At 45.3% G+C, this 71,897-nt stretch overlaps 1 protein-coding gene, 2 long non-coding RNA genes and 1 other non-coding gene across 4 annotated transcripts in view; 1 reads left to right on the forward strand and 3 right to left on the reverse strand.

Moving 5' to 3' along the window:
• Nucleotides 1-6,846: 6,846 nt before the first annotated feature.
• On the reverse strand, nucleotides 6,847-39,116 carry KPNA7 (karyopherin subunit alpha 7). The gene is made up of 10 exons (XM_027125819.1): nucleotides 39,011-39,116; nucleotides 36,800-36,925; nucleotides 23,317-23,399; nucleotides 22,608-22,876; nucleotides 21,142-21,224; nucleotides 18,607-18,870; nucleotides 16,273-16,506; nucleotides 14,584-14,766; nucleotides 12,097-12,243; nucleotides 6,847-7,105 (listed from the first exon to the last, which is right to left on the reverse strand). The coding sequence occupies exons 1-10, from the start codon at nucleotides 39,074-39,076 to the stop codon at nucleotides 6,977-6,979; spliced, it is 1,584 nt and encodes a 527-aa protein (XP_026981620.1). The 5' UTR covers nucleotides 39,077-39,116; the 3' UTR covers nucleotides 6,847-6,976.
• LOC113630823 (U2 spliceosomal RNA) lies at nucleotides 24,976-25,166 on the forward strand. The gene has a single exon (XR_003437104.1). It is a non-coding gene; the product is annotated as a U2 spliceosomal RNA (small nuclear RNA).
• Nucleotides 39,117-49,193: 10,077 nt separating the features above from the next.
• LOC113630442 (uncharacterized) lies at nucleotides 49,194-57,889 on the reverse strand. The gene is made up of 3 exons (XR_003436978.1): nucleotides 57,395-57,889; nucleotides 54,048-54,147; nucleotides 49,194-49,333 (listed from the first exon to the last, which is right to left on the reverse strand). It is a non-coding gene; the product is annotated as an uncharacterized LOC113630442 (long non-coding RNA).
• A 734-nt stretch (nucleotides 57,890-58,623) lies between these two features.
• The window catches only part of LOC113630452 (uncharacterized), a 47,511-nt gene continuing 34,237 nt past the window's right edge, over nucleotides 58,624-71,897 (reverse strand). The window contains exons 10-13 of the long non-coding RNA XR_003436979.1: nucleotides 70,711-70,846; nucleotides 69,485-69,697; nucleotides 60,967-61,014; nucleotides 58,624-58,656 (exon numbers count right to left, since the gene is read on the reverse strand). This is a non-coding gene — a long non-coding RNA (uncharacterized LOC113630452). The remainder of the gene's footprint in view (nucleotides 58,657-60,966; nucleotides 61,015-69,484; nucleotides 69,698-70,710; nucleotides 70,847-71,897) is intronic.

Genomic DNA, 71,897 nt, shown 5'->3' on the forward strand with positions numbered 1-71,897 from the left:
AATTTACGGATTCCGGTTAGATTCTCAACTCATGGATGAAAATTAAGAGACTTGAATGTTATCCTAAATAAACCACATTGCATCCGGATGGAATGTTTTGATACTAATGGGCTGGTCTTAGGAGAAGCTTGTGTTGGAAAAAGGGTGAGGCTAAGTATCATTAGAGATGTTTCATGGAACTCATCTGGCTGACACATCCTTTCCCTGAAGGAGTTTCCATCCCCTGAAAGCAATCTTTTGCAGAATACTTCGTATCTAAGTGGGTGGGATAAGAGGGTGAGAGGGGATCGGCGCCAACAGTGAATGGCTTAGGAAAGCTATGAACCTGCCATTGGCCTGGAATATGGTATTTGGGTAGCACTAGATTGTTTTGCCAAAGAGCTATTTCTCTTCTACTGGGAAGACCTGGTCTGGAAGTTCAAAGAAAGAGTTGCTGCTTTGGCCCCTGATCACTCAGATGAGAAAACTCCCGCGTTTTTTTTTGTTGTTGTTGCTGTTTTGGTTTTTTTGTTTGTTCGTTTTGCCGCACACAACTTGCGGGATCTTAGTTCCCTGACCAGGTATTGAACCCGGGCCCTCAGCAGTGAAAGAGCCAAGTTTTAACCACTGGATCGCCAGGGAATTCCCACTCCTCGGATTTAGATAGAAGAGTATTTTTAGTTCAGAAGGCAGATTTATGGCCATGGTCAAAGAGAAAGCCCATGTCTACAGTCTACCAGGGTTATTAGGGTGGCTATGCTCCTCAGAAATCCTTCTAGAGAAGTCCCATGAAAATCACTTTCTAGCCTCCTTTGGATTCTAATTTCTTGATCACCCCAACATTTCTTTCCCCACCTTTCCTCAAAACTAGAGACTTGCCATGAATTGTTTAACAATCATCAGCGCTTCCTTCCCTCAAAATGCGTGGAGAACTAAAAACCCAAGGCATGTAAGAACCAGGATAAACCCCAGAGCAATTAAGTCCCTGGCAATCACCACGTTAGGCAGATGAGCTGGATTAGACTTGGTATCAGCAGAGTGGGTTTAAATATTCCCTTGTTTGCTGGCTGTGGGATCCTGGGTGATTCCCTTAAATCTCTGAATTTCAACTTCTTCATCTATAAAATAGATATAATACCAATAACATACTGTTATTATCAGCATTACTGGTATGGAACATGTCTATAAAAATACTCTGTTAAGGTGTCCTGTGATTGTTCTTAATCTAGGGGCATTTGTGTCTAAACCTGCAAGCTTCCAGAGAGGGATTTTGGTTTCCTAAGTGTATTTATTTAACTGAATGTGCAGGTAATGACCAGGACTTTATAAACAATAAAAATTCCCCTAATTTTTAATAATTGTTAAATGTTATGATTCTCTGCCCCCTCCCCCCACACACAAAGATCTTCTGTTTATTCTTGGCGTTCTGAAATTTCACAGCATTGAATGTAGGTATTGGTCTTTTTCTTATTTATTCTGCTTGGCATCCAGTGAGCCCTTCAACCTAGAGATTCCTTCAATTCTGATAAGTTTTCTTTCATGATATCTCTGGTAATGTCTTTCCCTGTGTTTTCTCCTTTGTCTTTTTTTTTTTTTGGAACTCCATGTACTCAGATGATGGGCCTCCTGAATCGATCCTGTCTCTTATTTTTCTCCCAACTTTTTCATCTCTCTGTAACTTTCTGGTCAGTAGTCTGAAAGATTTCCTTATCTTTATCTTCAAACCACTCTCTTGGATTTTTTTTCCTGGCAATCATTCAATTTCTCAGATTGCTCCTGGTTCACACAATCTTCTTGTTTTATGGTTGCAATATCTAGCTTCTCAAATCTGTTGAGAATATAAATTAGAGATTTAATTCCCCCTACCTTCTCTGAATTATATGTCTTCGAGCGAAAGTTGTTTCATTCACCTTGGCCTTTCTGTTTCATCATGCTGATTTTCTTCTTGTGCTTGATCATGCAAATTTAACAACAGGAGCCTGGGTTAATTTTTCTGAACAGTTGGTTCAGATTTCTTATCTATGCGTTCCCATTAGGATTCTCCCATGAATAGATTAGCTGACTGGGTCTGATAAAAGGTTTCATGACCAGCAGCTGAGTAAGAAGAAAGTCATTCTGATTCTTGATCTTTTATACATGATTTATTTTTACTCTCTGGAAATTTGTAGGATCTTTTCTTTTACCAGAGTTTTGAAATTTCACAGTGATGTGCTTTAGGCATCGGTTAATTTTCATGCATTTTTCTGGACCCCTTGCTGGATCCTTTCAGTTTGGAAATGTTTCCTTCTGCTTTGGGAAATACTCGAATTATTTCTGTGATAATTTTCTTCTCTATTTTTTCATTCTCTACTTCTGGAATAGCTCTATTCAGATTTTGGACCTCCTGGATTCCAAGATTTATATAACCTTTTTTATCTTCATCATTTTGCCCTACTTTATGAGAGATTTCCTCAACTTCATCTTCCAACCCTACTGTTGAGTTTTTCATTTCTACTACGTATTTTTAATTTCTAAGAGTACTTTTTGTTCTTGGGTTTTTTTTAAACAGCATCCTATTTTTGCTTCTTGGAAGCAATAGCTAATCTCTTGAGTATACTAATGATACCAGGATTGTTTAATATTTTTTCTTTGTATGACTTTTCTTCCAGATCTCCCACCAGTGCTATTTGTTTTGCCTCTATTATGTCAAAGACCTTCCTCAAATGTTTGATGATTCCTGGTGGCCCTTGGCCTGTTCATTTAAGAGTGAGGTGCTAAAAAGCTGATCGGAAGCTCTGAGACCCTGGGATAATCTGACTGGTTGTTTCCTTGTGGAGCCCACAACACCAGTGTCTTTAGGTCTTTTCTCTCGGGTGGTCAGATTTCCCAGAGAAGGATCTTCTAGTCTCCTACTTGGAGGATCTACACCTGGCTGAGAGCATTCCATTTACCCAGTGGGGTGTGGGGATGAGGGGGTGCTCACTGTTCCCTATGTAATTTATTTAATTCCCCTGCATTCAGCACAATAAATCTGCTTTCAACGTTGCCCAATGTATTCTAGTACAAAGACCTTTTTTACCCAATTGAGAAAACTTCCAATTTACTGCCAGGGGAAGGGTCAGATGATCAGCCCCCTGGAGTAAGAGGACATAAGGGTTTCTTTTTAACTTTTAATTATGGAGAACTTCAAATATCCACACAGGGCAAAAAAAACCCAGAATAGTATAATAACTACCCCTACCATGGACCCATCACCAGCCATCACCACATTGTCAGATGCACAAAATATATTTCTTTTCTACTTCCTTATCCCATATTACTTTGAAACAAATTCCAAACATCATTGCATCTGTAATCATTCAGTACATATCTCTTTAAAATGACATTTTAAATTAACATAACCCTAATATTAAACCTAAAAAAATTAACAATTATTTAATATCAAACCTCAATTCAATGTTCAAGTTTCCAATGTCTCAAATGTCCAATGTGTTTTATTTTTACATTTGTTGTAATCAGAATACAAATACACATTCCAGCTGGTCAATATGTCTTTTATAGGTTCCCTCAATGTGCAATTTTTTATTTGAAATTTATTAAATGAGGAAACAGCTGTCTGTCCTGCAGAGTTTCTTCCAGTCTGGATTTCGCCGAGGGCATATCTGAAGTGCAGCTTCACATTTTCCTCTGTCCTCTGGATTTCCTGTAAACTGGTCGTTGGATCTAGGTGCTTCTTTCTAATGTTCTCTCTTCAGGTAGCCCGGTTCTTTCCTCTGTCTCCTCCATTCTGCTGTTGAGCCCATCCAGTAAAGTTTTAGTTTCAGTTACCATATTTTTCAGTTCTAAAATTTCCATTTGGTTCTTCTTCATCTCTTCTATTTCTTTGCTGAGACTTCACGGGCTCTAGGCTATCACCTAAATGAGGTCTTTTAAAATGCGAACACATGGTAGCGTGGCAGAGCGTGGTAGCCAGCCTCCAAGGTGGCATCCAGTGATCCCTGTCTCCTGGTCGCACACACCTGTGTAGCCCCTCCCACTTTCTATGAGGGTTCGTTTGTACAACCAATAGCAGATGGCAGGAGGGATGCTATATCCCTTCTGAGATTAGGTTATAAAGGTCTGTGACTTCTGTCTTGGGCACTCTCTCTTTTTCTCTCCCATGCACACACCCTCAGATCACTTGTTCCGGAAGAAGCAAGCTGCCCTGCGGTCAGGTGGTACCTGAGGCCCTGCTCTGTCCCTTACTAAAAGATGCAAGACAAATTAGATAACCTTGTGAGTTCCAGCTTCTTTACTTGGAAATTGATCATTTTTGCCTCACCTACTTCTCAGGTCATGAGTCTCATGTAAAATAAAATACATGCAAACATTATATGACTATTAACTTATGTAATCCTTATTTCACAGATGAAAACCTGAAGACCAAAGGAACGAGAAGAATTGACGGGTGAGGCACAAAGAGAGCAGAGGATTTAGAAAAGGAGCCAGGTCTGGAGTCCAGAGCTTGCGAGTTCAAGTCCAGTTATCTTCTCTGCTATGCCTAAAGGGTCACGTGCTATTATGGTTAAACAGTCACTCCACGTTTCAGAAAACAGCAGATGAATTATGGATCGTACGTGGTTAACCAAGAGACTGACATTTCTTCTACGGTATATAACAAATTGGGGGTAAATGCATGAGGGTCAGAGTTTTTCCGTGTAGCTTTTACATCGTGAAATTGACAGAGCCAGTTATTCCTTCCTTCCTGTCTGTTTCTCTGCCAGTCACTGCAACATCCCTAGTCCAAGCACGCGGGCATCCAGCCAGAAGGTGACTAACACCATCTCTTTGCACCCAAACCATGTACAATAGGCAAATAACTCCTGTATTTAAAACCCTGCTAGACAAGTTGGTATCAGTATCTTTAAACTATAAATACTCCTTTGCTGTGCAATTTTAGTAAAGAATAGCTGAGAGAAAAGAGGCTAACAGTTAAGAGCCAGCAAGGCCAGACCATTTGGGCAACAGTGACTAACCTTGACAGGGCTTCAAACTTTTTTTTTTTTTTTTTTTTTTTTGCGGTACGCGGGCCTCTCACTGTTGTGGCGTCTCCCGTTGCGGAGCACAGGCTCCGGATGCGCAGGCTCAGCGGCCATGGCTCACGGGCCCAGCCCCTCCGCGGCACGTGGGATCTTCCCGGACCGGGGCACGAACCCGTGTCCCCCGCATCGGCAGGCGGACTCTCAACCACTGCGCCACCAGGGAAGCCCCAAAGTTTTTTTAATTAAAATGTTTTTCTCTCGAAGTATTTTTGTAAGCCACCTCACCTTCTGCCTTCCCCTCTGATAGGGGGAAAAAGTGATGTTTTAAAATGTTGAAAAAATCTGATCCGAATCAGGTTAAAAAAAAAAAGGGAGGGGTATGTTGACTCAAACTGGAAGGGAAACTGCAAACATAAAACTAGTTGTGCTGGGGACCCTGGTCGGGGAACTAAGATCTCACATGGCTCGTGGTGTGGCAAAAAAAAAAAAGTTGTGCTGGAGTGGAAGGATTACCTTTTTTCCCATTCTTTGTTTTGTCTTTCATTTTTTAAAGTATATTTATATATAATAGATAAGATATATATACACTAGTAATATATTTGATATATAATTTATATATTTTTTGCATATTTTTAACTTAAAAATTCAAATTTTATACACGAACTTGACAGAATGAGACGTAATAGAGCTTTTGGATTTAAATAATAACTAGTTATGGTTTAGTTTTTCACTCTTCATGTGTGTCAGTTAAGATTCTTCCAGCTGCAAGCAACAGAAACTAACTATAGCTACTTTAAAAAAGACAATCTAGGGCATTCCCTGGTGATCCAGTGGTTAGGACTCAGCGTTTTCACTGCCGTGGCCGGGGTTCAATCCCTGGTCAGGGAACTAAGATCCTGAAAGCCGCGTGGCACAGCCAAGATATATATCTCTCTATATATAAGACAGTCTATGGGAGGAATATGGGAGAATGTATAGGTCCAAAGGGCAGCCTTGGAGAAGCAGGAAGCAGACAACCACTGAGGACATCCATTCCACTGAGTGTAAAGCCTTGCCGCTGAAGCAAACACTTCCCAGTTCTCTGTTTCTTCTGGGCTCAATGCCTGGGTCTCAGATTCAAGGTCCTCAGAGAATGAGATTCTGCTTAGCCAAAGATGTGCCCAACTAGGAGGTTCTGAGCTGATGAACAAAAGAGGGAGTTGAGAGGAATCTCCCAGGTCCCCTCCATTTCCATGTGGGAGAGCAGAACCCTTAGAGGATCCCATCCCCCCAACACAGCCCTCAGCAGCTGGCGGAGTCACCCCAAAAGGAGATGAGATACTGACTGGAAAGCCCAGTGTCCACTGAATCATAGATTTGTTCTCACAACTGGATGAGAAGCTTGTGAGACCACGAACTGCCTTCCAGCCATATTTTGGATGGACACCCACACATCTTTCCTCCTTACCTGTCAAGGACCAGCAAAGACCGTGCTTTGGGCATGACATTTCCGTGTGACGCTTTAGAGCAAAATATAACTTGATTTAATCTCTACACTCACATCATACAAATTGAGTCCAATCCTCCTTTAAGCATACCCCACATCCATTCCCACGCCACCTAGTACTGTGTTTCTAGGTCTTTCCCATCCCAGTCACTCTCTCCCTTTGACCACTGCCCACCCAGCTCTCCTTGAAGAATGTTCTATATTAACAGGCATTACATGACAAGGAAAAGGGAAGGGGGCCCACCGTCAAATAAATATAAGAAATACTGGTTAAACTGCAACTCAAAGTTTGTCTAGGTAGCTAGAGACCATCCCACTCTGAAGATCTTCCTTGAAGATCCTGAAAGGTAACCACTAAACCACATGTTCTTAGGAGATGGATTCCACATGGCTTTAAGGTACGAGTGGTTTAACTGCATTTTTGACAGATGGAGGTGAAAGTGTGGAAATTTTTATTATCATTCAAATTTTAAAAGCTTTATACCTGTAGTACACCAAGGGGAAGGGGTTCTTAAAGAGGTGACTTTTTGGGTCTGGTCCCTGATTTAGGAGTTGTGGAGCTTTGGTATGTGTTTGTTAAGTGCTTTAAGAATTCGTGACCTTGGTCCCGGGCTGGTAAGGTTGTGCCAGTTTCTTCTTCCTTCAGGGGAGAAGAGACACTGTTATACCTCCAGGCTCTCAGCACATTATTCCTGCACAATTGACTCCTTCACATCTTCTGTGGATTAGAATTTGCTCTGTCAGACTTGAGGCTCCCTCAGAGGAGAGATCAAAGGAGAGAAGCATTGAACTATTGCTCAGGATGGACCTTAAATGCAGTTTGTGCATGTGGTGAAACATACATTCCATAAAATTTACCCTTTTTCACCATGAAGTAGACAATTCAGTAGCATTACTTCGCCACCACCACCATCTGTCTCCAGAGCTTTATCATCATTTCAAACCAAAATTCTGTACCCATTAAACAACTCCCCATTCCCATCTCCCTCCCAGCCTCTGGCAACCACCCTTTTACTTCCTGTCTCTATGAATTTGACCACTCCAGGTCCCTCATGTATGTGGAATCATACAGTATTTGTCCTTTTGTGTCTGGCTTTTTTTTTTTTTTTTGGCCGCACCGCGTGGCATGTGGGATCCAGTTCCCCCAACCAGGGATCAGACCTGCACCCGCTGCATTGGAAAGGCAGAGTCTTAACCACTGGACCTCCAGGGAAGTCCCCTGTGTCTGGCTTATTTTTAAAAGCAGTTTTGCTATAAAGAACATTAACCTTACATTGAGTTAAGGGTATGATAGGTGTAGCAATTGCTTCTAGGTCAGAAGTCTTTAACTTGGAGCCCTTGGAGGAGTCCTCAGGAGCCGTCTCCCCTTTAAGGGATGAGTTTCCTAATTACAAGGTTTTCTTAGGAGGCTTTAACCCAGAAGATGCTAATCACTGTTCTGGGTCTTCTCTGCTTTGAGAGCATCCTCTTGGTCCCAAACTAAGATTAGCTGCCACTCATTAGGAAGAGCTACCAATCTGGTCATATTTACTGTATGGCTCTGGATTTTGCTAATGATTCAAGTTTGACACCTAACAGAGTGTAAACCCCTAGTCCCATGTTTACCTGGCCACTTAGGAACTTTGATCTCACCTTCCTCATATGAAAAATATCTAATGGAAGACTACAAAGAGTCAATGAATCTACGACAAAGGAGGCGAGACTATACAATGGGGAAAAGACAGCCTCTTCAAAATATGGTGTTGGGAAAACTGGACAGTTTACATACAAAAGAATCAAACTGTACTACTTTCTCAAACCATATACAAAAATAAACTCAAAATGGATTAAAGACTTAAATATAAAACCTGAAACCATAAAACTTCTGGAAGAAAACACAGACACCAGTCTTAGTAATATTTTTTTTGGATAGGTCTCCTCAGGTAAGGCAAACAAAAATAAACAATGGTACTATAGAAAATGAAAAAGCTTTCTGCATAGCAAAGAAAACTACCAACAAAATGAAAAGGGCTGCCTACTGGATGGACAAAGATATTTGCAAATGATATATCTGATATGGGGTTAATATCCAAAATATACAACTCATATAACTCAGCATCCAAAAAAAAAAAAAAAAAAACCCTGATTAAAAATGGGCAGAGGGGGCTTCCCTGGTGGCGCAGTGGTTGAGAGTCCGCCTGCCAATGCAGGGGACACGGGTTTGTGCCCCGGTCCGGGAAGATCCCACATGCCGCGGAGTGGCTGTGCCCGTGAGCCATGGCCGCTGAGACTGCGTGTCCGGAGCCTGTTGCTCCGCAACGGGAGAGGCCACAACAGTGAGAGGCCCGCATACCACACAAAAAAAAAAAGGTGGGCAGAGGAACTGAATAGATATTTTCCCAAAGAAGACATACAGATGGCCAACAGGCACATGAAAAGATGCTCAGCATCACCAATCATCAAGGAAATTGCAAATCAAAACCACAATGAGATATCACCTCACACCTGTCACAATGACTATTATTAAAAATACAACAGGGCTTCCCTGGTGGCGCAGTGGTTGAGAGTCCGCCTGCCGATGCAGGGGACACGGGTTCGTGCCCTGGTCCAGGAAGATCCCACATACCGTGGAGCGGCTGTGCCCGTGAGCCATGGCCGCTGAGCCTGCGCGTCCGGAGTCTGTTGCTCCGCAACGGGAGAGGCCACAACAGTGAGAGGCCCGCGTACCGCAAAAAAAAAAAAAAAAAAAAAAGTGCTGGCGAGGATGTGGAGAAAAGGGAATCCTCGTGCACTGCTGGTGGGAATGTAACATGGTGCAGCCACTGTGGAAAAGAGTATGGAGGTTCCTCAAAAAAATTAAAAACAGAGCTACCATATGATACGGTAATTCCACTCCTGGGTATATACCCAAAGAAAATGAAGACACTAGTATGAAAAGATACATGCATCCCAATGTTTATAGCAGCATTATTTACAAAAGCCAAAATATGGAAGCAACCTAAGTGCCCACTGATAGATGAACGGATAAATGATATGATATTATATATATATACACACAATGGAACATTACTCAGCCATAAAAAGAATGAAATCTTGCCATTTGCAACAACATGGATGGACCTACAGGGCACTGTGCTAAGTGAAGTAAGTCAGACAAACACAAATACTGTATGATTTCACTTATATATGGAATCTAAAAAGCAAAACAAACACAACAGAAATAGAGTCATAGGTAGAGAGAACAAACAGATGGTTGCCAGAGGGAAGGGGGATGAAAGAGATAGGTGAGGGAGATTAAGAAGTACAAACTTCTAGTTATAAATGAGTCATGGGTATGAAATATACAGTATGGGGAATATAGTAATATGTAATATCTTTGTATGGCAACATATGGTAACTAGACTTACCTTGATCATTTCCTATACATTTAAAAAGGTATAGAAATATCAGATCACTATACTGTGTATCAGGAACTAACGTCGTATTATAGGTTAATTATACTTCAAAAACAAGCAGACTCATAGAAAAAGAGATCAGATTTGTGGTAACCAGAGGTGGGGGGGGAGGGGAAGGCAAATTGGATGAAGGCCGTCAAAGGGTAAAAACTTCTAGTTATAAGATAAGTGGTTATTAGGGATGTAATGTGCAACATAAGTAATATAATTAACACTGCTGGGACTTCCCTGGTGGTGCACTGGTTAAGAATCTGCCTGCCAATGCAAGGGAATCTGCCTGCCAATGCAAGGGACACGGGTTTGATCCCTGGTGCAGGAAGATCCCACATGCCGCAGAGCAACTAAACCTGTGTGCACAACTACTAAGCCTGCGCTCTAGAGCTCACAAGCCACAACTACTGAAGCCCGCGCACCTACAGCCCGTGGTCCGCAGCAAGAGAAACCACCACAATGAGAAGACCATGCACCACAACAAAGAGTAGCCCCCACTAGCCACAACTAGAGAAAGCCTGTGCGCAGCAACAAGACCCAACGCAGCCAAAAATACATAAATAAATTAATTAAAAAGACACTGCTGTATGTTATATACGAAAGTTGTTGGAGTAAATCTTAAGAGTTCTCATCACAAGGAAAAAAATATTTCCTTTTATTTCTTTTATTTTATACCTATGATATGATGGATGTTCACTAAACTAATTGTGCTAATCATTTCATGATGTATGTACATCAAATCATTATGCTGTACACCTTAAACTTATACAGTGCTTTATGTCAATTATATCTCAATAAAACTGGAAGAGAAAAACCACAATGGGATACCACTTCATACCCATTAAAATGGCTATGATCAAAAAACAAAACACAAGAAAACAAACAAACAAAACAACAACAAAAAGAAACAGAAAACAAGCATTGGTGAAGATGTTGAAAAATGGGAACCTTTGTGTGTTGATGTAAAATGGTATATACACTATGGGTAACAATATGGTGGTTCCTCAAAAATGAAAATCAAAATTACCATATGATCCAACAATTCCACTTCTGGGTATCTACCCCAAAGAGATAAAAGGAGGAATTCGGACATATCTGTACTCCCATATTCATAGCAGCATTATTCATAATAGCCAAAAGGACAACCCAAGTGTCCATCAGTGAATAGATGAACAAAATGTAGTATATCCATACAATAGAGTATTATTTAGGCTTAAGGGGGGAAATTTTGACAAATGCTACAGCACAGATGAAACGTGAAGACATTATGCTAAGTGAAAAAAGCCTGTCACAAAAGGACAAATACCATACAATTCCTCTTATGAGGCACTTAGTAGTCAAATTCACAGAGACAGAAAGTAAGATGGTGGTTACCAGGGCCTGGCGGGGAGTGGTGGGGTGGGAAACGGGGCATTTATTGCTTAATGGGGACAGAGTTTTCATTTGGAAAAGTTCTGGAGATGGAACGTGGTGATGGTTGCACAACAGTGTGAAATGTACCTAATGCCAGTGAACTGTACACTTACAAATGATTTACATGGTAGGGACTTCCCCAGCGGTCTAGTGATTAAGACTCTGCCTTCCAGTGCGGGGGCTGCGGTGTGATCCCTGGTCAGGGAACTAAGATCCCACATGCTGTGGGGTGTGGCCAAAAATTAAAAAAAAAAAAGATTTATAAGGTAAATTTTATGTTACATATGTTTTACTATAAAAAAAACTTTTAAAAAGTATCTAATGCTCTCTGATCATTATTCCCTGCTCCTGCAGGAATTCTGGGAGCCTTTTGTTGAGTTCATTCCCAATCAACATATTCTGGAAAGAGACAGAATTCAGTAAGTAGCAAAAAAGTTTGTTCAAAAGCTAGGCCTGCCTTCATTGTTTGTATTTCTCAGTACAAAGTCACTTTAGCATCATACTCCTTTCTTCCCCCTCTCCCTCCCCTAAGAGAGGCGAGTAGGGGAAAACAAAAACAAAAACGAGTGAAATTCTACACCAGAGGCAGCAGGACAAACTTCTATGAGATTAATGGGTCTAGAACAGCTTCCAGGAGCCAGGAAGCTGCCACTCAAAGGTGGCCTGCATAACATGGATGGGGAGAAGCTCAGGGCCAAGTCATGAGAGAAGCCCGCCTGTCCATCACCCACATCCCAGGAACAGCTCAGGTACCTGCCAGGTGATCACCTGCCCAGGAGGTTTGGGCACTTACCTCAGAGAAGTGTCTCTCAGTAATGTTCAGAGCAGTCAGGGCAATCTGACGGTTCTCGTGAAGTTGCAAAGCCTCAATTCTATCAATCCCACCGAGTCCTTCTATCAGCAGACACATGCTTTCCTTCTGAGAAATCTTCTCTGCTGCCTGTGGGCCGTAGAAGAGTGAGACTCTGCACCAAAGCGCTTAGGACGTGGGGCTTCACCTCAGCAGAATCGGATGAAAGCCACCCACTCCAGAATGGGCAGTTGTAGTGTTATTTTCCCAGACTGACTTAAAATTGCATTGTCTTCCTCTCATTTTGGATATTTGTCATCTGTCTATTGAGGTTTATCTTCATTGCACAAAATACAGTATTTTTTTTTTCTGAATATGCCATCATCTATATATCCATCACTAAACACTATTTGGTAGGTATCTCCCTTCTAATTAATAGAGATTGCTTTAAAAACAGAGAAAAGAATGTTCAAGTGATACTATGTAAATGCAGATGTTCTGGCCCTGCACTCCCTGGAAAGCCTTGAGGGGTCGGGCAGGAGACCCTGGGTGACAGAAGCCACACCATGGCAACTAATGAGGTCCCTGGAAACAAATGATGTGATTTGATTTCATCCAATGCTGATCATTGGATTTCTCATCCATGGGTATTCACTCACTCAACATTTGTACATATACTATGCCTAGAGCCCGTGCTCTGCAACAAGAGAAGCCACCACGATGAGAAGCCCACGCACCACAACGAAGAGTAGCCACAACTAGAGAAAGCCTGTGCGCAGCAATGAAGATCCAGCACAGCCAAAAATAAATAAATAAAAATAAATAAAAGGAGTCCTCCGGTGTTACTTTGAAACTTTTCAAATGGCTTAGTCACATATAAAAAGACCTTAACCAAATGAATATTGCCAGCCCCCACGATGGCCTGAGATGATCCCAGCCTCTGGGTATTTATGCCCCTGTGTAGCCCCCTCCCATGTTGAAATGGTCTGATCTGTGTAACCAGTAGGATGCTGTTGAAATAACCTCCTTCACAGGTCATAAAAGACATTGGGGCTTCCACTTTGCTTTCTAAGGTCACTTGCTTCAGGGGAAGCCAGTTGCCATGATGCGAGGGCACTCAAGCAGTCCCAGGGAATCCATGTGGTAAGAATAACTTTCTAGGCATGTGAGTGAGTCATCTTGGAAGCTGATCCTCCAGCCTCCACCAAGCCTTCAGATGAAACTGCAGCCCCAGTTTCCATCTTGAACTTCATGAAAGACCCTGAGCCAGAACCATCCAACTATGCTGCCTCCAGATTCCTAACCCCAGAAACCATGTGAGATAATAAATGTTTGTTTTAAGCCACCAAGGAGTAATTTGTTGTTCAGTATACAACCAACACAAATAGTATGTAAATATTGGCTTAACTTACATTTCAGAAATAAGACTTTTCTAGAATTCTAATTCAAGGCTTTGTAGTCCATTTTCCCAGCCACATAGCTGAATGGAAAAGGAACTCTAGTATGGTCCCTCGAGATCTATCATCGCTAACGTCCTGCTGCTTCCTTCAAGTATATTCTATGTTTCAGTCTTCCAAAAGAGCCAGCCACGTGGCTCATTGACTATTTTTTTCCTTGCTTCAGACCTTTGATTGGTTTCTCCTTCTCACTCAGAGCAAGTCCACGTTCTCACAGACCTTCCGTGATCTGGCCCCTGGGTCCCTTGAGCCTGTTTCCCACCACCTTTCATCCCTTTGTTCTGCTCTGGCCACACCCCCCTCCTTGCTTTTTAAGATTTCCTTCACCTAGAGTGCTCTTTCCCAGGTATCCACAGGACTCACTTACTTCTTTCAGGTCTTTGCTCAAATGTCCTTCCTCAGTGAAGTTTCTCCTAACTACTACATATAAGAGATCACCATCCCCTCTCCACTCTGGGCCATCAGTAACTACCCCTCTATCAGATATATTTTACCCGTAACTCTCTATCTGATGTCTGTTCCCCTCCCCACTAATACAAAAGCTCTATAGAACAAGGACTTTGCTTTGTCATTTCCTGAACATCTAAAACAGTGCTGGGCACACAAACACTTATCTGAGAAAATGAAGATGATGGACCTTCTTTGAAAGGCCTCTTGTCTTGTCATCCACAGGATGTGTGGACAAAGGGAGGGGGTGAGGAAGTAGAGAGGAAAAGAGAATCCTAGTTAGGTTTTTTGTTTTTGTTGGTTTTTTTTGTGTGTGGTATGCGGGCCTCTCACCGCTGTGGCCTCTCCCATTGCGGAGCACAGGCTCCAGACGCGCAGGCTGAGCAGCCATGGCTCATGGGCCCAGCCGCTCCGTGGCATGTGGGATCTTCCCAGACCGGGGCACGAACCCGTGTCCCCTGCATCAGCAGGCGGACTCTCAACCACTGCGCCACCAGGGAAGCCCCTAGTTAGGTTTTAAGGACCAAATTAAACATCTTAATTTAGAGACTGCTATTTAGAAACCCACCTGTTCAGAACAGCTCACCTGGAGGATAAAAAAGAGGATGTCGAGAATGATGAGAACAATTTTGGTGTCTGGGATGGTGAGAAGATTTATTAGTGGCTCCAGGACTCCAGCCTGGACAAGCTGGATCAACTGGTCCACGGTGCCCCCAGTTGTGAAGTTAGCCACTGTCCAGACAGCCTCTTTCTGGACTTTAAAGTCTCCCTGCAGAGAGAGAACATTTCCATTCTTGACAGATCCTGAAGAATTTAAATATACTGATGCAAACATGGTTCAATTTCTAGGTAGGCTGGACTACCTAATTCCCAGGACTATATGTGCAATTTACACAGAATCCCTTGGCAACCTGCCTTTAGTTTTTGAGCAGAAGACAGCATCTTTGAGAAGCCAAGGAGGAGGAAAGGCAGACTCATGTGGGGTCTTAGAGGGAGGTTCTAAATTCAAACAGACTCACTTTCTTAAGTCAGGTTATCGGAAAAAGAGAACCAACATCACCCAATCAATACAAATTAGGGATTTTAGGTTATAGTGACCCATGGCTACATTTCTAGTCTTTCTGCTCCAGTAAAACTTTGGACAAGAAGCTCCAGAGCTACAAAGTTGAGCACACAGTCTGGAGGGGACAGAGGAAAGCCACTGAAATATCACTCAATGCATCACTTACATTTATAAAAAGCACTTGGCCCAGAGAGAAGGGAGTCATTTATCACAGATCCTTCTATCCCTTTGAAGGAGGAGTTATTCCCATTTTATGGCTGGGGAAAACTGACTCAGTTTAAAACAAAGTTAAAAAAAAAAAAACACCAAAAAAACCAAACCAAAACAAAAAACGTATGGCTCCAAGCAAGCTATAGTTCAAAAGGTACAGTTTGAAAAAAGATTACTCCTTGATCCTGACTAGATGTTTCTGATTAGAATACGTACAGACTCACAGTAGGATAGGAAGTGTCCGATAGACTGGAAGATGCCATGATTTGGGTAGCAAACCTGGGCTACCTTTTTGTACCTAATGCACACCTGGGAACCCACCAGCCAACCTGAGAGCAGGACACGGCCAGTGCCTCCTTTTCCCCATCCTACTCAGTAACCTCTGTCCGCAACCCCAGGTCACCACTCCTGACTTGTTTCACAAGTCGATGGTTTAAACATAGCTCATCCACTAAAAGGTGACAAAAAGAAATGCTGACCCTCTTAATTGTCCTGGGGAAAGGAAGTAGGAATCAGGAGGTAGAAGGAAGCTTTATTGTATTTCTACTGTTATATCTGGATTTTCTATATATATTACCCCTTTCATCAATGTGATTTTTACACTGCAAAGTCTTCAGTGTATAATATCACTGTAACCCGATACGTTTTTCCTCCTAAAACAAAACCAAGCCAAACCTCATCCCTTTTTGCCAAGGAGAGTAGATGGCACATTCTTTTAACGCTAGAGATGAGCCAGTATTTACCAGCTCAAGATTCCTCTGGGTATTTGAGCTGTGGGATCACCTTTTCACTGGCCAATTCTTGCTGAGTCTTCTAAATTTTTAATGGATTGTTCAAAATGGGATGCCCCTTTCTTTTTTTCAGGGAGAGTTAGGAAACTTAATGTTTCATAGGTTCGTCGTGATCTCAATTAGTTTTGCTTCTCAGCCTGCCTCTGAAGAGCTAAAGAAGTTCAACACAGGGCCCGCTGGAGAGTAACCTTTTGTCACGTGGGCCACTTACGTTTTCTAGAACAGCCACCAAGGGAGGCAGCACACCGCAAGCGATCAGCTGCTGGATGTGCTGGCGGGGCCCCGCGGCCACGTTGCTTAGGGCCCAGGCTGCCTCCTTCTGGATGGAGGAGCGGGGGTGTGTGAGGAGCTGGGGCAGCACAGCTAGGATGCCTGCGTCCAGGGCCAGCTGGGTCTGGTGGTCCGTCCCTGTGACAATGTTCCCCACAGTGCGCAGAGAGGGGGTCTGGAAGAACAAGGTGAGAAAGTGTCACCAAGTACCACGAATTCATCACCGTGGAAGGTGACCATTGCACCAAGCTCCGTGCCCTCCCAAACATCCATCGTGCTGTGCTGATGGTTTTCTGGAAGCCTGTGAACAATGATTATATCCACGATCCTTATTAATTCTGTGCATCCATGGCTGTTTACATAGTTTAAAGGTACTCGCTAGCCCCCCAGTAGTTCCAGCTCAAGTGGTATAGAGGTCAAGAGATATACTATCAAATGATGCTGTCCTTTTCATATCCTTACATTGGGAAAATTGGTAAATTGATGGTTGCCTTTACAATGTAATAATTTCTACTGAATTTGTATTTAGCACGAGTATCAAGTTTCTGCTGTAGGGACTTCCCTGGTGGCACAGTGGTTAAGAATCCACCTGCCAATGCAGGGGACACGGGTTCCAGCCCTAGGGTGGGAAGATCCCATATGCTGCGGAGCAACTAAACCAGTGTGCCACAACTACTGAGCCTGCGCTCTAGAGCCCGCGAGCCACAGCTACTGAGCCCGCGAGCCACAACTACTGAAGCCCGCGCGCCTAGAGCCTGTGCTCCACAACAAGAGAAGCCACCGCAATGAGAAGCTCACGCACTGCAACCAAGAGTAGCCCCCCCTCGCCGCAACTAGAGAGAACTCGCGCGAAGCAACAAAGACCTAATGCAGGCAAAAATAAAATATAAATAAATAAATAAATAACTAGTCAACCACCACAAACCACTTTGGGAATGAGGCTGGTCCCTATAATTAACCTCATTTAAAAAAAAAGTTTCTGTTGTATATGTTATTAGAGCTAGTGAAATCTCAGTGGACTTTTTGTTTTGGTGTATTCATAAAGCTTCTCTCCATAACTTTTTTTTTTTTTTTTTGCGGTATGCAGGCCTCTCACCGTTGTGGCCTCTCCTGTTGCAGAGCACAGGCTCCGGACACGCGCAGGTTCAGCGGCCATGGCTCACGGGCCCAGCCACTCCGTGGCATGTGGGATCTTCCCGGACCAGGGCACCAACCCGTGTCCCCTGCATCGGCAGGTGGACTCTCAACCACTGCGCCACCAGGGAAGCCCCTTCTCTCAATAACTTTGAAGGTCCCCAGGACGGGTCTATGATTGGGCTTAAGACAACTGTCCTAGGAGGGCTGACTGTGGATTTATTTTGGTTTCTCTGCATGGTAGTGGCAGCCCCAGCACAGCCCATCAACAGTTCTAGAGTTTTCCTAGCCTATCGTGCTAGGTATCTGCTGCTCGAGTGAGAGATGTTAGAAGTGCCATAGGCCAATCACAGCCTTGCCAGGACTGCCGCAGTTGGGCCCCAAGCCCCCACGATGAACAACTCCTTGAAGATGTTGTCTTCACACCTTCCATGATCCCGGCACGATCCCCAAACTAACCTTGACTTCTGAGGAATGCTACCCTCATCTCAGAACAGATGATGGCTACAACTGCATAATATACAATATTAGGCATAGAAATCAAAAGGGGTACCCATGCTTCAAACTACATTTTCAAGAAGTATATTATGTAAGTGACATATGTCTCAGAGTCAAGTATTTGCGTGGTTTTACTTACTTTTCACCTATATCTGAAGTAGTCTAAGAGAACCAGCTGGGGAGAGGATAAGGGGGAATTATCTTTTATACTTGAGTAAGAAATTCAAATGTTACGAGCTTCACGTTAAAACACACACACAGACACACAAACATGCACACCAACTTGTTAACGTCTACATGCATAGACCAGTAGAATGAAAGGCCACAAAAGAATAGTTCATTGGGTGGAGGGATTATAAGCAATTTTAATTGGTGCTCTTCTATCTTTTCTAGTTATCAGACCAAGAAAAAGTAAGTCACTGAATACCCACTAGGATTTTGGATCAAAGTCGATTCAAGTCTTTGGCTACAGAGTAGCAGAGACCAGGGAAATGCAGATGAACAGCTTTGTTCCAGGTAAAGGATGAATGTCAGCTGGGGAAGGCTTGGGGGTAGGAGAGAACAGAACCTGCTCAAGTGACGATGACCCACAGACTCTAATCTGAAGGCCCCTACAGAGACCGACATGACCCGGGACACTTACCAAGACATTGAGTTCTGAGCTGCTCATGAGCTCAACCAGCCTGGGCAGGACCCCCGTGTCCACCACTTGGCCGATGCGTGTATCACAGCCGTCGGTGAGGTAGGACAGAGCCCAGCAGGTGTCCGAGAGAACCTCTTCATCTGGGTGCCACAGGAGGTGGAAGAGGGTGGGCAACATCTGCTTCACTGCGTGATCAGAAGGGTATGGGTTCTTGTTCCGGCACAGGTTGGACAAGGTCCATGTGATGTTCCGCAGGAATGTGACCTGTAACGAGGAGACTGTCTCCAGCAAGGGGTGCAAAGAAGGAAAACACCAATGGCAATGTGTCCTGACCATCTTTGATCAATAGGATCGACCCACATGAACCCAAGCCTTTGAACTTCAAACAGGAATTTATTCTAGGTAATAAGTATAGGAGGAACACAGAGAATGAGCTTTGTTTTATATGCAAACGTCAGATGGAGGTTTCCTTATATTCTTCAAAATGTCCTTCCCCACTTGACTCGATTGATGACCTAATTTCATTTCTCATTGATGAAACAAAGATCAAGCAGGAGTTACTTGGTCTTCCCACCAGCCTATGAACTCTACCAACATGTCCTAACCACGTTTTTGACCTTCTATTTGAAGATCAGTCTTCCCATCCGTCCCCAGGATCACCTCTCTCCTCTGGATCAGTCCCACCAGTATAGAAACACACTATGCGACATTCAACCCCTACCCTTGGTGCCTCTCCAGCCATCACCCCACTTCTATTTTTCAGAATCCATCCTCAAGGAGGCATCCGTATTCACTGTCTATCTCCTTCTTCTACCCCCTTCTAGTCTGGTTTCTTCCCCTACTTCTTTGGAGTTAGTGATGAAATCAGCTCCTTCCAAGTCACCAAATCCAAGCTTTTTGAAAAAGCTCTTTTTGCCATCTGTGACACCAAGCCTGGTGTTGTACTGTCAAATGGGCTGTTTCTTCTCATTCTTCTTAGCAGGTCCTACTGAGTTCTGAATTTCAGAGCCCTCAGGACTTGGTCTTGGTTTTCCTCACACTCTAGAGCAGAGGTCAGCCAACTTTTTCTGTAAAAGGCCAGATAATAAAGTTTTTCAACTTTGCAGGCCACGTGGTCTCTGTTGCAACTTATCCATTCTGCCCTCTAACACTGCAAAAGCCACAGACAATATGTATGTAAATGAATGGGTGTGGCTGTTTATTTCAAATAAATAAAACTTTATTTAAAAAAACAAGCAGTTGGCCAGGTTAGATTGGCTGATCCCTGCTCTGGCTGACCTTGCCCAGCTGGATGACACATACATGCACAATCATCTAGATAGACCTGCATATCTATCTATCTGTTGTTGCTGCAATGATGCCTCTCACTGGCTTCAACTTAATAGGCACAACTAAGGCTCCAATTCCTTCTTCCCTCTATCCTCCCCACATCTCTAGGAGGACAGTGCTCTAAACAAACTAACCTGAAACCCGAGGGCATCCTCACTTCTTTCTGTCTCCCCCTTCTATGCCCATCACAGCAGCAACCCAGGTCCATCTGCTTCTCCATCTCCCTCTGCTATAATCCTATAGCAAGCAGCCAGAATGGTCTTTCTGGAAAATCACGCCACTTTACTTCCTGCCTTGAAACCCTCCAAAGCCTTCCTTTTGCCACCAAGATGATGTCTAAGTCCCTTGCCCTACTTGTCATCTTATATCGCTCTCTCCTTGCAAGCTCCCTTGGTCATGCCAGCCTTTTTCCGGTTCAACCATATCAGGTTCTCTCTCACCTTGAAGGCAGGGCATCTATTCCCTTGACTTTTGGAAGCTGCCTTCTCTTCATTTTTGTTTGAGGCAAAACTAGAACCCAAATTCCATTCCTAACCCAGGGAGTCCTCTAGTGTTGCCACAGCAATCAACTTGGACCCTAAGCTTCCAACCTAGACCCTATTTATTACCCAGGAACAGAACTGGTGAGCCGCTAATTCTGTCTGTACCCCTGGAACAGAGAGCTCAGTCATCTACTTTTGCAGGATTGTAAGCTTAGAAAAACTTGAATGGGTCTCTTCTAATCCCCAACGCCCCCCGCAAAGAAAGATCAGCACTACTGCCCTTGAGGACAAATTTGGATCAACTTCTACCCAAAGTAATATTCAGTCCTAGGCCTTGTTCATCATTACTATTGTTAGGGGGCCGGGCAGCAACAACATGGCCTAGCATTGATTTGGAATTACATATGCGATTTCCCAACTTTGGGAACCTGTTACCTAACTAGGTTACCTCATTAAAAAGACACTCACTGGGGACCTCCCTGGTGGTCCAGTGGTTAAGAATCTGCCTTCCAATGCAGGGGACGCGGGTTCAATCCCTGGTCAGTGAACTAAGATCCCACATGTCACGGGGCAACTGAGCTGCACGCTGCACCTACTGACCCCATGCACCACAACTAGAGAGAAGCCTGCACACCGCAACAAAGAGCCCGCATGCCGCAACTAAGACCCGACGCAGCCAAATAAATAAATGAATAAATAAAATTAATTAAAAAAAGACATTCACTGGTATACTTGATGAAACCAGGGTCAGCAGATGTGGAATGGCATCACTCAAGATAACGTCGTCTCTGAATTTTGGTCCATCACCTACAAATAGACAAGAACATGACACTCAAAGAGGGAACAGAGAGAGTCCTGGGGTGGGTGAGTAATTCTTCACAAGTCTCTGCAAAGGGGGAGAGGCCAAAACTCATTCCTGGGTTGGGCAAGTAGATAGTATAGCCATGAACTAGACCCTGGGTCTCTGACATGTTGGTTGAATAGATGGCCTGATGTGGAAATCAGGCACCACACAGCAGGGATTGCTATAAGCAGAGTCTCTGGACCCATCAAGGAGCCAGCCAACTGGGCCCAGGCAGCGCGCTCTAAATGCTGGTGGCATCTCACAGCATGGTTCTCAGGAGACAAAGGCCACTATAGACCAAATTGTCTTCCCAGAAGGCTTTGACATGGGGCAGTAACTTCCAAATGCAACTCAGAACAAAGTCTGGGAGATGGACAGATTCTAGCCATCAGTTTTCTGCTACTTTGGCTAGAATACCAATTTTAGACCCTAGACGTCTCAGCCTGTAATTCTTCAATCATCAGGCAAGGTATAAGTTATACTACACCACCCAATTTCGCCTGTTCCTTACTGCACTAAGCAAAATGAGAGACGAAATCTCTGTAATAGTTGCTTTATTTCTGCAAGCTTTTAAAAAGTAGACTTATTTTATATTCTGTGTTTGCTAATTCCATCCTCTGAAGTCCTTGGAGGTCTAATCACATTGTTTGCTTCTGCTGACTCAGTCATAGTGGATTGTTGACTTTCTGAACTTGAAATTGCTAATATTTGGCTGATCTTAATTTGTCAAAATCCTGAGGGGCCCGACTGAGTTTGTTTCCCCCAGAGAGCGTCACATTTATATTCAGCCAGGGATCCTGGAGTTCCTAACCTGACAGCACTCACTCCCCAGCTTGTGTTTTCACAGACCATGCAGGGAATACAGTATCCAGTCCCAAATCCATGAGGCCAGTCTTAGGATTGCGTTTTCAGGGGAGACTTTTAGCCTAAACTAAGCAGACATTTTCGTGTGTATTCCCTGGGCAACTTTCACTGAAGGTAGAATTCTTTTAGGGTACTGGGTGATGTAAGGGTCTGTCATAAAATCCCCACATTGCATGAGCCAAAGACTTGTCTTTTGTTCCTGAAGCCACTAAGCCCTGAGGCTGTAGGACCCCAGTCTTGGCAGGTGTCCCTAGGCAGCCTGGAGCTTCAGAACATACCATGCCTTCTAGCTTCAGCTTCAATTTTTGGTCTCTGAACTTGACTCTGAATTTCGGAAAGGCCCGTACTCTTCCCAGCATTGCTAGGTATTTATACTTAAAATGTCTGATCTACAATACTACCCAAAGAATTCCCATCGCATGCCACTCACAAGGCCCACCATTTTCTTTGCCCCCTGCCCCCCACCAAGGGGAGAGGCTCACCTGCTATATTACCAAGGGCCCACACTGCCTGTTCACACACAGTCATATGAGGGGAAGACAGGAGCTCAACCAAGGGCTGGATGGCCCCTCCGTCCACGACAGCACGAGTCAGCTCCGAAGTACCGGAGGCAATATTGGTCAGAGCCCAGGCTGCCTCAAGCTGCAAGCGGGGATGAAGGGATGACTTCAGGAACTCCACCAGCCTGGGAATGAGCCCTGCATCAACAATCAGCTTCAGAGGAGGGTTCTTTTCCCGGGACAGCATTTTCCTTCGTAGTGTAAGAGAAAAGACAAGAACATGTCCTGTGAGGCAGGTAAGAAGAACCTCCTTTATGGATGTTCTTGGCATTCCTAACTATCAAATGAAACAAACCCCTGGGCCAGAGCTCCTTCATATCCTAGAGTTCAGCCGGTAGCACTCTGCAGTGATGAAGCAATATTTTTCCCTTTAGTTATTATCTGTGAGCCGCCATTCCTGTTGAGGCCAATTTAAATTAAGCCATTCATCTCTGACCACTTGCATATCTTAAGTTATTCTCTTAAGTTATTCTCAAGGACAGGGTAGAGGAGCAATTTCATCTCACTTTTGGATGGACCGGCCTTTTCTTATATTGTGTGGGCATTTTGCCACTGCCAAGAAACCAAATAGGCTGCTGGAACCCATTTCTAGCTATGTATCTGTCAATAATACAAGTCTGTTTGGTGATACCTGGCTGCCTGGGTGGCCTGGAAACATAGTTCTGGATCTGAGGCATTGACACCATTGATTATTTCTTGCAGGGTGAGGCTGACCTGCGAGGAGACATACATTCAAGTCAGAGTCTCTGCCAAAAGGAACCACAGGTCATCTAGTCTAGCCATCTATCTGATTAGAAGAAGCTGGCTTGAACACCAAGTCTCAATGTGTATGCTGGTCTGTATTAGGGGAAGGAAGAACATTTGGTGGTCTCACTGATTTGTGGGACACTCCCCATGCTCTGGGGGATAGGTAATTCCTATCATCACTTGGATCCCCAGCACCTTTTTATCCCATGCAGTAAGAACATGCTAGTGGGTGGCAGCAAAAATGGGAGAACAAGGACCTCAAAATTCTCTCCTCCAGAAAAGCAACAAGAAACCTGAAAAATAGAATCAACTTTTTTAGAACTCTGGAAACTGACCAAAGGTTTGCAGCAATTTGTTTTATTCAAGCTGAAAAGGGTTTATTCAAGAAAAATGTCTAAATCTCAGTAAGAACAGCAAGGCTTATGGCATTTTGCCTTGCCTTATTCCCACTCCTCCCCCAGCTCTGTGGTAGCTTTGAAAACCAACAGCCCAGCAGCCACTGGAGGAGGCAGAACAGGTTGGTGCTCCCTTAAAGCCTCATTCCCAGAGAATTATTATTATTCGATGCTTCTCGTGGTTTCCTGGGAGATCCCATTTGTAAGATTCTATTTTATTTGACTCAGAGCTCACACAATGCAAAAAGTCTTTTCCCTGTAGGTATTTGTTAAAAACAGTTAGAGGAAGTGGTTCAACTTCACAGCTGCTTGGGGTGGGGGGTGGGGGGGTCAGATAACAGTTGGGGGCAAACAATAGACTAACCAAAAAACTTAAAAGGCAAAGCTGGGAATGAGATGTTCATTGGGGCTTTGAGAACTCCAACATGTTCCTGAAAATCTAGAAGGTCACATGCCTCTATAGAACCGTTGCACATGCTCATATAAAATGGAGAAGACCCTGAGGTCTCACCTCTGGCTGACTTTGAGGCTCTGTGCAAGCAGGAAGTGAAGGTTTAAGGCAGCATTGTCAACTTCCTCGTTGAATGTTGAAGGCATGCCCCAACATGCACACAGAATGCCTTGGCAAAGACTGGGTGAATTTTTGCTTCCAAGTGTGTAAGGAAATCTCTGTCCAATCATTAGCTGACCACTAAGCTAACTGAGCAGAGAATTCAGTGCCTACACATGACAAAGAATACAAACTTTACAAAATCAACTCAAAAGTCACTGGACGAACAAACAATGAGCAACAACAACAAACCCTGGGCAAGGGGTGGGGGGGCAGATTTTATATCCAAAGTTGCCACATTATTTTAAATGACTAGTTGTTAAAGAAATTACAAGACATTCAAAGTATACACGTATACAAGCAAAAAACAAGGCAATTAATAGAAACTGTCCCTGAGGAGCCCAGACATTGGACTTACTAGACAAAGACTTTAAATATGTTCAAAGAACTAAATGAAAGCATGTCTAAAGAACTAAAGGAAAGTCTAAGAATGATGTCCTAGAGACATAAGAATGATGTCTTAGACACAGAACAAATCATCAGTGAACTTAAAGATGGGTCCATTGAGATTAAGCAGCATGAGGGAAAAAAAGAATGAATTGATCTTAGCCAAAAGGCCAAGAAGCAAGAATAGTAGCTATTCCTATCAGTTTAATTTCTGACACACCCTCTATCCAAGGACAATATATTAAATGGATTTTGGAACTAGGAGATGGAATAGAACTTTGCTCCATCCACTCCATGCATTGACCCAGGTATTACTGTACTTCCAGGAATAGTGCACCCCCTTTGAGGGAAATAAAGACTGTGTTTTTTATTAAAAAACAAATGAAGATTAAACTTAACACAGCCTTACAGATCAACAGCATATGCATAATAGAATGGAAAAGAGAGAGAAAGGGGCAGAAAGTATATTTGAAGAAATGATTTCCAAAAACATTGCAAATTTGATGAAGAAATTAATCTACACCTCTGAGAAGCTTAATGAACTTCAAACAGGAAAAACTCCAAGAGATCCACACTCAGACACATCATAAAATGTTGGAAGCCAAAAACAAAAAGAGAATTTTGAAATCAGGAAAAGAGAAGCAACTCACCATACACAAATCCTCAACAATATCAAGAGCTGATTTATCCCCAGAAAGCATAAATGACATATTTAAAATGCTGAGAGCAAGTTTGTCAAGCTAGAATTCTATACATGGCAAATTATAATAAAATGGAGAAATTAAGACATTCTCAGATAAACCTGAGAGAATTCATTGTCAGCAAACTCACTCTACAAGAAGAGAGTTCTTCGGGTACTGGAAACTAGATAATAACCAAAAACATGAAGAAACCAGCAACACCAGAAAGGAAAATATAATGGTAAATATAAAAGACAGTATAGGGCTTCCCTGGTGGCGCAGTGGTTGAGAGTCCGCCTGCTGATGCAGGGAACACGGGTTCGTGCCCTGGTCCGGGAAGATCCCACATGCCATGGAGCGGCTGGGCCCGTGAGCCATGACTGCTGAGCCTGCACATCCAGAGCCTGTGCTCCAGCAATGGGAGAGGCCACAACAGTGAGAGGCCCGTGTACCGAAAAAAAAAAAAGACAGTATAGTAGATAGCCTCATCCAACAGCAGGCAAACAGCAGAAGCAAGAAGAACTACAATCCTGCAGCCTGTGGAACAAAAACCACATTCACAGAAAGACAGACAAGATGAAAAGGCAGAGGGCTATGTACCAGATGAAGGAACAAGATAAAACCCGAGAAAAACAACTAAATGAAGTGGAGATAGGCAACTTTCCCGAAAAAGAATTCAGAATAATGATAGTGAAGATGATCCAGGACCTTGGAAAAAGAATGGAGGCAAAGATTGAGAAGATGCATGAAATATTTAACAAAGACCTAGAAGAATTAAAGAACAAACAAACAGAATGAACAATACAGTAATTGAAATGAAAACTACACTAGAAGGAATCAATAGCAGAATAACTGAGGCAGAAGAACAGATAAGTGACCTGGAAGACAGAATGGTGAAATACACTGCTGTGGAACAGAATAAAGAAAAAAGAATGAAAAGAAAGGAAGACAGCCTCAGAGACCTCTGGGACAACATTAAACCCAACAATATTCGCATTACAGGGGTCCCAGAAGGAGAAGAGAGAGATAAAGGACCCGAGAAAATATTTGAAGAGATTATAGTCGAAAACTTCCCTAGGATGGGAAAGGAAATAGCCACCCAAGTCCAGGAAGGGCAGAGAGTCCCATACAGGATAAACCCAAGGAGAAACACGCCAAGATACACAGTAATCAAATTGGCAAAAATTAAAGACAATAAAAAATTATTGAAAGCAGCAAGGGAAAAACAACAAATAACATACAGGGGAACTCCCATAAGGTTAACAGCTGATTTCTCAGCAGAAACTCTACAAGCCAGAAGGGAGTGGTATGACATATTTAAAGTGATGAAAGGGAAGAACCTACAACCAAGATTACTCTACCCAGCAAGGATCTCATTCAGATTCGATGGAGACATCAAAAGCTTTACAGACAAGCAAAAGCTAAGAGAATTCAGTACCACCAAACCAGCTCTACAACAAATGCTAAAGGAACTTCTCTAAGTGGGAAACACAAGAGAAGAAAAGGACCTACAAAAGTAACCCAAAACAATTAAGAAAATGGTAACAGGAACATACATATCGATAATTACCTTAAACGTGAATGGATTAAATGCTCCAACCAAAAGACACAGGCTTGCTGAATGGATACAAAAACAAGACCCATATATATGCTGACTACAAGAGACCCACTTCAGACCTAGGGACACATACAGACTGAAAGTGAGGGGATGGAAAAAGATATTCCATGCAAATGGAAATCAAAAGAAAGCTGGAGTAGCAATACGCATATCAGATAAAATAGACTTTAAAATAAAGAATGTTGCAAGAGACAAGGAAGGACACTACATAATGATCAAGGGATCAATCCAAGAAGAAGATATAACAATTATAAATATATATGCACCCAACATAGGAGCACCTCAATACATAAGGCAACTGCTAAGAGCTATAAAAGAGGAAATCGACAGTAACACAATAATAGTGGGGGACTTTAACACCTCACTTACACCAATGGACAGATCATCCAAACAGAAAATTAATAAGGAAACACAAGCTTTAAATGACACAATAGACCACATAGATTTAACTGATATTTATAGGACATTCCATCCAAAAAAAGCAGATTACACTTTCTTCTCAAGTGCACATGGAACATTCTCTACGATAGATCACATCTTGGGTCACAAATCAAGCCTCAGTAAATTTAAGAAAATTGAAATCACATCAAGCATCTTTTCTGACCACAACACTATGAGATTAGAAGTGAATTACAAGGAAAAAAATGTATAAAACACAAACACATGGAGGTTAAACAATACATTACTAAATAACCAAGAGATCACTGAAGAAATCAAAGAGGAAATCAAAAAATACCTAGAGACAAATGACAATGAAAACACGACGATCCAAAACCTATGGGATGCAGCAAAAGCAGCTCTAAGAGGGAAGTTTATAGCTATACAAGTCTACCTCAAGAAACAAGAAAAATCGCAAATAAACGATCTAACCTTACACCTGAAGAACTAGAGAAAGAAGAACAAACAAAACTCAAAGTTAGCAGAGGAAAAGAAATCATAAAGATCAGAGCAGAAATAAATTAAATAGAAACAAAGAAAACAATAGCAAAGATCAATAAAACTAAAAGCTGGTTCTTTGAGAAGATAAACAAAATTGATAAACAATTAGCCAGACTCATCAAGTAAAAGAGAGAGAGGACTCAAATCAATAAAATTAGAAATGAAAAAGGAGAAGTTACAACAGACACCGCAGAAATACAAAGCATCCCAAGAGACTACTACAAGCAACTCTATGCCAATAAAATGGACAACCTGGAAAAATGGACAAATTCTTAGAAAGGTATAACCTTCCAAGACTGAACCAGGAAGAAATAGAAAATATGAACAGACCAATCACAAGTAATGAAATTGAAACTGTAGTTAAAAATCTTCCAACAAACAAAAGTCCAGGACCAGGTGGCTTCACAGGTGAATTCTATGAAACATTTAGAGAAGAGCTAACACCTATCCTTCTCAAACTCTTCCAAAAAATTACGGAGGAAGGAACACTCCCAAACTCATTCTATGAGGCCACCATCACCCTGATACCAAAACCAGACAAAGATACTACAAAAAAAGAAAATTACAGACCAATATCACTGATGAATATAGATGCAAATATAGATGCAAAAATCCTCAACAAAATACTAGCAAACAGAATCCAACAACACATTAAAAGGATCATACACCATGATCAAGTGGGATTTATCCAGGGATTCAAGGATTCTTCAATATATGCAAATCAATCAATGTGATACACCATACTAACAAATTGAAGACTAAAAACCATATGATCATCTCAATAGATGCAGAAAAAGCTTTTGACAAAATTCAGCACCCATTTATGATAAAAACTCTCCAGAAAGTTGGCATAGAGGGAACCTACCTCAACATAATAAAGGCCATATATGACAAACCCACAGCAAACATCATTCTCAATGGTGAAAAACGGAAAGCATTTCCGCTAAGATCAGGAACAAGACAAGTATGTTCACTCTCACCACTATTATTCAACATAGTTTTGGAGGTCCTAGCCACAGCAATCATAGAATAAAAAGAAATAAAAGGAATACAAATTGGAAAAGAAGTAAAACTGTCACTGTTTGCAGGTGACATGATACTATACATAGAGAATCCTAAAGATGCCACCAGAAAACTACCAGAGCTAATCAATGAATTTGGTAAAGTTGCAGGATACAAAATTAATGCACAGAAATCTCTTGCATTCCTGTATACTAATAATGAAAAATCTGAAAGAGAAATTAAGGAAACACTCCCATTTACCATTGCAACAAAAAGAATAAAATACCCAGGAATAAACCTACCTAGGGAGACAAAAGACCTGTATGCAGAAAACTATAAGACACTGATGAAAGAAATTAAAGATGATACCAACAGATGGAGAGATATACCATGTTCTTGGATTGGAAGAATCAATATTGTGAAAATGACTATACTAACAAAAGCAATCTACAGATTCAATGCACTCCCTATCAAATTACCAATGGCATTTCTAACAGAACTAGAACAAAAAATCTTAAAATTTGTATGGAGACACAAAAGATCCTGAATAGCCAAAGCAGTCTTGAGGAAAAAAAGCGGAGCTGGAGGAATCAGACTCCCTGACTTCAGACTATACTACAAAGCTACAGTAATGAAGACAATATGGTACTGGCACAGAAACAGAAATATAGATTAATGGAACAAGATAGAGGGCCCAGAGATAAACCCATGCACCTATGGTCAACTAATCTATGACAAAGGAGGAAATGATATACAATGGAGAAAAGACAGTCTCTTCAATAAGTGGTGCTGGGAAAATTGGACAGCTACATGTAAAAGAATGAAATGAGAACAATCCCTAACACCATACACAAAAATAAACTCAAAATGGATTAAAGACCTATATGTAAGGCCAGACACTATAAAAACTATTAGAGGAAAACATAGGCAGAACACTCTATGACATAAATCAGAGCAAGATCCTTTTTGACTCACCTCCTAGAGAAATGGAAGTAAAACCAAAAATAAACAAATGGGACCTAATGAAACTTAAAAGCTTTTGCACAGCAAAGGAAACCATAAACAAGACAAAAAGACAACTCTCAGAATTGGAGAAAATATTTGCAAGTGAAGCAACTGACAAAGGATTAATCTCCAAAATTTACCAGCAGCTCGTGTAGCTCAATATCAGAAAAACAAACAACCCAATCCAAAAATGGGCAGAAGACCTAATAGACATTTCTCCAAAGAAGATATACAGATTGCCAACAAACACATGAAAGAATGCTCAACATCACTAATCATTAGAGAAATGCAAATCAAAACTACAATGAGGTTATCACCTCACACCAGTCAGAATGGCCATCATCAGAAAATCTACAAACAACAAATGCTGGAGAGGGTGTGGAGAAAAGGGAACCCTCTTGCACTGTTGGTGGGAATGTAAATTGATACAGCCACTATGGAGAACAGTACGGAGGTTCCTTAAAAAACTAAACATAGAATTACCATATGACCCAGCAATCCCACTACTGGCCATATACCCAGAGAAAACCATAATTCAAAAAGACACATACACCCCAATGTTCATTGCAGCACTATTTGCAATAGCCAGGTCATGGAAGCAACCTAAATGACCATCGGCAGATGAATGGATAAAGAAGATATGGTACATATATACAATGGAATATTACTCAGCCATAAAAAGGAATGAAATTGGGTCATTTGTTGAGATGTGGATGGATCTAGAGAGTGTCATACAGCGTGAATTAAGTCAGAAAGAGAAAAACAAATATCGTATACTAACGCATATATGTGGAACCTAGAAAAATGGTACAGATGTACCGGTTTGCAGGGCAGAAACAGAGACACAGATGTAGAGAACAAATGTATGGACACCAAGAGGGGAAAGCGGCAGGGGATGGGGCAGTGGTGGTGTGATGAAATGGGGGATTGACATGTATACACTGATGTGGATAAAATGGATGATGAATAAGAGCCTGCTGTATAAAAAAATAAATAAAATAAAATTCTAAAAAAAAAGAAAAATGAGGAAATGCATAGAACAGACCTGATCCAACACACAGCTTGGAGCCAAAAAAAAATTAAATAAAATAAAAATAAATAAATAAGACAGTATAAATGTATTTTTTATTGTCTTTCTTCTGACTTAAAAGACAACTGCATAAAGCAATAATTATAAACCTATATTAATGGGCACATGATTTGTAAAGAGGTAACTTGGATGATAATGAGAGCAAAAGCAGGGAGGGAATAAAGTTATATAGGAGTATTGTTTTATATACTATTGAAATTAAAATGGTATTACTCCAAACTAAATAACCAATGGATAAAAAGAAGAAAATTCCAGGGAACTTAGAAAATACTTTGAGATGAATGGAAAAAAAAAACATACACTATACCAAAACCAATGAGATGTAAATAAAGCAGAGCACAGAGGGAAATATGTAGCCATAAACGCAAGTATTGAAAAAGTAGAAAGCTCTCAAATCCATAACCTAACTTCCTACTTTAAAATATTAGAAATGAAAGAAAATCAAACCCAAAAACATTAGAAGAAAGGAAATATTAAATACTAGAGTGGAAATAAATGAAACAGAATGAAAAAAATAGAGAGGAAAAAAATAATCAATGAAACCAAAAGTTGGCTCAAAAGAGCAATGTAAATGACAAATCTTTAGCTACACTGACCAAGAGAAAAATAGGTGAGACTCAAGTTACTAAAACCAGGAATAAAATTGGGAACATTACTACTGAATTAACAGAAATAAATAAGGTTAGAGACACTATGAAAAAAGTATACAAACAAATTAAATAATCTAGATGAAAGGGACAAATTCCTAGAAACACAAACCAAAAGTGGTTAAAAAAATAGAAAATCTGAATAAACAAGAGATTGAATTATTAATTTTTTTTTAATTCCACAAAGAGAAGCCCAGATACAAAAGGTTCCACTGGTAAATTTTTACAAACATTTAAAGAAGAAATAACAGCACTCCCTCATGAATGCTTCCAAAAAATAGAAGAGGGAACTTTCTAGCTCATTCTATGAGTCCAGTATTACCCCAATATCAACTGGACAAAGATATTACAAGAAGTACAGATCAATATCCCTCATGAATATACCTTAAAATCCCCAACAAATTCTAGAAAACAAAATGCATCAACACATGAACAGGATTATACATCATAATCAACTGGGATTTAACCCAGGAATGCAAGGGTGGTTCAACCTATGAAAATCAATGTAGCATACCATATCAATAGAATATACGGGAAAAAAAAACATGATCATCTCCACAACTGCAGGAAAAGCATTTGACAAGATCCAGCACCCTTTCATGATTAATAAAAAGGAAAAGCATTCAACACAAACTAGAAATAAAAGGGAACTTCCTCAATCTAACAAAGGCATCTACAAAAAACTCACAGCTAGCGTCATACTCAATGGTAAATGAATGAAAACTTCCCCCCTAAGATCAGGAACAGCACAGGATATCCACTCTTGCCACTTTTATTCAACACAGTATTGAAGTTCAAGACAGGTTAATTAAGCAAGAAAAAGAAATTAAAGGCATCTAGATTAGAAAGAAAGTAGTAAAACTCTCTCTGTGTGCAGATGACATGATCTTGAATATAGAAAATCTTAAGGAACCCACACACCAACATTTAGAGCTAATAGACAAGGTTCAGCTAGGTTTCAGGATAACATACAAAGATCAGTTGTATTTCTGTACACTAGCAATGAACAATACAAAATTGAAATTAAGAAAATAAGTTTATTTACAGTAGCATCAAAAAGAATAAAATACTTAGGAGTAAATTGAACTAAAGAAGCACAACGCTTATATGCTGAAAACTATTTTTAAAAATTAAAGAAGACTTAAGTACATTGAAAAATATCCTATGTTCATAAACTGGAAGACTTAACATTGTTAAGATAGCAATACTCCACAAACTGATCAATGCAATCTCCATCAAAATCTGAGCTTCCTTTAGTGAAAAAGTTGACAAGCCAATTCTAAAATTCATATAGAAATGCAAGGGATCCCAAAGAGCCAAAATAATCTTTGGGGAAAAAAAGAACAAAATTGGAGGACCCACACTTTCCAATTTCAAAACCTACTACAAAGTTACAGTAATCAAGTCTGTTGTGCTGGCATAAGGATAAACATATAGATCAATGGTAGAAATTTCATAGTCCACAAATAAACTCTCACATTTATGGTCAACTGATGTTTGACAAGAGTGTTAAGACCATTCAATGGAGAAAGAATAGCCTTTATGGTGCTGGGACAACAGGACATCTATATGTAAAACAATGAAGTTGGACCCCTACTCATACCACTTACAAAGATTAACTCAAAATGGATGAAAGACCTAAACATAAGAGCTAAAACTATAAAACTCTTAGAAGGAAACATAGGCATAAATCTTGGTGACTTTGGATTAGGCAATGGATTTTTAGATATGATACCTAAAGCACAAGCAAACCAAAGACAAAATATAGATAAATTGGACTGTTTCAAAATTTAAAACATTTGTGTTTCAAAGAGTCTATCAAGAAAGTAAAACGAGAGCCCACAGAATGGGAGAAAAGATTTGCAAATCACATAACTGCTAAGGGTCTAATGTTCAGAATATATAAAGAGCCCTTTCAACTCAATAAAAAGACAAATTGGGCTTCCCTGGTGGCGCAGTGGTTGAGAGTCCACCTGCCGATGCAGGGGACACGGGTTCGTGCCCCAGTCTGGGAAGATCCCACATGCTGCGTAGCGGCTGGGCCTGTGAGCCATGGCCGCTGAGCCTGCGCATCCGGAGCCTGTGCTCCGCAACGGGAGAGGCCACAACAGTGAGAGGCCCGCATACCGCAAAAAATAAAAAAAAAAAAAGACAAATTACTTGATTTTAAAAATTGTCAAAGGGTTTGAATAGACATTTCTCGAAAGGAGATATACAAATAGCCAGTAAGCACATGAAAAACTGCTCATCATCATTAGTCATTAGGAAAACATCAAAATTACAATACAACCTTTCACACCCATAAAATGGCTCTAATCCAAAAATGAATAATAACAAGTGTCGGTAAGGATGTAAGAGTGTACAGGGATGCAGCTGCTTTGGAAACAGGTTTGGCAGCCTATCTGTTTCCTATTTGTACTGTAAAAAATTACCAGAAATTTAGTGGCTTAAAACAAAGTTACGGTTCTAGGGGTCAGAAGTTCATGATCAGTTTCATTGGACTAAAGTCAAGATGTTGGCAGAGCTGTTTCCTCCTGGAGGCTCTGAGAGGAGAGTCTATTTTCTTGCCTTTTTCAGCCTCTAGTGGGGCTTCTTGTGTTGCTTGGCCTTTGACCCCTCCCATCTTCAAGGCACTACACGCTCATGTCTGCTTTTGCTCTGCCTTGTCCTTCATCCTTCTTATTATTATAAGGACAGATGGGACTACATTGGGTCCATCCAGATAATCCAGGATAATTTCCACATCTCAAAATCCTTAATCTGGGGACTTCCCTGGTGGTGCAGTGGTTAAGAATCCGCCTGCCAATACAGGGGACATGGGTTCGAGCCCTAGTCTGGGAAGATCCCACATGTTGTGGAGCAACTAAGCCCGTGTGCCAAAACTTCTGAGCCCGTGTGCCACAACTACTGAAGCCCGCGCACCTAGAGCCCATGCTCCACAACAAGAGAAGCCACCGCCATAAGAAGACCGCGCACCACAACAAAGAGTAGCCCCCACTTGCCACAACTAGAGAAAGCCTGTGCACAGCAACAAAGACCCAACACAGCCAAAAAAAAAAAAAAGAAAGAAAGAAAAATCCTTAATCTAACCACATCTACAAAATCCCTTTTGTCATATAAGGTAACATTCACAGGTTCTGGGGATTAGGATAGGGAGATATTGGGGGTGCGGGGACATTATTCAGCTCACCACAAGCACTGCCTCAAAGAGTTAAACTTAGAATTATCATACGACCCAGCAATTCAACGGCTACATATACCTGACAGAACTGAAAATATGTCCAGACAAAAACATGTGCATAAAACGTTCATAGCGGGGACCTGGTGGTCCAGTGGTAAAGAATCCACCTTCCAAGGCAGCGGGCGAGGCTTCGATCCCTGGTCAGGGAACTAAGATCCAACATGCCACGGGGCAACTAAGCCCATGCGCCACAACTACTAAGCTGGCGCACCTCAACAAGAGAGTCTGCGTGCCGCAAACTACAGAGCCCACGTGCCCTGGAGCCTGCACGCCACAACTAGAGAGAGAAAACCCACACGCCACAACTAGAGAGAGAAAACCCACACGCCACAACTAGAGAGAAGCTTGTGCACCGCAACAAAGAGCCAGCGTGTCACAATGAAAGATCCCGCATGCCTCAAGGAAGGTCCTGCATGCCACAACTAGGACCCGATGCAGCCGAAAATTTAAAAAAATAAAAAATAAAAATAAATTTTTTTGAGAAAAAAAAAAAAGTTCATAGTGGCATGACTTATAACACCCCCAAAATGGAAACAATCCAAATGTCCATCAACTAATGAATGAATAAACAAAATGTGGTATACAATGTAATATTATTCACCCACAAAAAGGAAAGTACTGACACACATGCTACAACATCAATGAACCTTGCAAACATTCTGCTGATGGAAAGAAGCCAGGCACAAAAAGCTACGTATTATATGATACCCTTCATATGAAATATCCAGAATAGGTAAATCCACAGAGACAAAGTAGATTCATGGTCACCAGAGGCTGGGGGAAGGAGGAGTGAGGAGTGACTGCTTCGTGGGTGTGGGGTTTCTACTGAGGTGATGAGTATGTTCTGAAATTAGTAAGCGGTGATGGTCTCACCACCGTGTGAGCATACTAGAAACCACTGATTATATTCTTTAAAAGGGTGAATTCTGTGGTATGTGAATTAGAATTTTAAAAGGAACATGCTAATATAGGATAAAAAAGAAAACTCTTTCATAGTTGTGTTTCACAGTTTCATCTTCCTTGGGTGGCAGGAATCCTAGGGACTCCTCTAGACGAATGCAGCTGGGTAGAGTAGGGTTCAGAGTCCTACGGCAATTCAAAGAATGATCACAGCCATCCCATTTGGTGGACAGTAGAACATCATGGGATCCACTTGCCCAGATTGAACCAATCTCTGCCCTCTAAGAGGCTTAATCCTAGCAGGATGCAAGGATGCACATGGATAGCTAACATAACAGATCATAAAAGACATGAAGACACAACACCATCAGAGTTCTAACCCTGATGTTAGAGCATTCAGCAAAAGATTCACCACAACAATATTGGCCTGGAAGTACCCCAGGATTTGCCTTGAGTGAGGTTGGGGCGGATGGAGAATGGAAGCTAGATGACAGCATTCAAGTCCTAGGTAAGACGAGACACGTCGAGTGACTATGTGCCTCCAGTGAGGGAGAACCTCCATGACCCCTCATTTCCTGTTTCCAGCTGAATGGCAGCAAGTGAATTTTCAATGAGAGGCAGCATCTTCTCCACCCCCTGTTAGAACATAGATCCCAGACTCACGGCCACAAAGCTAATGACACTTAGCTTTCTGAAAACACCAGTTTAGTTCTAATCACCATCTCTCCACCCCTTTCCTTAAAGGAACTCCATTAGAGCTTGCAAGTTCTGACTCAAACATTTTCAACGCAGAGAAACTTACTAAGGATGTATTTTATACCCAACTGCTCTAAATGCCATGTTCCCAACGTACCCGTTTGGTCTGTTGCTCAGAAGCGTCAGGGGAGACATCCGTGATGTTTCTCCTCTTCAAGGACTGCTCATCCTTCTTGGCTTTCCGGAGCTCCAGGCTGACTGCTATCCTCTGCTGCCGCCTCATCTAATGAGGAAAAGAAAGGGAGCCCTTAGAGCTGGGAAGTCAGGTTGTCACCCTGTTTAGCCTTTAGAGCACACTTCAAAGCATCCAATTTCACTTTTACAGATGCAACAGGCTGGAAGAGTTCAGATCACACAGCTAGTCAATAGTCAGCTCAGTTAGCCTCCTCTGCTTCTTTCTCCTCCTCTACCACCTCTAGAGAGATCATCAATCTTCCTCTCAAAGTGAAGGAAGACCATTTACACCCATTGGCCAGCCAGGATTCTCAGGTGTAGAGACCTCTGAGCAAAGCATCCCATTGCCCTGAATCTGAGCACATCTTCATTGGTGCTGATTACTTCCAGAGAAGCAGGCCTGTGCCTTCTAGCTGTGGGCACCCAGGTAGGTCAGGGAACTGAAGGGAGCACCCCAGCTCCAGGTGTCCTTGACCATTTCCACTGTTGGGAATCAGCCTATAAGTCATTCAAACCTTGATCCAATCCCAAGAGTTTTACTTGTACACCAGACTGAGGAAGATGGAAATTCTAAAAACAAACCCCCCTTTTCTTCTTTTATCAGGCAAAACTCAGACCTTACAGTATTGAGAATCCTGGGGAAATGACCTAATCTTTATGGATAGATGAGTTTTGGGTTGAAGACTTTAAAATATTAATTATAAGGAAGTCAGTGTATATTAGATACTTCTGGTTCCTTAAAGGAGCTATTTGAGCCTTGCTTGAAACTAGGGTCAATGGGAATTCCCTGGTTGTCCAGTGGTTAGGACTTGGTGCTTTCACTGCTGGGGACCGGGGTTCAATCCCTGGTCGTGGAACTAAGATCCTGCAAGCCATGCGGCACAGCCAAAAAAAAAAAAAGAAAAGAAAATAGGGTCATTGTGGTGTTATCCGGAAAGGTGGGGACACACTGGGGGCCTATGGAGCCAGTTGTCATGTTGCTCCCATCACTAAGCGGCCCTTCCCCATAGAGAATTTGGTACCTTTGGCTTCTACCTTCTCATTTCCTGGCCCTTCCTGCTGCTGTCCCCATAGAGGGTTTGATTTCTTTGTTCTAATTGGTTTCCTTTAATCTGCGGTGGTCTTGGAAGCCAGACAGCCAAGCTTGTTGGAAAGGGTGTAAGTAAGAGGGATTTGGCTTTGGACGGTGTTCAACTGGGTGGCTATGCCCTTGTGCTCTCCTTATCCTCGGCTGCCTTTCAGATTCCCAAGGCGTAGCCAACTTGATATGTCAGTCAAGATACACAGATATAGGACACAGAGCTAGACAGAAAACTTGGAGACCAGAGAAGCTGAATGAGAGATTCACACACAGCACAGCCTCCCTGGCCCAGCCCTCGTGCTCATCCCAGTAGAGAGAGCAGTCTGGACTTTTCACCTCTGAGTCCTATTTCTCTTCAAGGCATGCTGGTTGGTACCTGTATTCCCAACATCTTAGCTCCTTGGTAAGCCCCCTTGACATGCAGAGCTGCAGGTAAGCATCTATATACCAGGTACTTGATGATGCTACCCAGGTCCTAAGAGGTAGGTATCAGCCCTGTTTTATAGATGAAGAAACTGAGGCTCTGAAGTTCAATAGTTTCAAGATCACATGGAGACCTTGATCTGAGTCTACAGTTGTCCGACCAAGTCCATGAGGTTTGATCCTCCCCACCTTCAATATTTTAGTATGAGATTTTCAGATATACAGAAAAGTTAAGAGGATTATTCAATGAACATCCATGCACTTACCCACAATGAACATTCTGCTATACTTGCTTGTTCACCCCATCTAGCCCACTCTCCACAATTCTTTTTCTTTTTTCTTTTTTTTTTTTTTTTTGCAGTACGCGGGCCTCTCACTGTTGTGGCCTCTCCCGTTGCTGAGCACAGGCTCCGGATGTGCAGGTCCAGAGGCCATGGCTCATGGGCCCAGCCGCTCCGCGGCATGTGGGATCTTCCCGGACCGGGGCACGAACCCACGTCCCCTGCATCGGCAGGTGGACTCTCAACCACTGCACCACCAGGGAAGCCCTCCACTATTTTTAATGCATTTCAACCATGTGCTTTTTACTGCGCCCATCCTTGATAGAGTAAGGTATTGCTTCATACTCACAGATGCATCTTTGCCACGATACTTAAATTTTCTCAGCCTCTCTTCCGGAGCTTCTAAAGTCGGCATATTGACTAGGAGAAGTAAAGCACCTGTAGGTAGGACAGTTCCAAAGAGATTTTCAGTGCCCAGTATGTGGTTACTATGTAAAAGCCATCCAGGCTATAAGCCCTTAAAGGACCCACGGTGGAACAGAGAGCAGCATCCACAGGCATCACATGCCAATTCAACAGGCAATGAGCATCATGGGAACTCAGAGGGGACCAGCCCTGGGCTACAGGAGTAAGGGATACCTTTTCAGGGGCAGTTTGGCTTGAGCTGGGCTTTTGATGGCTAGGGTAGGCTGGAAGGAAAGCACAGAACCCTTCCATGTGGCTGGGTCCAAGGAGTTCTGTACAGAGGATATGTACAGGATGCTGAGGAGCCCAACCAGGCTATGACAGGAAGATGGTCCTCTTCTCCTACATCCAATCCACCAGCACATTAGTACAGGACTGTCTCAAGTATGTCCCACTCCTAATTTTTTAGAGGACTTCCTCCACCCTGGTCCAGCCCACCATCACCTTTCACCCACACTATGGCAACTGCCTCCAAACTCTACTCCTTGCTTCTACCATTGCCTTATCCCAATCTGTTCTCTACACAAAGCCATGTGATCTTTTAAAAAGAAACTGACCATGTAGTGTCCCCCACTTTTTTCCCACCCTCTAGTGGCTGATCTTAGAAGAAAACTCAAGTTCACCATGATGCCCACCCTACGTGAGCTGGCCTCAGCCCACTTTTACCCAACGATTCTTTCCTGTCTAAGAAGCTAAGTATCTTCCCAATCTGTCTGTTTCATTTTCTCCATAGCTTTTACCACAACTCAATATTTTCTTGTTAGTGCATCTTCCCCTCCATACTCCCGAGGACAAGGGGACCATGCGTGTCTTAGTTATGATTCCTCAGCCCCTTCACAATGCATGGCATGTAGTAAGTAGGTACTCAAATATTTGTTAGAAGAGGGTGGTGAGCGATAAGCTCACAAAGGGAGTTAGCCCTCCATTAGAGGAGGTTATTCAGATCAGGGCAAGTTTGGACTTCCTACAGGGCAGCAGGGAATAACCTTTCTTACAAGCATGCAATGAATATTCATCTGTTTCTAAGTATACAGGATGGGCCAGACTACATTCTACCAAAGAGAAAACTGGATAAAGATGACCAACAGACTCTCTTCTTGCGAGTAGAGCAGCTGGGAATAATTTTGGTAGGAAAGACTAATTTAGACATATCAATTTGGATGGGACGGTGTAGACAACTTGGCGAATTCTGTGAGGAGAGAGCCAAGGAGAGAGAAGAGGAACTCTATCTGAGAACAGAACAAGAATTGAGTCTTGGTGACCTGTGTATTAGGGTCCAAGAAAACAAAGAGCCTGCAAGGGACCAGGGAAAGGAGGGAATTTGAGACAGAACAACAGAAGCACAGTCTCAGAGGCACTACCGGTTAACAGCGGCTACCATGCCAGGGACAAATCCATAAAAAGAAGCACCACCAGCCCCAGACAGATAGGAGAGCAAGTCAGCTGAGCCTCAGAGCTGAGGCTTCACTGCTGTGACTTTGCTTGTTCTAAGGCATTAGTCTCTTTAGGAGCTTGGGCAAGAATAGCTGACAATGTGTGCAAATCTGAGAGTGGGAAATGCAAATTACTTCCAGAATTGACCAAGTTGCTCCCTCCCCACAGCACATCTCATCTGGAGAGGTGGAGAGTGACACAATGGGTCACACAATGGGTCACAGGAACATTTGCGAAGCTCTAAACATTCCGTTAACAAAGTCACACTGGTCACCTCCACCACCCCGACCCCCAGAGAGTCAAGGAGCCTCGGTGACATCCATAGCCCTTCCATTGCTGTGTATTTACCAGGAGAAGCACCACGTATAAGTTGGCTTGAGACAATCTCAGGCTTTAGATTAATTCAGTTAAAAGTTCAAGCTGGAGGTAGACTGACCTCCAACAATACACCAGAAGCCAGCACATCAGGAAGAGGAAAAGAATGATGCTGCAGGACAATCTCAGCCCTGGAGGCTCAGGCCAGAGAGTAACCATGTCCCATCCCTTCATCTACTTTAAAGTCATCTCCAATCCTGCCCCATCAGGAAAGAAAGAGTTGCTTTTTACCCAGTGACCCACAGGTAAATCATTGCTATTCATCATGACACCCTTGAAAACACCATCGCAAAAGAGTTTTCCAGTTGCTGTAATAGCCAAGGTCAAAAGGATGATCAGTTGCAACCCGAGATTTGGGTTTAAATAAGGAGCTATATGCTACATCTCCGAGAGGTAAGACATATGGCAATATAAATTAGGAGCAGGATAGTATTATGGGCCTATTTCAGACAGCAATGGCCAAAATGTGTTTATTACATACCAGGAATATTGGACACTTAGGATTAAATGAAGCAACATTATGAGGTATCACCCCACACCAGTCAGAATGGCCATCATCAAAAGTCTACAAACAATAAATGCTAGAGAGGGTGTGGAGAAAAGGGAACCCTACTATGCTGTTGGTGGGAATGTAAATTGATACAGCCACTATGGAGAACAGTACGGAGGTTCCTTAAAGAACTAAAAATAGAACTACCATATGAACCAGCAATCCCACTCCTGGGCATATATCTAGACAAAACTAATTCAAAAAGCTACATGCACCCCAAAGTTCATTGCAACACTATTTATGATAGCCAAGACATGGAAGCAACCTAAATGTCCATCGACAGAGGAATGGATAAAGAAGATGTGGTATATATATACAATGGAATATTACTCAGTCATTAAAAAAAACATGAAATAATACCATTTGCAGCAACATGGATGGACCTAGAAATTCACTTCCTACTAAGTGAAGTCAGGCAGAGCAAGACAACTATCATACGATATCACTCATATGTGGAATCTAATTTTAAAAAAATGATACAGGGCTTCCCTGGTGGCGCAGTGGTTGAGAGTCCGCCTGCCAATGCAGGGGACACAGGTTCGTGCCCTGGTCCGGGAAGATCCCACATGCCGTGGAGCGGCTGGGCCCGTGAGCCATGGTCGCTGAGCCTGCGCGTCCGGAGCCTGTGCTCCACAATGGGAGAGGCCACAACAGTGAGAGGCCCGCGTACCACAAAAAAAAAAAAAAAAGATACAAATGAACTTATTTACAAAACAGAAACAGACTTACAGATATCAAAGACAAACTTATGGTTACCAAAGGAGAAACGTGGAGGGGAGGGATAAATCAGGAGCTTGGGATTAACATACACACATTACTATATATAAGATAGATAACCAACAGGGACCTACTGTATAGCACAGGGAACTCTACTCAATGTTCTGTGATAAAGGATATGAGAAAAGAATCTGAAAAAGAATGAATATATGTATATGTATAACTGAATCACTTTGCTGTACACCTGAAACTAACACAACACTGTAAATCAATTACACTCCGATAAAATTTTTTAAAATAAATTAATAAAAAACTCAAAAAACATGAAGCAACATTAACAGTAAGGGAGAGAGAGTCCCATTTTGCAAGTGAGGAAACCTTTGCAGATGCCATTTGCCAAAGTTCCCACAGCTGTTAAGCCTCAGAGCCAGGAATCAGCCTATGTCTGACTCCTGCGTCATGCTTTGGATCACTAAACTTCGCAGCCGTAATCTGTAACAAGGTCAGATTAGGAAACACCAAGTCTCCACCGTGGGTGGCACTTAACACATGGGTGAGATGTTGGAAAACAGGAAAGCTCACCGTTTTAGGCAATGGAAACAACAGAGGCCACTTTGGAAACACTCTGTTGCCACCTCATTGCTGCGTCTCACTCACTGTTAGGGGTCTGACCCACTCAGCTCATGAGACTGTCTGAATGTGCACAGAGGCCGGCTTGGTACACGGGGATGAAATGCTTTTGCTCCTTGAGAGACCCAAGGCAGGGCCTAGTTCTAGGACTGTTGCCATGGGAACCATGCCTGCTTCTGCCACATCTCAGATGGTATGGCCATAAGGAACCTGGGAAGTGGATCCAGGGGTTCAGAGGGCCGCCACTTTCCTTCAAATCAAATATGAATGGGAATTCCCTGGAGGTCCAGTGGTTAGAACTCGGTGCTTTCACTGCCATGGGCCCGGGGTTCAATCACCGGTCGGGGAACGAGGATCCCACAAGCTGCACGGCGCAGCCAAAACCCAAAAACCAAAAACCGAAAATCAAGGGGAAGGCCTTTCTCAGGCGGCATAATCAGGAAAGCCCGACTTCAGATCAGAGTCCTCCCTTGTCCCTGAAAGCAGTCTGAAAGTCACAGACTTGGCCACACCACTTCATTTGGGGACATCCTGCAAAGCCAGCTGCAAAGCAGATCCTTCTGGCTTTCACAGGCTTCTCTACTCACAGCTCAAACGTGATTCCTTCCCCTCACATGGCTATTTCTAGCACCAGGAGAGCCGGCTATCCCGTCATCCTTTACCAGTCGTATAATGAGAACGCTAATTTGGAGGCTTTGAGTTATGCAACAAACTCAAAGTCAGTACCTTTCTTCATTGATTCTCTAAATCTGAGATCCAGAGAAAGCCAGACTAGTTACGTAGGCGAACACCATCAACGTTGGGGCTGACACCACCCCCGCAGCCTCAGGACAGCTCTGCTGCTCCCCACACTATGAGACCCCCTGCCCTGGGTGTCAGGTGGCAGAAGCCCACCCAAGGGACCCTCCCTGGCCACGCCTTAGTAACGGCATGGGGTCATTTTCTCTGGTGGGAGCATTACAGGCCATTTGGTTTCTTCTGTCCTTCCCTAGGTCTAGCCAAACTTTCACTGTGAGCATCTTTCATGAACCCAAACCGGCTTTAAATTAAGATATGTCTCATCACCCCAGAGCTGGCTTCTATAAAGCAGGATTTTTCTGATTTCAATACATGCTCACGGCTTAAGAAAATGAAATACTTCAGAAGCGTACTGAGCATTAATTCCCCATAACCCTCCTCCTCGTTAACCTCTGAAAACGCACACCACCCTCTACACGCCCCAGCCGCTCTGCACGTGCCCCGAGGTGCTGATTGCCCAAGGGGAGCCGATCACAGGCAGGGTTTGGCAGCATGCTTCTTCACTCCGCCTGGACCGGGGACATCTTTCGATGTGTGTTCAGATCTACATCACTAACAGCCCCTTGTTCAAACAAAGTGGGATTTGTTTTAAGCTAAAACCACGCATTGGGTTGGAGTGAGTGAGGCTTATTCAGAAGGACTGAGCTGACCTCAGCTCCAAGGTCAGCAAGCAGACACCGCGGGGGCTGGAGTGGGCCCCCGGGGAAGGGGGGTGGTCTCCACTTCCAGGGCCCCCGCCCCCTCCACCAGCATTTTTCCGCTCCCTGCACGGTTTTACCAAATAGAGGTATCCTGACACCACCTTGGAGGCTGGGAGACACACAGCCATGCCTCCCTCCCCGGCCCACGCTGGCCAAGATGAGAGGCACGTGTCAAAGCAAGAAGGAAGCAAGCAACCAGGCCTTCTTCCCGTGATCCACCTCCAAGGCTTGGAAAGGCTTTGTTCCCCAGGTGAGAACATCCCGAGGGATATTTCAGGGAGTAGGACACCAGCAAAGACGCAGGGCACACGGATCTACAGGCTGCCGGCTGCCGTGTGGGTGACGCAGCCTCAGGCCCCCTGCCATCCCCCCAACCCCGCCTGGGATCTGGAGGGTGAAGGGTCCCCACCAACTACCACCCGCTCCTCACCCATCCTGAAAACAAGCCAAGCGCCCCTTAGCACAGCTTCTGTCGACCAAGACTGAAGTTCAACAGGGCAAGGCCCAGCCTGGGCCTCCTGGGAGCCACTGCTCCAGGCAGGCCACCAGCTTTGGGGGAGGGCATGACCGCAGCAACCTCTCTGGGGCCCCCAAACAGCTTCTAAGGTCCCCGGCACCCTCCACCCACCCATCACTCACCTGACAGGGAGCCGCAGTCTCCAGCCCCCTGGTTGGCCTTAAATGCTCTCAGCAGGTGGCATGTCTTTAGGGGCATTTGGCCCATCCCCACGGGGCTGGTTTCTGACCAATGTCAACTGTTCTTGGAATCACGTGGGGAGCTCCGCCCACCCTGCCACCAGGGCCCCACCCCAGAGACTGATTGAGCTGGCCTGTGGGGTGCGGAGGGAGGCCTAGGTCTCCAGGTGACTCTCATGCACCGACAAGGTACAGATGGGAGCCTCAGAGGCACCGCGGACCTTCAGGCTCTGCAGCTGCAGCCTTGGAGACCCTCAGATGGGTGATCAAGAGGCGAGGGGCGGCAGCATCTACCTCCAGGGAAGGGTTTGTATTCTGGGTGTTTTAAGGCTTCCGGGATTCAGCTGGATTGAGTGGCCTCTTCCTAAAATTGAAGGATTAGGCTTAAAGCTGCTGTCGAACAGTTAACAAATGATTCTTCCCAAGGCAGGCAAAAGATTGGGTGGTGGCGAGAATGGGTCTACCTCGTATCAAAATGGAAATAGGAACAAAATTTCATGTATTTCTTCAACAAATATTTATTGTCTCCACTGTGTTTCAGGCCCTGGTGTGCAACAGTGAACAAGATGACCTGGTTCCCGCCCTCCCATCAGGAGCAGAGATGGGCCTAGAGTGGGAACAGGAGAGTCATTGCAACAACACAGGGCAGGGGAGGTCAGGGAGGGCTTCCTGGAAGAGGTGATGCTAGAGCCACGTCTGTAGGAAAAGGAGTCAGCAGGTGAAAAATTGTGAGAAAAATGCTCCAGGCAGAGGGAACAGCATAGGAAAAGGCACCAAGGCAAGAAAACCCAGCCATGGTTCACTTGGGAACAGAGGCTGTTCAGGATTATTAGAGGGACGATGGGGTCAGGTGCCAGGTCAAAGATGGCCTGGTGTACAGGGGAGGGGCAGAGGGAGCCATCCACTCTGGTCCAGGCAGTAGGGAGTTGCACTGTCTGTAGGGGATTTTTTTTTAATTAAATTTTTAAAAATATATTTATTTCATTTATTTATTTTTGGCTGTTGGGTCTTTGTTGCTGTGCACGGGCTTTCCCTAGTTGTAGCAAGCGGGGGCTACTCTTTGTTGCAGGGCGCAGGCTTCTCATTGTGGTGGCTTCTCTTGTTGCGAAGCATGGGCTCTAGGCGCACGGGCTTCAGTAGTTGTGGATTGCGGGCTCAGTAGTTGTGGCTCGTGGGCTCAGTAGTTATGGCTCGTGGGCTCTAGAGCACAGGCTCAGTAGCTGTGGCACACGGCTCAGCTGCTCTGCAGCACATGGGATCTTCCTGGACCAGGGCTCAAACCCATGTCCCCTGCATTGGCAGGTGGATTCTTAACCACTGAGCCACCACGGAAGCCCTGTAGGGGATTTTTAATCAATGATAAAACCAATTACGTCTGTTTGCTCTTTGAGCCAGGAATTCCGAAGAGTGTCAGGGGGCTGCACCCACCTGTTACTCACTCTTTGAAGGTGTTTGGACTTTGTGCAGAGAGCAGCAGGCAGCCCCCGAAGGTCCCAGCAGGGTTGTGTCCCTATTTGCCTTATTTTTACTTTCTTTTTTTTTATTATGGAAAGTTCCAAATTTGTAAAAGGGGAGAGAAGAGTACAAACGAATCCTTGAGGACACCGAGGTCCAACAGTTACCAACTCCACCCTTCTTTCTTCTCCCCCCATCTTTTTTATTATGTATTTATTGATTTTGGTTGGTGTGATATAAAGGAAATCTCAGGCATATCATTTCATCCATAAAGTTTCAGAATGAATCTCTAACAGATAGACTTAAAAACTAAACCAAAATACCATGATCACACCTACCAAAAGCAACATTCTTAGTGGGTCATTTTAGAATATTTAGGCTAACCTGGAGGGAAGGGGTAAGAGGAGGATTCTTTCCCAGGTGGGGCTAGAAAGAGGAGGTGTCTGACCCCAGGACACCCTGGTTACAGCAGGAGATGGGGGAGGAGAAGTCGGGGTTCTGAGTTGGTGAAGCATGGGGTTCAGGGTTGGACCCGCACATCCAGGTGCCTGGAGAACATCGAGGTGGGGATACAGCAAAGGCCAGTCGGCTCAGACCTGGGGTGGGACCCGGTGAGCCGCTCGAGGCAGTGGTGGGTGATAATGACACAGAGATATAAGTTAAAGCTGTGGTTTCAAGCTGAGGTGGCTGGTAAGGGATGGTGTCAGAAAAGGGGGATTCAGGATGACTTACAGGAGGCCTGATTCCCACAGGATCCAAGGCCAGCAGAGAGATTGCCCTAGGCCTCCCTGTTCTGCCCAAGGCATTTGAGACAACCCACCTCTCTCCACCTCCACTTGGGACCCAGGCCCGATGGCGACCCTCTCACCTCATCACAGCCGTCACTGCTTTGGCCTGTGCCCCTTTGGGCTTTTAAACACACACACACACATGCACAGATCCTTTAAACATTTAAGTCAAGTTACACCACTTTGCTGCTCAAACGCTCCAGTGCTCCCAACATCCCTACAATCGCCTGTGAGGCCCTTCATGCTCTGCCTTGCCTCCCATCCTCGTCCTCTGACTTTACTCCCTCCACTCTGGCTCCAGCCACCCTGGCCTCCTCTCGGTCCTGCAAACACATCAGGACCACGCTGGCCTCAGGGCCTTTGCACCTGCTGTTCCCTGTGCCTCCCTCACTTCCTTCAGGTGTCAGTTTTGAGAGACCATTCCTGGTCACCCTGTCTAAAATCAAACCTCACCCCATCCTTGCATCCCCACCTGACTCACTTCATTCTGATGTTCTCCCAGGCAGCACTTGCTAACAACTGAAATGCAATGCATTCACTTGTTTGTTTATTTCCCATCCCCACCCCTGAAATAGAACATAAGCTCTACGAGGGTAGGGGCATTGTCTGTTTGACTCGATGCTATATCCCCACGGCCAGGAAGAGTCATTGCTCATTATATTTGTGGAATGCATAAGTGGGCGTGCTGGCCCCAGAGCCAGGCTCTCCCCCTGCCCCCACTGTGTTCCAGGCGTTCCCCCCTCCAGCACCCAGGAAGTACCCAGGGTGTACGGTGGGCACGCTCAACACCCTTCCCGAGCCAAGCATTGAGCTGGCGTCCTTTGAGTAAATCGAATCAGCTCACCACACAGAGCCCACAGTCGCCACCCAGAGGACTCAGAAAAGCAGCAGGAAGATCACTTCAGATGGAATCTGAGTCCTCAAGTGGAGGTCACTTCATCCTCTCCGACTCCTAAGCCCCGATCACTGGCAAGGGCCACACCGTCCACCCAGCCTGGGAGCATGACCTCAGCTCCCCGCTTCCATCTCCTTCCTCCATCAGCCCCACCCTCCACTGAGCCCCTTTCCTTGACCCTCCCGACCTCTGCTCGGGGCTGAGCCCTGGGGACCACTTGCCCACTGGTCTGACGGCAGGTTTCTACACCTTTCCAACAAACTCTTACGTTAAATTCTTGAGATTGAATTACCTGGATGGGTTTGTTTACCTGGTTTGTTTAACCTGCCTTGACTCCTTTGATGCAGTAGGAATTACCAATCGCATTTCACAGAGTGGGAAACTGAGGCTGCCGACCTCGATGTGAATTGCCTGAGGTTACATGATGGAAGACCAGGTCTGTGTGGCCCCATCTTTGCCTCAGTGTGTGCTATCGCCTGTGCTAGGGTCGCAGCTGTTTCCCTTCCTTCCTCCCTCCCTCCTTCCCTCCCTCCCTCCTTTCCCCCCTCCCTTCTCTCTCTCTTTCTCTGTCTCTCTCTCTCTTTCTTTTTTTATGGTAGTAAAATACCTTAACATAGGGCTTCCCTGGTGGCGCAGTGGTTGAGAGTCCGCCTGCCGATGCAGGGGGTGCGGGTTTGTGCCCCGGTCCAGGAAGATCCCACATGCCGCGGAGCGGCTGGGCCCGTGAGCCATGGCCACTGAGCCTGCGCGTCCGGAGCCTGTGCTCCGCAACGGGAGGGGCCACAACAGTGAGAGGCCCGCGTACCGAAAAAAAAAACAAAAAAACAAAAAACCATAACATAAAATTGACTATTTTAACCATTTTTGAGTATACAGAGTGGCATTAAGTACATTCACACTGTTGTGCAGCCATCACCACCGTCCATCTCTGGAACTCTTTTCATCTTTCCAAACTGAAACTCTGTCCCCATTAAACACTGACTCCCCAGCCCCTGGCACCCACCCTTCTACTTTCTGTCTGTGTGAATGTCATGACTCTAGGGACCTCATATAAGTGGAATCACACAATATTTGTCCTTCTGGGACTGTCTTACTTCACTCAGCGTGACGTCCTCAAGGTCCATCATGTTGTAGCAGTGGTCAGAATTTCCTTCCTTCTGATTTCTTTCTTTAAAACAAGAACATGTTTTTCATGTTCACGTAGCATCATTAATACTGTTATTTACAGTGGACTCCCAAGTGGTGGGGGAGGGGGAGGAGTATTTACCGTTGACACAGTTTACACCAGCGCAGGGCTCTAGTAAACGCAGACTGATTTCTACTCGGTTTTCATTGTCTTTAAATCCTCTGCAGTCAGGACTCCTCCTTGTTACCCATGTCCCCGGCCACCTGCTCCATCATCCCCCCAACTCCGTGCATCACTGGTTATTTATAAATGCCCGTTCATTTATATTAATAATGTAAAAGGGATTAAAAAAAGAACCCCAGAATTGGAGAGTTGATGTCACAATTCCTCAGGGGATCCAGGGAAGGTTTTGTCCTTGAGGTCAGTCTTTGAGAATCCACAGCTCCGTGGGAATGCATGGCTCCTGACAAATGCAGCTGTCACCGTCCTTGGCCTCTGCACATGCGAGCTTGTGTGTATGTGTGTATATGTCTGTGTGTGTTTCTGTGTGGGTATGCCGGTGTGTGTCTCTGTGTCTGTCTGTATGTGTGCATCTGTGTATGTCTGTGAGTGTGTCTGTGTTGCGTCTGTGTATCTGTGTGTATTTGAGTGTGTCTCTGTGTCCATGTGTCTGTCTGTGTGTTTCCCTGTGTGTCTGTGTGTGTGCACACATGTGTCAGAATGTCCCCAGATCCTGGGGGAACTCTAACTTCCCAGGATGCTGACGCTTAAGGAGTTCATTTCAGATTCTTGGGAAATGCTATTTGGCCCAGAACCAGGAGAAGAAGAGGAAAGGGGATACTAAGGAAGACAGACAAAGGAACCCACATTGATTATTTATCAAGTCTGAGGCTCCCCAGTAAAATCAGGTCTGAATCCTTCCACACAGCAGTTATTTCCTCAAAGCATTTGTATTTTCTGGGCTGTTCGGCACCATCCCTCCCAAGTTTCTCATCCACCTGATTGTCCTAAGCATTGGTTTTCTGGGGGTGAATTTTCTCCTCGTTGGGGCCGCTGAATAGCAGAGGCACAAGTCGCACCCAGGGTCCAGGGTTGTGTGTGGCTTTCCCCGACACCACGTGACCTCAGGAGCTGGGCTGTGGACACGGCTCCTTTGGGAGCAGCTCCTGGGTGCCTACTCTGTGCTGGCCTCTGCGAGGTGCAGGAGTGAACCTGACAGGGTCCCTGCTGCCGAGAAACTAAGAATCACAGTTGTCATCGCTCGAGCACTGAGGCTCTCACAATCACATAGGGTCTTTGGTCCACCATCATCACCTCACCATGTGACAACTGGGTGAGATGGATATTATCATCATCCCAGATAAAGGAGGGAGGGAGGCATTCAAAGACAGCACTGTGTGTCCAGCACGGTACTCCCACTCCCTGTGATGGCTCTGTGGGGGACATGCTGTCCTCACAGAGTACAGGAGAATAAGGCCAAGGTTCACGCCACCCCAGTCTGGGGCCCCAAAGGGAGTTGTGACATAAATACGTGTTGAACGGATGGATGGATGAATGGATGGATGGACGGATGATAATGATAAATGAACAAATGGATGGATGGATGGATGACTGGATGGTTGGATGGATGCTGGATAGATGAATGAGTGGATTGATGGATGGATGGATGAGAGATTGTCAGCTGAGCTGAGGTTTGAATTCACCAGTTATTTGACCTTGGGGGATCCACAGAAAGCAGAGATTCTCTCCTTCAGAAAAATAAGAATAAATACTTCTTGACAAAGAGGAAAGATGCTGGGGGGGATAAAAAGTGAAAACAATTTTTAGCTATTTTGAGATAATGAAATGAAAATGGCACAATAGTGCCAAATAAAATCAAATTGAGATATAGGTCTAAATGCAGTATGAAAAAGAAAGAAACACAGCTGGAGAAATCTATCTGCAGCAAGCTTGACCACCATATTTCTGGGATTCCACAGAATTCACGATTAATTAGGAGATCTCCAGTTGACTTGGAATCAGAGACTTGTCAAGCTGGGCTGACTTTGGAGAACTCCTTGCCTAGGTCCAGCTTGTGTTAGAGGAGCCTGTCTTAGGCCTCATCTTCCATTTCAGAGTCTGCAAGGAAGTTTCCAGCAGTGGCTTGCTCGGGCTCTCCCCTCCCTGAGATGACCCTGCAGAATTCCAAGGGTCTCTGGGGCGATGGGCTATTTCTGGGCCCAGGCTCCGTGTCCATGTTTGGCCTTCAAGGAGCACACTGTGAACTTTCCTGCACCTGCCAAGGTTTCAACCCGCAACCCTCCTGGGAGGGCACTGATTTCCACCCCCTTCCTCCAAGGAATCAAACAGCAGCTGGGAATGCAGCTCGAGGAGCTGCCAGGAAGTACCCTCCAACCACCACCCTGGGGCAGAAAACCGAAGGGAAGATCTTGAGATATCTCTGACAGGCATTTGTTACCTTTTTGATGCTAAAAATTAATTTCAGATCCTAAAAACAGTCCTTCTCATTGAGAGAAACTTTAGGCAACACTGATAAATTTAAAGAAGATTTAACAAAAATCACCTGATGGGTCTGACCACCTGGCTGAGGATCCTTTCAGGTAAGCTCTTGGTGCCTCTGTTTACACAGGTGCCATTTTGCAAAAAAGGGCCCAAGCTGTTCTATAACCTTTCTTAAAAAACAAAACAAAACAAAAAAAACCCAACAGTCTGCTGTGAGCCTTGTTCCATGCCAGTAAATATGAATTTACATCATCAGTTTAAAAAATATCCACTGTGCCTTTATTTCACTTTATTTATAGTTCATAATTAGTTAGATTATGAACTAATCCCCTATGGATGGACATTTAGGTTGTTTCCAACTTTTCATCCTCACAGTTTGACCATCCCAATAGCAATCCCCTGCAGAATTTCCCCTTCTGCTCCCTTCTATGCAAAGCTAACTCAGAGATGCCCGAAGGAGGGAAGGAGAGAGAGAAGAGAAAAAAGGAGGAGGAGAGGACAGAATAACGGCATTTGGGCTTCTAAAGAGGTTCCCCTGAGGAGCTGAGACGGGAGCCTGGGTGGGAAGTGCCTGGTGAGGGGCTGCTCAAGGCCCAAGGTGGGAAGTTGGGGCCAGAAGCCTCAGGCTTGACGCAGCTGCCCTTCCTCAGATCGGAGGGTCCAAAACCTGGATACCCTAGAGGCATGTGTCCAGCCTATACATCCAAACTGTGTGGAATGTGGAGCTGGGACGATGAGAGAGGCGGCAATGAGATGCTCCCATGAAGGAGTGGGGATCGGGCTGCCGACGACTCTGCCGACACCTGCAGAAACCAGCTGACGATTACCAGGCACGATAAATATATTCCAACTCTGTCCTCACGCCACCCCCCCAGCCCCAGCCCTGAGCCAAGTTCTCAGAGCTCACGGCTCCAACACCTGACCTTGCTCAGAGGAGCCCAACATGCTGCAGGGAAGCTGCCCAGAGATAAGCAGAGGTGGATGGAGGAGGAACTTCTTGGGGTCTCCATTCTGAGTCACGTGGGGAGATCCTTAACATGTAGGCAGCGTATCACCACTTAAACACAATTTAAAGACGAGCCACAGGAGAAAACAATTTCATAGCACATATCCAACAATGGCCTTGTGTCTAGAATATATAAAGAGCTCTCAAAATTCATTAATAAGAAAACAAACTACCTGATTTTAAAAAAAAATGAGCAAAAGATCTGAACAGACACCTCACCAAAGAACATACGTAGGTGGAAGATAAGTATGTGAAAAGATGCTCAATATAATTCATTAATGATGATTAGTTACAAATTTTAAAAAAGCATTTTCGAGTCCACAATCCATTTGATCATTTCATCAGTTCTGTGAAGTTAGTAGTTGTTGTTATTACTATTATATTAATAATAATAATAATTTTTTAAATTAATTTTAAATTTTTTAATTTATTTTTTGGCTGCATTGGGTCTTCGTAGCTGCATACTGGCTTTCTCTAGTTGCTGCAAGCGGGGGTTACTCTTCGTTGCAGTGCATGGGCTTCTCATTGTGGTGGCTTCTCTTGTTGCAGAGCATGGGCTCCAGGCACGTGGGCTTCAGTAGTTGTGGCTCGCGGGCTCTAGAGCGCAGGCTCAGTAGTTGTGACGCACGGGCTTAGTTGCTCTGCGGCATGTGGGGTCTTCCAGGACCAGCGCTCGAACCCGTGTCCCCTGCATTGGCAGGCGGATTCTTAACCACTGCGCCACCAGGGAAGTCCTGTTGTTATTATTATTTTTCCCATTTAATAGTGAAGAACTGGGAGGCTCATGGAGGTTAAAAGACTTACTCAAGGTCAAAACTGAGACTCAAAGTCATGGAACTCTTTCCACTTGGGAGGTCTCTGCATTCTAAGAATGTTCTAGAAGCCAACACTTTGTATCCAATTGGACAAGGGCACACTTCTCTTTTTAAACAAGGAGAGAAGACCACACCCACCCACAAACTCCCACCATCATGGATGGACAGACCAGCTTCATAAGCAGGAGGCCCTTAGGAGTGTACAGTAAATGTGTGCAGGGGGTGACCACTGAATGTCCAACAGCAGTGGCACGCGTAGGCTGGGAAAGCCCGCCTGTGGACCTTCCAGAGCTGGCGCTTTGCTTCACAGGAAGGCGGGGCGCTGTCCCAGGAGCAGCTGGCTCCTGTCCAGGGCCTAGCACACGGCAGGGAATCTACAGCTTTGGCTTCCTGACTGCGGATCTGAACGGGGGTCCCATTTACTTTGACTTACCTTGAATGAGAACTCTGTTCCATCCGAGGTGCTGGGCCCTGGTCGTGGCACTAGGGGGCCCTCCAGGGGCACTGCCAGGGTTGGGGGTGTGGTCCTCAGGCTGTAAAAGAACAGAAGGATTGAACATGGCGCTACTCCCCCGCCTTTATCTCCCAATCTCGTCTGCCCTCCCCAGTCCTTCTCCCGCTATAGCACTCAGCACAGTGTTTCCCCACCAGAGGCACAGAGTCAACAGAGCAAACTGCTCGGAGGCAGAGAGAGTCTAGTTAACTGTATGTCTTTGCTGGGGTAGCAAAGAACCTGGCACAGACCTCAAGGGACTGGGGAAAGGAAAGAAGGGGGATGGGGGGAGAGATTGACACATAAGGACTATCAGGCCTATTTCCTAAACCGGCTGCTTGGGGGAAGGGCTCAACCCTCTGTGTATGCTAAGTCCAGGGGTTTCTGGATGTAGATGACAAGAACAACTTCCATCTAGACAACCCCCCGAACAGAGTACTGCACTTGGTGTCATTGTTTCCCATACACGGCTCAGGCTTTCATCCATTCAGCGAATACTTATCGACCGTCTAATAGATGTCAGGCACTTGTATGAGCTCATTTAATTCTCATAACAAGCCTATTTGGTAGGTACCACTGTTATCCCCATTTTCAAGATGAGAAAATTGAGGCACAGAGAGCTCATAAGGGGCAAACCCAGAGACTCTCGTTTCTGAGTCCAAGTTCTTGACCACCACACTCTAGTGCTTCCCGGTAAAGAGACCAAGCCCCTGCCCTCACCTCACTTATGTCCTATGAGGCAAGACCCCCCGAAATCATCCAGTAGATCTATAATGCATTGTTTGGAGAGTGATTTAAGTGCTAGGAAGAAAAACAAAGTCATTTCTCAGACACTGACTTGCTGTGTGTCTTCTGGCAAATTGCTTCACCACTCTGAGCCTCTGTTTTCTCATCTGCTAAAAGTAGGTCATTACTCATCTGCCCTATGCACGTGCCTGGGTTGTTGGAAGGATCAAAATGAGCTCATGGACAAGGGAGGCCCTTGTTTTCATGGTTGAACCAACACCAGCCCTTGACTCCAGGGAATTTTTCACCTGAGGGGATTCAGCTCATCTTGCCTTCTATAGAAAGACATCACTAGACTTCCCGCTGGTATCTTTAGGGGCTAGATGACTCCAAGTCCAATGCGATTCTTAGTGTAACTTTTAAAAAATATTTATTTAGGGCTTCCCTGGTGGCACAGTGGTTGAGAGTCCGCCTGCTGATGCAGGGGACACGGGTTTGTGTCCTGGTCCGGGAAGATCCCACATGCCGCGGAGCTGCTAGGCCCGTGAGCCATGGCCGCTGAGCCTGCGCGTCCGGAGCCTGTGCTCCGCAACGGGAGACGCCACAACAGTGAGAGGCCCACGTACCGCAAAAAATATATATATATATTTATTTGGTTGCACTGGGTCTTAGTTGCAGCAGGTGGGCTCCTTAGTTGTGGCACATGGGCTCCTTAATTGTGGCACGTGGGCTCCCTTAGTTGTGGCATGCATGTGGGATCTAGTTCACCAGGGATCGAACCCGGGCCCCTTGCATTGGGAGCACGGAGTTGTAACCACTGCACCACCAGGGAAGTCCCTCTTAGTGTATTTTTAAAGGCAGAGAACAATGCATGCGCTCACCTACTCTTAGGAGGTAGCAGTCACCTGACAGTTACTTCAAGGGCCTTCCCCAAGCACACTACTGAGATGGAACTTTCTGGAATGCTGACCATTAAAAACTCCCCTGTGAGAAGCTCAAACCAAGAGACAGGTGCTGGATGTCCTACATTTGCTCCAGATCTATTTGCAATCCTTCACCACCCTGTTTCGTGTCCCAGGAGGCTGGCCTTCCCCTCTGCTCCCCGCTGCCTCCCCAGGTCCCCACTTTGCTGCTGGGTCTGGCTGGGCAGTAGCTGTGCCAGCTCCTAAGGGTCATGCCTTTCCTACAGCCATATCTGGGGTGTGGTGGCTTTGCGGTCACCTCTCTAGGGGTAGGGAGGGTACCTCACCACCCTCCATTGGTTTCCCCTAAGGTTGCCCCAATTACTCAAGAGTCTCTTCATCACACTCTACACAGTGACCCCACTGGAATGGGCTCTTTCCCGCTGGGGCCCGGGCTGAAAACCTCCTGTTGGGGAACATGCCTTCCCAGAATCACGGCAGGGCCGGGTCCCAGTTCTCACTGCCACTCCCACTGCTCGTTAGCCAGACGACGACAGTCGTCAAGATCATCACGGGAAGAAGCTAGAAGCACCCTGGGCTTTGGGTGGGACACTGCATTCCAAGGATGGACTCTAGGCCACCACTGCCAGGGGAGGGCTCCCCCCATTGCCTCTCCTGGCTGGCTGGGTGCTGTCCTCAAAGGCCCCAAGGAGGGTGGAGGTGGGGAGGCCTCCTCCCCTGCTCTACCCAGAAAAGCTCCACTTTTATCCTGCACAAACCAGACTTCTGCACAAAGGTCTGCCCTTTAAGAGTCCTGCTGCTGCAATGAACATTTTGGTACATGACTCTTTTTGAATTATGGTTTTCTCAGGGTATATGCCCAGTGGTGGGATTGCTGGGTCGTATGCAGCTCTATTTACAATAGCCAGGACATGGAAGCAACCTAAGTGTCCATCAACAGATGAATGGATAAAGAAGATGTGGCACATATATACAATGGAATATTACTCAGCCATAAAAAGGAACAAAATTGAGTTATTTGTAGTGAGGTGGATGGACCTAGAGTCTGTCATACAGAGTGAAGTAAGTCAGAAAGAGAAAAACAAATATCGTATGCAAACACATATATATGGAATCTAAGGGAAAAAAAAGGTCATGAAGAACCTAGGGGTAAGATGGGAATAAAGACACAGATCTACTACAGCATGGACTTGAGGATGTGGGGAGGGGGAAGGGTGAGCTGTGACAAAACGAGAGAGTGGCATGGACATATATACACTACCAAACGTAAAATAGATAGCTAGTGGGAAGCAGCCGCGTAGCACAGGCAGATCAGCTCGGTGCTCTGTCACCACCTAGAGGGGTGGGATAGGGAGGATGGGGGGCAGGGAGACTCAAGAGGGAAGAGATAAGGGAACATATGTATATGTATAACTGATTCACTTTGTTATAAAGCAGAAACTAACACACCATTGTAAAGCAATTATACTCCAATAAAGATGTTAAAAAAAAAAAAAAGTCCTGATGCTGAAGAGATGAAAAACAACCCCGTCACGTGATCAGACGCTGGAGCGCAGCAAGTGGGCGGGAATGGTGCCTCGGCAGCATCGTGGACAGCCATGCTTGAATGAAGGCATCTCAGTCAAAATCTGATTTTACCTTTGGGGAAACTGAGGTCCCACATGGGAGAAGTGAGGTTCATCCTCAGGCGTGAAGCTGGTGCTGCTAAAGGTCAATGTCATCACTGCTTATCAATATGATTCTTCATTGCCAGATTCCGGTTTTCAGAATACAGTAACATGCTGTAGGGATCAGATGATAATAGAAGACATCTGCAGAACATTACTATGTACTAAATAAAAGATTCTTTGGGTTTAAAGTAGCTGCTTCCCGGGTCCCAACCCAGAGAGACAAAAAGGGAAATCAGCTCTGTACTCAGATGGGTTCCTTTTTCCTTTAAGAGTGAATTGAGGCATCAAACCTAAATATAAAAGCTAAAACCATACAACTCTTAGAAGAAAACACAGGGGCAAACCTTCATGACTTTGAATTTGGCAGTGGTTTCTTACATATGACACCAAAAGCACAGGTGGCAAAATAAAAAATAAATTGGACTTCATTAAAATTAACTTTTGGGGATGTGGGGAGGGAAGGATTGGGAGTTTGGGATTAACAGATGCAAACTTGTATATACAGGATGGATAAACAACAAGGTCCTATTGTATAGCACAGTGAACTATATTCAATAACCTGTGATAAACCATAATGGAAAAGAATATGAAAAAGAATATATATATATATGTATAACTGAGTCACTTTGCTGGACAGCAGAAATTAACACAACATTGTAAATCAAATATACTTCAATAAAATTTTAAAAATAAATTAAAAAAATAAAACTAAAAAAAATAATTAACTTTTGTGCATTAAAGGACTTAGGAAGAGATTGAAAAAGCCCACAGAATGGGAGAAAATATTTGCAAATCACATATTTGATAAGGGCCCAGTATGTAAAATATATAAAGAACTCTTACAGCTCAAGGACAGAAAGACAAACAACCCAATTTAAAAATGGGCAAAGGACTTGACATTTTTCCAAAGATATGCAAATCACCAACAAGCACATGAAAAGATGGTCAACATCATCAGTCATCAGGGGAATCTAAATAAAAACCATAATGAGATACCACTTCCCACCCACTAGGACGCCCATAGTTGTTTTTTTTTTTTTTTTGCGGTACGCGGGCCTCTCACTGTTGTGGCCTCTCCCGTTGCAGAGCACAGGCTCCGGACACGCAGGCCATGGCTCACGGGCCCAGCCACTCCGCGGCAAGTGGGATCTTCCCGGACCGGGGCACGAACCCGCGTCCCCTGCATCAGCAGGCGGACTTTCAACCACTGCGCCACCAGCGAAGCCCCACCTATAGTTTTTTTAAAAAAGGAAAATAACAAGTGTTGGTGATGATATGGAGAAATTTGAACACTTGTGAATTGCTGGTGAGAATGTGAAATGATTCAGCCGCTGTGGAAACAGTTTGGTGATTCCTCAAAGAACTAAACAGAGAATTACCAAATGGCCCAGCAATTCCATTCCTAGGTAAATACCCAAAAGAATTGAAAACAAATATATGCACATATATGTTCACAGAAGCACGATTCACAATAGTCAAAAGGTGGGAACAACCCAAATGTCCATCAATGGATGAATGGATAAAGAAACTATGGTCCATCCATTCAAAGGACGATCATTTGGCCATAAAAAGGAATGAAGTGCTGATACATGTTACAATGTGGATGAACTTTGAAACCATGCTAAATGAAAGAAGTTAGGCACAAAAGGTCATATATTGTATGATTCTATTCATATGAAATCCCTAGAAGAGGTAAAACTATAAAGACAAAGAGCAGATTGGTGATTGCCAAGGGCTGGGGGAGAAACTGTTTCATGGGTTGTAGGTTTCCTTTTGAGCTGATGAAAATGTTTTGCAACTAGATAGAGGTGGTAGGCAGTCGCATGACATTGTGAATATACTAAATGTCACTGAGTTATTCACTTAAAATGGTTAATTTTATGTTACTTTTTTATCAATTAAAAAAATAGTGAATTAGGGACCTGGGGGTGGAGATGGGGTGATGGCAGATGCCAGGAAGAAAGTCCCCCAGGCAGTTTCTCCCTCCAGACCCAGAGGCCATCTCCAAGCTTGAGAAGGGCACAAAGGACTCTTAGAATCCATCCATCCCATTTTATAGATGGGAAAGACAAGCCCAGAGAGGACAGGGACTTGCTCAAGGCCATGAAATGCATGGAAAACCACACAAGAATTAGAGGTAAGGCTTTAGAACTCAAAGCTGCCACCACACCAAGGTGCCATGGTGGGCTGGAGGGGGCCCACAGCCATCATCAAGGGAGGGAAGTCCAAGTTCGTATTTCTGTCCTGAGTTTGTGAACGGGACAAAGTCATCAACCAATTGTTATCCAGGCTCATCCATGCCCAAGGCTTCGGATGAGCCCACCCAGGGCCTTACTCCTTGATCATCAGCCCCCTCCACGGTGCAGTTACAGCTTTAAGAGGAAAACTCATTAGCCAGCTGTTCTATTTCTGCCCAGAGCCTGCATCCCTGGGCTGAGGTCATCAGTTTCCCCACGAGGGCAATGGGAGGAAAGCAAATGTCCTAGAATCAAGGCATTCACTGATCCCCCCTAAGGGACCCGGGAGTGTTCAGTCAAGCCCTGGAAGGTGAGGCCAGCTGAGCCACTGGAGACCTGGGAGGTTCTTTTCTTTTTTAAGTTTTGCTGGCTCAGACCTGTTGGGCAGGTATAAAAGGGAATGGCCAGCCTCTGCTGGGCACCCAGTCTCTTCCAGTGTGGTCTCAGGTAGGTACCATAGAGGATGCTGGGGGAGATGGGAAACGGGGAGGGGGTGCCGTGGAGAAGCCTCCAGAGGAAAAGAGATGTAATGGTGAGAGATTTGCAAAGCGGACTAGGGGGTGGGCATTTCTTGAGGGGCTGCAGAGTGGGCACATCATTCAATGCTCCAAGGGATCTGGATCTACGGGGCAGGAGAGAGCTGCCTCGTTCCACGGAGAGACGGGATTTGAACCCAGATCAACCCCACTTCACTGCACCACCCGCCTCCCCCCAGGGGATTGAAGGGATGCTAGAGTCACGCTGGGTTCAATCCCCACCACCCCCTTCCTACACTCTGTAATGCATCTCTCCCCCCTGAGGACCCTTTTAGCTTTTGCATTCCACAAGCTGAATTTTTTCTATGTTTTCTGGTTCATGATTTTGAAAAATGGGTCTTGGTTATCAAAGATGCCTGGAAAAGCAGTTGTCTGGGGGCGGGGGTAGGGGGCAGGAGTGGTTTGGATACAGGGGGCCCTGGAAGGTGGGGTCACAATTGAGCAGGAGGCTGGTGGCCACTGAGAGGGGTGGGACCTAGTGTCAGTGGCCTGCACAGCCCTCAGGCAGTGCCTGGTCCCAGGGGTCTGTGCCCCAGGCCACCAGGCCAGGGCAACAGCCATCACACCTTAGCCTGTGGTTCACGGCAAAACCACCATTAAAAAAAAAAAAGCAAGCAGCCTAATTGGAATAAACAAAGGAGAATTTCTGGCCCTTCCTCCCTCACTAGGACAATTAAAAAGGAACCCAGCGTTGAGACAGGAGCAGTTGTTCTGTTTTAATGACAAGCCTAATGCATTTTTAAAAATCTGACCTTGCTGATACTCACATTTTCTTTTCATGTGGATTTTGGTCTCATGTCCCTGGTGACTTCCATCTATGTCAAACAGAACCACAAAAATGAGACCACAAAAAGGCAATGTTTTGGTGTCATCAGGGACAACAAATGGCAAGAGGAAGTTTATGTCGCGCAGTCATATCTTCCAGAAAGGGGGTGGGGGACAACGAGACCACTGAGCTGCCCACGGTGACTTGTGGCAGAGCTGAGTGAGAGCCTGGTCCCCTGGATGCTGGACAAATACTGTCCAAAGCTACCAGCAGAAACGAAGGACTCCCAGCCCCGTGCTCCCCAGAGACGGGACTCAGGAGGGATCAGGCAGGGTTCCTACCCTGGGCTGGGGGGTCTCCAGTGGTAAAACAATTGCATCGTGATGTTCACTACCCTTAACTGAAATGTGTCATTTCCTCCCCTTTTTAACACAGTCGTATTAGCAATACCTGTGACTGTCAGCAACGGAAGTCACCGATATTTTCATATCATATTACAATTGTTGCAGAGAGGTCAAAAGATTGTTAATTCTCACAGTTGCTTCAAAACTAAAGTGGTTATTAGACCTGCCGTTAGGAAGCACACCTAGTGCTGTATCATGCATGTTTAATATTGTGTTAATTACATTTCAATGTCATTTGTTTCCTTGGTGATCATATACAGTTTATTACCTGAATTTAAAATTTTGTCCAGTGAGACCACAGACATCACCAGATGGACAAAAAGGTCAGTGGCCCATGAAGGCACAGGACCCCTACCCCCCCACCCCCCCCATACCCCTCTCTCATTCTTATTTTCTGCAAAATGGACCAGCTTTGGGGGTGGGGAACCCAGGCTCCAATCAGAACTCTAAGCTGGACCCCACAGCGAGATGAGAAGAGGAGAAAGTGTCTGGCTTTGCCTCCATTGCTTGCCTGTCCTGGCTCAGCCTCTTTTGGAAACACCAGGACCCCTGGCAGGAAACGCTGGAGCTCCCCAGAGGATACCTTGGTATAGGTATAGGTATAGGTCTAGGTTGTGAGATGCTCCATCCCCAGCTGGATTACTTAAAGGTGGAGGCTGTACCCTTGGCTTGAGAACAGCATTGCTGACAATGGGGCTCAGAACCACATCCTCCCCAAACCTCCAAGAAGTTTCTTCACCCCCAAGAAGTTTCTTCACCCCCAAGACAAACTGCGACGCCCCTGACTTCTCTCTTTGCTACTGAAAGTCCCCAGTCCTCCTCCTTCCTAGTTTGTCTGCATTTGGAAAGCAAGAGGTCCAGCCTTGATCCCAGGCTGGCCTCATCTTAAGAGAGGTAACCATTGAACCAGGGGCAATTATTCTGTACCAGGGACTCGCTTAGCATCTGGTAAAGCCTGTGGACCTCTGCTCAGATTAGAGTTTTTAAATGCATAAAATAAACTACATAGGGTCACAAAGGAAACCAATGGTATTAAAATCCAGTTATCAAAATATTACAAAATCAGTTTGTGATATAGCAATTAAAAGTGTACTTTTTTGTTAGTAGATTTAAATAACAACTTCTAACCGAGGGTCTCATAAGACCATCACTTCAAAGTTGAGACGAGGGTAAGTCATATTTGGAGATGCCTGCTGCAATGAAAGGAGAATAGCTGTGATTTCTGTTGGAGACAAGCCACAGCAGTGCTGGTACTACGGTGGCTTGTGGCCTCTGCTCAGACCTTAAGGGAAAGTGAAAACCAAGTGGTAATCCTTTTCTCGTCCCAGTTCATGGTTAAAAGTGCATGCTTTAACCTCTCTTGGCCTTCGTCTTCTCCTCCATAAAATGGACCCCCTGATCCCTACCTCACAGCCTTAGTGTGACGGGCATATGGGAGCACAGATGCAGAAGTGTTCTGTGGTGGCTAGGGGTACACAACTCTGAGGAGTTATCAGCTTCTTTCTTATTCTTGGTTACTAAGATCTAATAGCAGCAAGACATTCAAAGTGACATGAGAGAAGCAGCCCCATGTCTCTCCCAGGCATTTGCCCCAGGCCATACAACAGTCTTGGCAAACTATCCTCTCTTTCCCCTCCAGCACCCAGGGAAGTCCTGGTTCCCGCCCGTGGATTCCTTCTTGCTCCTCCCTCAGCCCAGCCACAATGCCCAGTGCATCCAGAGGCGAATGCGGGGACGATGTGGACCCAATGCCCTTCCTGACACCTTCTGAAAAGGAGAGAATGGAAGCCATGAGCAAGCCCTATGACATCAAGAGGTCTTGCTGGGTCAAGGATGAGAAGGAGGGCTTCATTTCTGGGGAGATCCAGTCCGAACAGGGCGACCAGGTCACCGTGAAGACGATCACCAACCAGGTGGGAGGGGAATAATCCCCAGGGTGAAATTGAGCTTTAGGAGCGGTGGACACCCGGGCTCAAGAGGCAAGGTGGCAAAAAGAGCAGATGCCTCCGAGTCCCCTGTGCTGGGTTCAAGTTCAGACTCAATGACACTCAAGCTGTGGGGCCCTAAGCAGGACACTTTCCCTCTCTGAGCTTTGGCTCTCTTACAACAGAGAGTCCAACATGATAGGACATGAAAGTACTTTGTATGCTCTAAAACAGTGCATGTGTGAGATAGATTATCAGGAGAGTTACTTATCTTTAAAGCCCCAAATTATCTTATCTTTAATTCCCCTTTCATGGGGAATCTATCTTCTAAGAATGAGAAGGAACATCCCACCCATCAGGAGTGGCGCTATGTGCCCGTGATGGCATGAGGAATGCGAGACAGGGCTCCGGGACACCCTGGCCAACCTGAGTGAGCTCTCCAGCGTCATGAGCTACAGATGGTGGCACCAGGCCCTTTGCTGCATGGAGGTGGTGTGCTGGGGCTGGCTTGCCCTGGCTTGTAAGGATCTAACGCTAAACATTCGGGGGCTTTGCAACTGGTTGTTAAACCTTTGGCGGCCTGATGTCAGCCATGGTGGAATTGACAAATGGTACAAATCAGGGATTTTTTTTTTTTTTCCCATGCAGCTGGTTTACTAGCACACCACTCTCTGCTGGTCCACAGTGTTCAGCTACAAGGCGTGACTTGAGAGAATGGATAGAAATTTTGGTTCATGAAACCCCTCCCCTGGGGCAGACTCCTGGGGAGGCGCTAGACCTTTTGCTTAACCCTTTCAATAACTTGATATAGTAGGATGTATGGACCCTATTTTGCAGAGGATCAAAGAGATTTTAGGTAATTTGCCTACAGTCACAAAGACAGAAAGTGATGAACTCAGATTCAAAGCTTGCTGTACCTGGCTCCAATGCCCATGACCCCTCTACTGCACCACCTCATCTTCCATGGTGGGCTGCATCCGGGGAGTGTGAAGTCAATCCTTGGTTAATTTCACAAATAAAAGAACGGAGACATTCCATGATCAGAACTTGCAACTGTCTAAGCTTTACTGCGTGCCTCCCCTCCCTTTGAGGGGAGTGGCCACAGAAAGATGAGGCTATAGCTGTGGTAAAGTGGGTTTGAACATGAAAGTCAAGCTTAACTCTCAGGAGAAACATCCTTTTCAGAAAGGCAGGGCACTGCAGTGTTGCCAGGAATGATGGATGATGAGAGTGGAGCCCCAGAGGCCCCAGTTTGGGTGCAATTTAAGGACAACACAACTTCTGTGAGCATCTGCGGTAGACAGGCCATCCAGCCGGGTTTGGGACAGAAAAGACCAGCTGGTCTGGCTCCTGCAATAAAGGCACAGGCTTCCATTTCTCTGCTGGGGCTGTAAGAGAAGAGTTTGCCTGTGGCGAGGACCAGAGATCAGCATCTACCAGAAATGGACTCTGAATGAAACCTAGCCTGACTTACTAGGGGTGTGGTGACCATTACTGGGTGGATTTTCCAGAACTGTCAAGATTTCAAATTATCTGCCTGTTGGACTCATAAATTATTAAAAGTCCCAGAAATCCCAGTAGGTGTTTAAGCCTCACAACTCAGGCTTCAGGCAGCTGAAAGATATTTGTTTTCTGGATCACATGTCTTGAGCTTCGGACCCAGACACTGCCATTTAAGAGCTGGCATGAGTTTTCATTTACAGAGGAAAAATTGGGGTGCAGAGCGGGGATGGGATTTGCCTGCTTGTGCACAGGAGCTCCAGACTCTTAATGCTATATTATTTTCACCTTAAAACATCTACTGCTCATCACTGTTGTCTTTTTTTTTTGGTCTTGTTTGCTTGCTTGCTTGCTTTCAATTTTATACTTCAAGGTGGTTTGGGGGGAGCAGGGGAGTGTCTTTTTATTTTTAATGGGAAAGTTCATTGCTATTTAGAAACCACTACTAATTCTCAAGGCAGAGAGCCAAGAGTCACATCTCTGCAAAGGGTCCCTGGGATCAGTGAGCAAGTTCTGATCAGCTACCAGAATGGACTTGGCTGGAAGAGAAACACAGGTTGGAGGTGCTCTGAATGTAGGGGAGGAACTTCAAGATCTTTTTACTTGATGCCACTTAAGTTCATATAGTCCTCCCAGCAACCAGCCAAGGAAGCCACTGTCATCCCTACTTCAGAGGGGAGGCAGTTAGGGCTCATATGGCCTTGGAAGTTCTGCCCCATCCCAAGTCAATGAGACATAGCTGGACCAGGAGGTGGACTCACTGATTCCAGCTTTTTGCAGGACACCAGAGAGTGGGTAGTACCCTGTGCCCGATGCCACTGTGGCTGTGACAGTACTATGTCTTAATGCATGTGCTGCTGTGTCTTGACCCCCCAGACGCTCACCATGAAGAAGGATGATATCCAGCAGATGAACCCACCCAAATTCTACCAAGCCAGCGACATGGCCAACATGACCTTCCTGAACGAGGCCAGCGTCCTGGACAACCTACGTCAACGCTACGTCAGCATGAGGATCTATGTGAGAGCCAGGGCTGGGCGTGGGGAAGAAGGGGAGGCTGCAGATCTCCTGCCCCTCTCCTGATGGGGAGGGGGCAGCTACTCTACCCTTCCCAGCAACCCATACACATTATGTCTGGGACAAGGGCAGAGTGACCACGCTTTTGACGTGTTAGAATTTCCACCCCCAAGGCTTTGTCATCTCAGTGATGGTACGATCCCCATGGGCAGCTGACACACCCTTTGCTGAGGCTGTCATCCAGAAGTCTTCCTCCTGACCCCACCCCTGCAAACTCTCCAATCAAAACATCATTTTCCCCCTAGTGACTTCATGTGGCCTCAGTAGAGGTCCTTCCCTGTCTGTCCATCCACCCTCCATCCATCCATTCATCTCTCCTTTCCTTCCTTCCTCCATCCCTCCTTTCTCCTTTCCTTCTAGCCAATTCCATCCAACCATTCATTCATTCAACAAACACTGAGCCCTGTGCTAGGATAAGCAAAGCGGGTTACCATCAGTCTCCCTGACCATCTTGGAAATCCTAAGACTTCCCGAAGGTGCTGGTGGCTAAACTCAAAATGGGATATAAGGAGGTTTTGGTGTTTGCCTCTCTAGATGTCTTTACTAAAAAGGAAAGAGGCTATCCGGTAGGACTAGGTGAGCTGGGGTCTGACTTCAAGGTTAGAGGCCGCTGCGGATTTCCTCTTCTGGGTTTTGGTGACAGCCAAGAGGACTGCCACATGCTTCCCCCTCTTGTCCTCCTCAATACTACTTTAGTTCCAGATTCAGACCCTCAGCAGCACCATAGCCCCATGCAGTGCTGAAGGACTGCACTGGAGGCCTGGAGGCTAGTGGGGCGTCACTGAACCTCAGCCTGGGAAGAGCCACATCTGCCCCTGGCTGAGCCTGGAGCTTTGGCTGAGAATGTCCGTGTGGGCTCGATGGCCAAGCTCCGGGCTGGTGCTTGCTCAGGGCCCCCGTGCAGCTGAGCCCTTGCTCCTGTGGGTGGCCACATCATGTCTTTGGGCTAAGGGGCTGCAGGCTCTGTGGAGTGTGGCCTGAGGGACCAGGGCAGGAGTCTCCTCTTAAATCCAAACACCTCAGTTGAACCACTGATTGAAAAACTGGGGCAGGCAGGACAGCTCCAAGGTCCCGACTGCTGCCCTCTCGTGTCCCTCCTGCAAGGGTGGCGGGGGACCTCTCTTTTACATTCTGACCCAAACAGGGACAGAACTAGCTTCTGGTCCACTATCTGCCCCACCCCACCCTGCAGACAGGGCTGGAGGGAAAGAGTGACTCAGTGGCTGGGTCCCAGGATGACACAGTGCATCATCCTCTCAAGTCTTTACGTGAGTTCTCTTCTTCTTCTCTTTGCTCCCCTTTCTTTGGATCACTTTGTATTTAATAAGGTTCCCTTTAAAAACGCAATATATTGCAGCTCTGCTAAGAAGAAACTGGGGGCGGGTATCCCCACTTGGACCAAAATGGAAAGTTTTAAAATTTACATGAAAAGAGGGGGCACCAGAGGTCAATGTGAGTGTCCAGCAGGAGAAGTTTGGGACCCATGGATTTGGCCATTTCCTGCCCTCAAATAATTTCTTTCACTACCTCATTGGTTTCTCTGATTTTTAAAAACTGGGATGATTTCCTTTAAAAATTGCCATGGGGTGAAAAGAGAAATTGGTGTCTCTTCTTAAGAGTAGATCAAACCCAGTTGTCCACCAGTTGGATTGTGTCCACATAGTAAGGACTCCATGAACTCTCATGGAAAATCTCCCCCATCTAGTAAGTGGAAAAAGCAAGATATAAAACAGTATCATATATCACTTATATGTGGAACCTAAAATACGACACAAATGAACATACCTATGGAACAGAAACAGATTCACAAACAGAACAGACTTGTGGTTGCCAAGGGGGAGAGGGGGAGGGGAGGGAAGGATTGGGAGTTTGGGATGAGCAGATGCAAATTAATATACATAGGATGGATAAACAACAAGGTCCTACTGTATAGCACAGGGAACTATATTCAATATCCTGTGGTAAACCATAATGGAAAAGGATATGAAAAAGAATATACATATATATATGTATAACTGAATCACTTTGCTGTACAGCATAAATTAACACAACATTGTAAATTAACTATACTTCAAAAAACTTTTTAATTAAAAAAATAAAAATAAATCAGCATCATAGAATACTATTGCTTGTTTTAAAAACAGGTGAGGGGATACGAACGTGTCTCTGGATTTGTTTGTACATGTGCATCAAAAACCGTGGAAAGGGGTATTAGAAACCAACACAGAGCTTCCCTGTGGGAGGAGGGGGCGGTCACTGAGCAGCTGGGGGACTTTTTGCTGCGTATTTATCCATACAAATGACTATGTTATGGATTCAGGTAATTAAGCCAAAAGAAAATGAAAGAGGTATATATTAAAGAGAAGGCTGGTTTTGTTTACTGAATAAAGACTCAGATACAGATTTTGCACAGGAGCTGTACCTCTCTGTACCTCTCTGTACATCACTGTACTTCTCTAGGTTGACAGGATGATCCAGCCAGGATGCTCTGTGATGGGCCAGGATACGGAGGGAAGAGGGCATCAGGAGGGAGGGCCAGCTAACCATCTTCCTTCTCTCCCGCCAGACCTACTCAGGCTTGTTCTGCGTGACAGTCAACCCCTACCGGTGGCTGCCCATCTACGGGGCCCGCGTGGCCAACATGTACAGAGGCAAGAAGCGTACGGAGATGCCGCCCCACCTCTTCTCCATTTCAGACGTCGCCTACCACGACATGCTCATGGGTGCGTGCAATGGGGTCCGCTGGGGCTGTCATGGCAGGGCAAGAAAAGTCCCTTTGCCATTGGGGCTCCAGGTGTATTAGACCCACGTGCTACCCAATCCCAACCCTGACCCCTCATCACCCGTTGAAGATTTTTTAAATATTGCTCGGTGAATGCGCTTGCTAAGTACCTGCCCTACCTCACACCCCATCTCATTTAAGCATCACAAAAACATGGGATGCCAAGCTAAATAACGTCCAGAACTCAAATCAACCCTTAACCATTCCCTGTGCAATCTTCACCATACAGTACAACGTGATTTTTATTACTATTTCTCTTTATGTTGCTTACGACTAGGCAGCTTCATGGGACGGTGCTTATAGAAACAGAGTGGCTGGTAAATTTTTGGCCCCTTCTGCAAGGATGTGGGCTGCAGAGGCAGGCGTGTAGCCTCAGACCCCATGGGATCCTAGGTCTTCAGTGTCTGTGGGCCACTGCAGCCATTCTCCAAGCCGGGTGGGATGCAGGGAGATGCAGACGGTGTGGTTAGGGTGATGCCAAATGTCGAGTTTCTAAGTGTTTTCTAATGACATCGTCCTGTTGACGGTTCCCTCCCTACAGAGCGTGAAAATCAGTCTATGCTAATCACGTAAGTGTCCCTCCTGCCTCTCAGTCTATAGACAAATAATTAGGTTTGTGTCTTACACATGTCATTAAGCCTTCTTAGAATTAATTGGCGGGACTTTGTATGGAAATCTGCAGGCAGAGAGCGAGTGGGCTTAGCGGGGACGACTAAGGCTGCAGCTGCTAAACCGAGTGTGGGGGGGTGGGGGCCTCCATGTCCCCAAGTCCCCTTCTGCCCTACCCTGTCTGTCCCTGATGGGTAAGATGTGATGATGCCCAGCCCATACCTTTCATCGTGTTGCTTCCCTGCGGGCAATCTCCTCTTTGTCCTTCACTCATCTGCTCTCGTTTTCCACCTGCAGTGGAGAATCTGGTGCAGGCAAGACTGAGAACACGAAGAAGGTCATCCAGTACTTTGCCAACATCGGAGGAACTGGCAAACAGTCCTCGGATGGGAAGGTAGGGCCGACTGGGCACAGCTGCTCTCTGGGTTAGGGCCGCTTTACAGATGAGGAGACGAAGGCTTAGAGGGAAGCAACTTGGGTGGGGACCCATAGGGAGAAGATGGCTGCAGTCCCAGATCTGACCCACTGGATGGACTCTGATACCCCAGGCCACATCTGCCCCCAGAAGTGTCAATGCTAGAGCTCCTTGTGCTTAGCGGGGTAGAAAGGGGAATGCCAGCTCCTGGTTAAGCTGCTTCTGCAGGCCCTGGCAGCCCCAGAGCACAGGGAGCACTAGCTGGGACAGCAGCAGCTGTAAAAAGCTGACAAAAGGGGTTTCCCTGGTGGCGCAGTGGTTGCGAGTTCGCCTGCCAATGCAGGGGACACGGGTTCGTGCCCCGGTCCGGGAGGATCCCACATGCCGCGGAGCGGCTGGGCCCATGAGCCACGGCCGCTGAGCCTGCGCGTCCAGAGCCTGTGATCCACAATGGGAGAGGCCCTCGTACCGCAAAAAAAAAAAAAAAAAAAAAAAAAAAGCTGACAAAGAGGAAAGGAAGACTTCGGTGGAAGACCAGGGATGCCCAAGGAAGGGTTTTCAGGTTCACATAGGAATCTCTCCACCAAGAGCAAAAGGAAGAAATAGCAGCTAAGAGTCAAAGCCTCTCATCTGGCAGGGGCCCTCCAATGTCAGGGTCTGCAGGGAGACAGTCCTTACTTAGGCCGTGGCCCTCCTCCCAGGTCTCCTCTAGTCCCGCTCTCCCTGCCTCCCCAAGGCTGTGCCCCTCCTGGGTTCCTGGCACATATACCACTGTCATGTGAAAGCCCTGGGTCCCCAGGCAGCAGCCGACAGGCCACCCCACCTTGTGTTTCTCTCTGGCTCAGGGGTCCCTGGAGGATCAAATCATCCAGGCAAACCCTGTTCTGGAGGCATTTGGGAACGCCAAGACCACCAGAAACAACAACTCCTCCCGTTTCGTAAGTGTGACAGTGGCAGTGGTGGCCCTGGGGGTGGCAGGACAGGCATTATCACCCCATTCCAAGGAAGGAAATCAGGGCTGATTGAAACTCACCAATGGGATGAGTCAAGTCATGGCATCTCCTTCCCAGAGATTTTTATCCGTCAGGGTCTATATCAACTAGAGTCCAGTTCAGTATTGAAATCCAGGTGCTTGAATGCAGAGATGCGGGTACACAGTGATGGAGGGGCTGAGAAATTAAAACAGGAGAGCCAGAGATTTGCAGTGGCTGGAAGCTGACAACGTCCCGCCCCCGACCAGGGGGACCATGGCTGGCAGGATGTAGGAGAGGCGCTGTCTCCGGGGCCCTGGTGGATTCTGAAGCTGGTCTGGTGGGAGCTGGGGTCATAGAAGGAGCTCTGTAGTGCCCTGACTTTCCCTGCTGAACCCCCATCTCCGGCTGGGGCCTCTCACTGCCTGGGGAAACAGGGCTGGGCAGGGAGGAGGTGGGGGCAGGTGAGTAGAGGTGAGGGCAAAAGTTGATGGAGATACAGAGAGTCCTATTTCCAGGAGAGTTTGTCCTTGGTTCTGCCAAAGGTCAGGGAGAGGGATGTGGTGTCTCTCCATAAGGAGACGTGGTACAGCGCCCCCTATATGTGGCTGGTCAAATTCCCACCAGTCCTGCCTCAAAGCCGAATTCCAAAGGGCCCCAGCCCCTCCTGTGGGGCACTCGTCTGCCCCACAAGGTCCCAAAGCCGCAGGCTACCCCCAGACCCTAGATTTAGCTCCAACACCCTCCTTCTCTGCCCATCCAAGTGGGAAACCCACAACTCCACATACAGCCGCCTCTGGCCCAGTTACCTTCCTGCAGCGCCCTTAGAATTCGGGGGGCGGGGCGGCCAAACCCGGGTCGCAGGTTGGTCTAGAGCTCCCTCACGACCCTCCCCTCTCCTCCCTGCTCAGGGAAAGTTCATCCGGATCCACTTCGGAACTACAGGCAAGCTGGCCGGAGCTGACATCGAGAGCTGTGAGTCAGGCTGCTTTGGGAGGGTTCTTGGGGCTGGGACCAGCTACACAGTGCGTGGGGTACAGCACACAATGAAAGCGCGGGGCTCCTTGTTCAAAAAGTGTTAAGAATTTCAAAACAGCAGCAGAGGGACTCAGTGTGGGGTCCTTCTGAACACAACCTGCCACACCCAGGAGGCCGGCCCTGCCCCCGGGTTCCCCCCCATCAGGAGCCAGCCCCCCGCCCCCGCCCCGCCCAGGCCGTGGGTCTGGGGCAGAAGAAGAGTGGACCCATG

The sequence above is a fragment of the Aethalodelphis obliquidens genome, unplaced genomic scaffold (assembly GCF_003676395.1).
Source record: "Aethalodelphis obliquidens isolate GAN/ISIS:26980383/991018 unplaced genomic scaffold, ASM367639v1 scaffold30, whole genome shotgun sequence".
In the NCBI taxonomy this organism is placed as follows: Eukaryota; Metazoa; Chordata; class Mammalia; order Artiodactyla; family Delphinidae; genus Aethalodelphis; species Aethalodelphis obliquidens.

Bases quoted from the DNA above. Each gene is read 5' to 3' on its own strand.
- KPNA7 (XM_027125819.1), bottom strand. From the start codon at position 39,076: ATGCCGACTTTAGAAGCTCCGGAAGAGAGGCTGAGAAAATTTAAGTAT. The intron at 36,926-39,010 runs GTGAGTATGAAG...TTTCCTCATTAG, and splicing joins ATCGTGGCAAAGATGCATCT to ATGAGGCGGCAGCAGAGGAT. The intron at 16,507-18,606 runs GTAAGTGTCCCG...TTGTTCTTCCAG, and splicing joins GCTCAGAACTCAATGTCTTG to ACCCCCTCTCTGCGCACTGT.